The 70,718-nt window shown below is 44.4% G+C and overlaps 6 protein-coding genes, 1 long non-coding RNA gene and 2 pseudogenes across 11 annotated transcripts in view; 4 read left to right on the top strand and 5 right to left on the bottom strand.

The window, feature by feature from the left end:
* The window catches only part of LOC111980559 (amine oxidase [copper-containing] 3), a 3,326-nt gene extending 1,998 nt beyond the window's left edge, over window positions 1–1,328 (top strand). The window contains 3 exon segments of the mRNA XM_024011355.2: window positions 1–70; window positions 182–314; window positions 441–1,328. The exon segment at window positions 1–70 is cut by the window's left edge and continues 216 nt beyond it. Coding sequence (XP_023867123.2) covers window positions 1–70; window positions 182–314; window positions 441–728 — 491 coding nt within the window. The 3' untranslated portion in view covers window positions 729–1,328.
* A 5,071-nt stretch (window positions 1,329–6,399) lies between these two features.
* Window positions 6,400–10,136, top strand: LOC111980570 (glucose-6-phosphatase catalytic subunit 1-like; annotated as a pseudogene).
* A 7,003-nt stretch (window positions 10,137–17,139) lies between these two features.
* On the top strand, window positions 17,140–29,211 carry LOC111980557 (histone acetyltransferase KAT7). Of its 3 annotated transcripts, XM_024011352.3 has the most exons (14): window positions 17,140–17,309; window positions 21,031–21,178; window positions 22,044–22,205; window positions 23,081–23,320; window positions 23,498–23,580; window positions 23,736–23,822; window positions 24,015–24,113; window positions 24,407–24,517; window positions 24,999–25,184; window positions 25,326–25,415; window positions 25,522–25,662; window positions 25,750–25,843; window positions 25,973–26,226; window positions 26,827–29,211. In XM_024011352.3, the coding sequence occupies exons 1-14, from the start codon at window positions 17,295–17,297 to the stop codon at window positions 26,923–26,925; spliced, it is 1,809 nt and encodes a 602-aa protein (XP_023867120.1). In that variant the 5' UTR covers window positions 17,140–17,294; the 3' UTR covers window positions 26,926–29,211. The 3 variants fall into 3 exon arrangements, with proteins under 3 accessions (XP_023867120.1, XP_023867121.1, XP_023867122.1); XM_024011353.3 differs by lacking the exon at window positions 22,044–22,205; XM_024011354.3 differs by lacking the exons at window positions 24,015–24,113; window positions 24,407–24,517.
* A 240-nt stretch (window positions 29,212–29,451) lies between these two features.
* Window positions 29,452–30,658, bottom strand: LOC139022699 (protachykinin-like). 2 transcript variants are annotated; one of them, XM_070433762.1, is made up of 5 exons: window positions 30,410–30,658; window positions 30,171–30,267; window positions 30,020–30,046; window positions 29,853–29,906; window positions 29,452–29,757 (listed from the first exon to the last, which is right to left on the bottom strand). In XM_070433762.1, exons 1-5 carry the CDS (start codon window positions 30,521–30,523, stop codon window positions 29,720–29,722), a joined length of 330 nt encoding a protein of 109 aa, XP_070289863.1. In that variant the 5' UTR covers window positions 30,524–30,658; the 3' UTR covers window positions 29,452–29,719. The 2 variants fall into 2 exon arrangements, with proteins under 2 accessions (XP_070289863.1, XP_070289864.1); XM_070433763.1 differs by lacking the exon at window positions 30,020–30,046.
* A 13,889-nt stretch (window positions 30,659–44,547) lies between these two features.
* Window positions 44,548–48,435, bottom strand: shfl (shiftless antiviral inhibitor of ribosomal frameshifting). The gene is given in 11 exon segments (XM_070433758.1): window positions 44,548–45,053; window positions 45,196–45,356; window positions 45,448–45,551; window positions 45,776–45,799; window positions 45,801–45,846; window positions 45,848–45,933; window positions 46,082–46,123; window positions 46,456–46,515; window positions 46,682–46,731; window positions 47,398–47,533; window positions 48,007–48,435. Coding segments are annotated over 11 exon segments (954 nt in total). The 5' UTR covers window positions 48,034–48,435; the 3' UTR covers window positions 44,548–44,835.
* Window positions 48,436–56,554: 8,119 nt separating this feature from the next.
* On the top strand, window positions 56,555–61,737 carry LOC111980572 (retinol dehydrogenase 8-like; annotated as a pseudogene).
* Window positions 57,641–58,684, bottom strand: LOC139022700 (uncharacterized). Its single transcript, XR_011473755.1, has 3 exons — window positions 58,348–58,684; window positions 58,020–58,305; window positions 57,641–57,969 (listed from the first exon to the last, which is right to left on the bottom strand). It is a non-coding gene; the product is annotated as an uncharacterized lncRNA (long non-coding RNA).
* Window positions 61,701–63,260, bottom strand: LOC111980573 (microfibril-associated glycoprotein 4). Of its 2 annotated transcripts, XM_024011375.3 has the most exons (5): window positions 63,098–63,257; window positions 62,810–63,013; window positions 62,498–62,594; window positions 62,187–62,354; window positions 61,701–62,044 (listed from the first exon to the last, which is right to left on the bottom strand). In XM_024011375.3, exons 1-5 carry the CDS (start codon window positions 63,101–63,103, stop codon window positions 61,797–61,799), a joined length of 723 nt encoding a protein of 240 aa, XP_023867143.1. In that variant the 5' UTR covers window positions 63,104–63,257; the 3' UTR covers window positions 61,701–61,796. The 2 variants fall into 2 exon arrangements, with proteins under 2 accessions (XP_023867143.1, XP_070289861.1); XM_070433760.1 differs by lacking the exon at window positions 62,810–63,013 and having other exon boundaries at window positions 63,098–63,260.
* A 2,946-nt stretch (window positions 63,261–66,206) lies between these two features.
* The window catches only part of LOC111980569 (neurogenic locus notch homolog protein 3-like), a 36,871-nt gene continuing 32,359 nt past the window's right edge, over window positions 66,207–70,718 (bottom strand). The window contains 16 exon segments of the mRNA XM_070433764.1: window positions 66,207–66,634; window positions 66,637–66,984; window positions 66,987–67,057; window positions 67,059–67,113; window positions 67,116–67,271; window positions 67,274–67,381; window positions 67,384–67,430; window positions 67,432–67,564; window positions 67,567–67,626; window positions 67,629–67,743; window positions 67,858–67,962; window positions 68,073–68,240; window positions 68,438–68,742; window positions 69,802–70,061; window positions 70,178–70,403; window positions 70,533–70,718. The exon segment at window positions 70,533–70,718 is cut by the window's right edge and continues 290 nt beyond it. Of these exon segments, the coding sequence (XP_070289865.1) occupies window positions 66,273–66,634; window positions 66,637–66,984; window positions 66,987–67,057; window positions 67,059–67,113; window positions 67,116–67,271; window positions 67,274–67,381; window positions 67,384–67,430; window positions 67,432–67,564; window positions 67,567–67,626; window positions 67,629–67,743; window positions 67,858–67,962; window positions 68,073–68,240; window positions 68,438–68,742; window positions 69,802–70,061; window positions 70,178–70,403; window positions 70,533–70,718 (2,705 nt within the window). The 3' untranslated portion in view covers window positions 66,207–66,272.

Raw genomic sequence — 70,718 nt, 5'->3', positions numbered from 1 at the left:
AGGTGGTCAGCTTCACCGGTGACAGCCTTCCAGAGACGGAGCCAGAGGAGAAGTCCAAGTCTTGGGCTAGGTGAGGCTCCCTCCTCTCTCCTCCTAAGGAAGGTCCTAATTCCCAAAACACAGGTTACAGGTAGACCAAAGGCAAAGCAGTTTGACCAACTTTTGTTATTTTATTTGGCAGGTATAAAGTGGCCATCACTAAGCACAAAGACTCGGAGCAGACCAGCAGTAGCCTGTACAGTCAGAACAACATGTGGACACCAGCAGTGGACTTCAGCAAGTACATTGAGGATGACGAGAGCATTGAGAACCAGGTGTGTTTTTGGTCTTATGTGCCGTTGTCCTTACATATATTTTACCACTCTCTTGAGATTTGCACATTTTCAGGTCATTGATAAATGAAGGTTTGGTAGTCACCAAATTAGTGTTTTTTTGTCTAGGACCTGGTTGCCTGGGTAACCACCGGCTTCCTCCACATTCCTCATGCTGAGGACATCCCCAACACAGTTACCGTTGGAAATGGAGGCGGAGTGATCCTGAGACCACATAATTACTTTGATGAGGACCCGTCTATTCACTCTCCAGACGGGGTGTACATCAGCCCAGGGTCAGAGGGAAACTGTGAAAATAACAAGATGGCCTGCTTGGCTGAAGACGCATGCAGCCCAGTCGTTGAACCGTTCACCTACAATGGGTTTGAAGGGACCATGAAGTTGAAGGGACCATGAAGTCCCCAGTCCCAATCCTGAGTGTGCTCTGCGCTAAACACTAAAACACTTATGAAAATTTGAAAATTTGAAATAATTAAGAAACAATTTTGGATTTCTAACTTGGCATGGACTCTACAAGTTGTCAAAAGTGTTCCACAGGGATGCTGGCCCAAATTGACTCCAATGCTTCCCACAGTTGTGTCAAGTTGGCTGGATGTCTTTTGGGTGGTGGACCATTCTTGATACACACGGGAAACTGTTGAGAGTGGAAAAACCCAGCGGTGTTGCCGTTCTTGACACACTCAAACCTGTGTGCCTGGCACCTACTATCATACCCTGTTCAAAGGCACTTAAATCTTTTGTCTTGCCCATTCACCCTCTAAATGGTACACTCACTGTATATATTCAACTCAATACAGTATAGGTTTATATCTGCTCATTTGAATACTTTATCACTGCACTGAGGCTTTTCAATTCACGTTCGTCTGACCACTCTCTGTATGAGGAGGAAGCTGTAACTCTCCGTTGATTGTTTTGTTTATGTTTTTACCTTACACATAAGAAATAATCTGTCTAGTTGTCTCTCCCAATAAAAATAAAAATATTTGTTTAAAATGGGCTGGACCTCAGCTGTTTCCTGTTTTTTACAGTCTTTCTACTCCCCATGGTGTCTGCAGAGACCAGATCAAAGTGGGTGAATGAACTCCCCACCCCTCCTCACTTAATGGGAACGGAAGTTCTTGTTGTATACCTTTTAATATGTAGATTTTTTTCTTAACCTTTATTTAACTAGGCAGGTCAGTTAAGAACAATTTCTTATTTACAATGACGGCCTACACCGGCCAAACCCGGACGACGCTGGGCCAACTGTACGCCGCCCTATGGGACAATCAGGGCCGGTTGTGATACAGCCTGGATAAGAATTAACTTAGACATTTTTTTCACAGTACAATAGGGTTTGTTGGACAAGATTTTGGCATTTTTAAGGCCATTGCGAGTTTGTAATTTTCCCCCTTGGACAACCCACAGATTTTGTAACATATCTTGGCACAGCCTCCAATCCCTACTAAAGGTGACCTGAAAATGACCTCCTCTCCCTGGCCATTGTAAATATTTGAAGGAATGTCCATGCAGCTAACAGGCCTCTTACGCAGAACTTTGTCCACATTTTGGAAAGATGGATTTCTGCTCCGCTGCTAAGTGCCTCTTAGACCTGTATAGGCTACTCATCACACACACATACATACATACATACATACATACATATACACACACAAACACACACACACACACATACATATGTCTACTCCCACTTGTGTTGCAAAACGTATGTTTTAATTTGACCTTCCACTTTCAATAAATTCCACTCAGACTGTGTAGACATTCAGTTACAGACCAGATGTTAAAGTGTTAGAACTGTGAGGGGAATGGATACATTGAATCAACACTGGAGTTAGTGGTGTCAGAGAAAACGTTCCTATGGAGATTACCACATCTGGGTTCGCATGATTTCAGTCAGACACTAAGGAAACCTTGGTTTGTTCTCCATTCTAATTAATGCCTGCAGGCTAGCTTGGTTAAAACAAGAAAGATTAGCAACAAAAAAAAAACACTCAGGAGAAAGCAAAGGAACTTAATTTGTCAAATTCCTAACTTGACTCCTGACACAGCAACCACATCCCCCCCTAAATAAAGAGGAGATAACTGCATCTGTGTTAATGTCAGGGACATTTTACATTGGATTCAAACTCTCAGCTGCCTAGTGCTGGTCACCCCAACGTCCTCGCCCTGTGATCTTCCTGCTCCACTAACCATATAACGGTCATGAGTCATGACCAGTAGACTGCTCCGGTTACTGGTAAGAACCCCCACACACTGATCTCAGTGGTAGACCAAAGATTGGTTGTCAGTCTCTTCAGAGGCACATTCATTCTGAGAGTCACTCCCTTGGAGTTGAAAAGTCTACGCCAAGATTACTAGACTTAGACTAAGCAGTAAGAAGACTTGAATAGAGGAATATACACAGGATAGCCTATAGCCTACATAGAAAGATAACATATTTCTATAAAACATTAGATCAAATGCTGGCCAGATAAAATCACACATCTTTAGCTATTTACCTGAGTTGACTTGAGTTTGATTTTCATTTTATAATAAAAGACCCATGCACAACTATTAGGTAACTTCAACCATGGGAAATGTTTTTGTTTATGGCAACAAGAAAATCTAGCATAAAATACTCAATGTCAGGGTCTCTTGGTTCAGGGCATCCTGTGAGGAGTCTGAACAGACTTGGGAAAGTATGTTGGTAGTTTCTATAAAGAACCTTACTGTCATAACAAGACTGTTTATCATTTGGATTTTCTTGGCAGACTGCCTGACGAGACATCGATAGCAACATGGGTGTCACACGCTATGGCTTCATCTGTCTATTCTCAAGGGCAATAGATGGAAAGTTGCCTATAAGCTGAGGTTCATGATAGTATAGTACAACACTTCCTTTGAGCCTGTAGTCCTTAATTGGTCTAGTTTCTCTTTCAACAACAACTGCTATAACAGATGTATAAATGCTGAACAGACCAGATGACTATATAAACAAGACCTCAACTTTATGGCTAAATTGTATTGTGTAAACACAGTGATGCTATTTTAATACGCTAATCTAGCTGAAGCAACACATCAGATGATTGTTTATTCAATATTTCAATGTGCTTGTACCCATCCCTATTAAAATAAACCATAAATGTAATTAAATCTAGGCCTATGCATGGTGTGAGACCCCAGTATTTGACTACCCTTTGGAACTTCCTCAAAGGTAAGCCTCTCCAACTGATGAAAGAGGATGCTGACAGAGTCCAGAAACTCAGGGAGGAATCCTACCATGTGATCTGCAAGGATAAATTTCACAAAAATCTCCCATTGACACGAATGCATTATTTCCGCAAAAGTCTGAGCCTTGTGATTCCCTGGTGCTAAAAGTCTCCAGTAGACCATTATCCTCCTTTTATAACGTGGTGAACAACAGCAACAKRASACAATGTAATGAARGCATGGTGKCCTGCACAMGTTTCCTCTCTAATGCATRATGCATCCTCACARTTGTGATGAATGTGTTGGGGATGTCTGTATTCATTAACTAATAGACCTGGTTGGGTCATAACTCACAGTCCCAAACAGCCACAGCTCAGAAGCCTGATCTCCATACAAAGCAGACAAACATCGGCTGAACATTCAATATTTGGACAACTGTGTGTTTTTCTCTAGTTTATCAGCACTGTCCACTGGGACAGATGGTACCTTGGTGTGCAGGGCAGTGATGTTGGTGATGTGGTCTATGGCAAGGGTATTATTGGTGATGGAGTGCCCGGTTTAACCTCTGTTTTAACTCTGTTTACTAAACTTGGTAAAAGCACTCTGGTAATCAACATGGCGCAATTAAGACAATTGCCTTGTTAATCACAGACGTATTTGTGTAGACATAAACAAGAGGCTTTTGACTGAGTAAACATCTTCACAGTGACATGTTGCATAGCAGAGATCAACCACAGTTAATGGCCTCCTTGAGTTGGAAATAACAACTTTCTTGTCACGTTCTGACCTTAGTTCCTTTTTTATGTCTTTATTTTAGTTCGGTCAGGGCGTGAGTTGGGGTGGGCATTCTATGTTGTGTTTCTATGTTTTGTTCTGTATTTATATTTATATGTTTTTGGCCTAGTATGGTTCTCAATCAGAGGCAGGTGTCAGTCGTTGTCTCTGATTGGGAGCCATATTTAGGTAGCCTGTTTTCTATTGTGTTTTGTGGGTGATTATTTTCCGTTTCAGTGTTTGTGCCATACGGGACTGTTTCGGTTGTTTGTTTGTGTTTTTTGTTATTTTGTTCTCTGTTCATTTTGATTTATTAAAAATCTAATTATGGACACTTACCACGCTGCACATTGGTCCGATCCTTGCTACTCCTCCTCAGACGAAGAGGAAATCCGTTACATTTCTCCCCTCTCACACCAGTAGCAGTCCCTTAGCTGGCTAGAAAACATCAATAGGTTTGTAATGGATTTACAAAGGTTACGTGAATAAATATCGCGAAAATATGTCCTATTATACCATCAGGGAAGAGTTCAACAAAACACACTTAGATCATGCATCTCTCACCTGGTTTCCCCTCCCCACCCCAATCACACGTTCACTTGTCTCCCCCCTCCCTGAACGTGTTTCTCAAGGGAAAGCCATCCGCTCCGTTAGTGCAGTTGGAGGGGTGGGGGACGGACATGAAATGGGAATTGTAGGATGTGTGTGTACGTGTGGTGGGCTGCACAGTGGGACCATGCTAGTGTTATTTTTAGCTCCCTGGGGAAGATRATGGTTTGTGGAGCAAACAACWGCAGCAGCAGGCAAGGAACAGGCCTAATGTCTGTCAGCCGGCCACGGCCAGATAACATATCACCTTGGAAACGTGTGCTGGTTGGAGGGTGGTGGCTGGGAACACGCTAGAAGTAAACACAGACCCTCTCCTCCTCCTCTCCTCTTCCCTCCTTCACTCCCCTACATGCCTCACTAAACGAGGCTACACTCTTTTCCATCACTAGCTCGACGTGCCTGTACAGCGTGGGTTTTTCCATGTTGTCCTCTTTTTTTCCCTCCTCCTTTGGCCTTCAGCAACACATGCTAAGTAGTATGTCCTGAAAAAGTCATCTTTCTTAACATGGTTAACCATACACTCTTAGAAAAAAAGAGCTATCTAGAACCTAAAAGGGTTCTTTCGGCTGTCCCCATAGGAGAACCCTTTTTGGTTCCAGGTAGAACCGTTTTGGTTCCAGGTAGAACCCTTTTGGGTTCCAAGTAGGACCCTTTCCACAGAGTGTTCTACATGGAACCCAAAAGTGTTCTACGTGGAACCATAGGGTTCTCCTATGGGGACAGCCAAAGAACCCTTTTGGAACCCTTAGAGAGTACATGTAGTTTAAAGCAGTCATTGAATGAAATAAGAATGATGGACCAATGAGACATTGAGGGATATTGAACTCTTGAAAGGAGAAATCTGTCAGCGATTCATTAGCGCTTATATTGAACCCATACTCTTGTTATTGTTCAACTCCACTAGCCCCATAAGAGGGCAATCAGGCGGCGGGGGAAAAAGAACACTTCACATTTACTTCATCTGGTATCTACTCACTCTGAGCTCTCAACAGGGCAGGGAGCGATAACTGGAGGAGCAGCCCCTGCACATGTGACAGTGGTGATGAGTATGTGTGCATGCATATGTCTTTCAGTGGAGGCTGGTGGGAGGAGCAATAGCAGGACGGGCTCATTGTAATGGCTGGAATGGAATTAATGGAATGGAGTCAAGCATGTGGTTTCCATATGTTTGATACCGTTCCATTGATTCCGTTCCAGCCATTACAATGAACCCGTCCTCCTATAGCTCCTCCCACCACCCGCAACTGGTGTGTGTGTGTACGTGCGTGCATGTGGGGGGGGGGGGTTTCCAGCAATACCACACCACAGGTAGTCCCCATGGTGATGCACTGACCAGCTGGCTGCAGTGCAGTCAGTCATGATGTAATGTTTGTCCAGTTCTTTTCCCTCCTCACTCTCTCCAGTTCAAAGATCAGGCGTGGTGGAGTGACCAGGTGTTCACACAGGGTATAAAAGGGATAGCAGCGGTGACAGGCGTGCACTGGACAGACAAGTAGCACACACTACAWGGGCTGCACAGAGACCTCACACCACTACCTCTTGACTTTATCAGGCAATACACACAGAACTATGGTACTGCCAGCGGGCATCTCAGCAGACACCTCTGCTCTTCTGACATAGGATATCAGACACAGCAGCAGCTATAGACTAGTTGTCGAAGACTGGTCTTGACGTTAGTGTGACTGTCAGATATAGTGAACTAGAGAGCAGCCATGGACACCGTCCACACCTATGGGGTTAGCACCACACGATACCTCCAGACTCACTACAGGGACACTCAGAGCTGGTTCCTGTTTGTTTCCATGGCAGCTGACCTGCGGAACACCTTCTTTGTCTTCTTCCCTGTGTGTTTCCACCTGCGGGAATCAGTGGGGGTCAAGCTGGTCTGGGTGGCTGTGGTGGGAGACTGGCTCAACCTTATCTTCAAATGGTAGGTGACTACTAATACTAATCACAGTGCTCAGATGGTAAGATAAAGAATAACAATATAATATGTATATTTCCAGGATAAAAAATACTGCAGGTTCCGAATGATTTAACTATGCTCTGAGAACAATCCAACAGATGATCCCTCCAGTGCGTATGTTGCTAGACAGAGGAGGATTCAATATGTGATACTTGATATATTACTCTCTCATGTCTACACAGGATCCTGTTTGGCGAGCGTCCCTATTGGTGGATTCAAGAGACTCCTTACTATGGCAACTCATCAGCGCCACAAATTGGGCAGTTCCCTATGACCTGTGAGACTAGTCCAGGTGAGTGCCTGTTTGTCTGCTGCTGGTTGCAAAACCACTTTCCTTTCTGGAGAATCCATGCAGTATTTTCAACTCAAATGAATTAAATTCCATTATTTTATTTTATTTTTTATTTATTTAACCTTTATTTAACTAGGCAAGTCAGTTAAGAACAAATTCTTATTTACAATGATGGCCTACCAAAAAGCATAGAAGCAACACATGACAACACAACATGGCAGCAGCACAACATGGTAGCAGCACAAAACAGGGTACAAACATTATTGGGCACAGACGACAGCACAAAGGGCAAGAAGGTAGAGACAACAATACATCACGCAAAGCAGCCACAACTGTCAGTAAGAGTGTCCATGATTGAGTCTTTGAATTAAGAGATTGAGATAAAACTGTCCAGTTTTAGTGTTTGTTGCAGCTCGTTCCAGTCGCTAGCTGCAGCGAACTGAAAAGAGGAGCGACCCAGGGATGTGTGTGCTTTAGGGATACTTTAACAGAATGTGACTGACAGAATGGGTTGTTGTATTGGAGGATGAGGGCTGCAGTAGTATTCTCAGATAGGGGGAGTGAGGCCTAAGAGGGTTAATAAATAAGCATAAACCAGTGGGTTTTGCGACGGCGTATACAGAGCTGACCAGTTTACAGAAGAGTATAGAGTGCAGTTCGATTCAGTTGATTCCATTCTGTTCACAATTTTTTTTTCAAGGCAAAACTGTACTTGACAGCAGTTCTCCTCTCACAGGAAGTCCGCCGCGGTCATGCCATGAGTGCTGCAGGGTTACTACGCTATGATCTCATCACTCCTTGCCATCCTCCTCAAGGAACATGGGGGTCACATCAAGAACTGGTAAGAGGACAAATTCTATGTTGTATATCAGAGTTTATCTGCTAGACACAAATATCTAGAATTGAATGATCCAACTCTGCTAAGTAGGTGACTGTGTGTCCTTCCCTGCGCGTGTGTGTGTGTGTGTGTGTGTGGTGTGTGGTGGTGTGTGTGTGTGTGTGTGTGTGTGTGTGTGTGTGTGTGTGTGTGTGCGCGCGCGCGCGCGCATCAGGTGTGTCCGCGCGACCCTGTGGGCTGTCTTCTGGTGTGTGCAGGTGTGTGTCTGCCTCTCCAGGGTTTTCATCGCTGCCCACTTCCCTCACCAAGTTGTCGCTGGGGTCGTCACAGGTCAGTGGAGAGCCCCAACTCTTATACTGAATTCTAAATCAAACCCTACACCCTACTACCCTGTTGGCCCTTCTTTCAGTTCTGGATAAGCAATATGGTAATAGCACTGCTTTGAACACTGATTGGCTTGGTGTAACTTCTGCTATGAATGTAGTTTATGCCAAATATGTTGTTTATGCATACACACATCATAACATACGCACTATACACACACGCACACATAGATTTTGTGTTGTAGATATGTGGTAGTAGAGTAGTGGCCTGAGGACACACACTCAATGTGTTGTGAAATGTATTGTGATGTTTTTTTAAATTGTATAACTGCCTTAATTTTACTGGACACCAGGAAGAGTATCTACAAATACAAACCTTTCAGATATACACTGAGTGTACAAAACATTAAGAACACCTGCTCTTTCCATGACTTAGACTGACCATGTGAATCCAGGTGAAAGCTATGATCCCTTATTGATGTCACTTGTTAAATCCACTTCAATCAGTGTAGATGAAGAGGAGGAGACAGGTTAAGGAAGGATTTTTAAGCCTTGATACAATTGAGACATGGATTGTGTATGTGTGCCATTCAGAGGGTAAATGGGCAAGACAAATAATTTAGGTGTCTTTGAACAGGTATGGTAGTAGGTGCCTGGCGCCTTTGTTAGGTGTTTTCCCAATTGAGAACATGCAAGTGAAAGCTGGGAAAGAACTTCTCTTTGACAAGCCTGTCCGTTTTCCTAGGCATCCTAGTGGCGGAGACCTTTGACCGGGTCCAGTGGATCTACAGGGCTAGCCTGATGCGTTACATCTACACCACCCTCTCCCTGCTCTRCTTCGCTGTGGGCCTTTACCTGGTCCTCAGGGGCCTGGGGGTGGACCTGCTCTGGACCCTGGACAAGGCCCAGCGCTGGTGCCAGCGGCACCAATGGGTCCACATAGACACTACACCCTTCGCCAGCCTCCTGCGCAACACCGGCACTCTGTTAGGCCTGGGCTTGGGCTTGCACTCGCCCCTCTACGCCGAGGCCCGGAGAGTAGGCGGTGGCGCCACATATAGGCTGGCATGCGTGGGCGCCACACTGCTGCTGCTCCACCTACTGGACTCATTCAGACCACCAGCCCACACCAGGGCTCTGTTCTATCTGCTGTCCTTCTGTAAGAGTGCCACTGTGCCCCTGTCCACTGTGGGCATAGTGCCCTACTGCGTGGCCGAGGCAGCGGGACGGAACGGAAAGAAACACCAGTTTTGAACTAATTCGAACTTATTGTAATTCTGTGACAAATGCCCTGAAGGGACAGACAGAGGCGGACTGTCATAGGAGAAGCAGGAATGTTCACCCCAGTTGAAAGGGCTTGAAGGTCGGTCAGTAGACACTTGTTGCTGCATGAGGTGGATGTTTAATATTACTTTTTRCCCCTCTTTTTTTTGTCACATGCACAGATGTAGTTGCAGTGTACAGTGAAATTCTTAAGCTCCGAGCTCCAGCAGTGCAGGTGTGAATGAAACAATAAAAAAATACAAATAATAATCATTATTATTATGTATACATGTTTACAACGTGACAATGATKAATATAAATGTTCATTGGGTGTGGGCAGGGTAATTGTCCGTTGGGGGGGGGGGGGATAACATGTCCATAGAGGGATCAGCTGTCGTTTTTCAATGGAAAAGTTCTGGTAACCTCACACAGTGCAGTGGTCATGGACAGGGCCTGCCCTGAGAAATTAGACAGCAATATAAAGCCGTTATTAGCTCACTACTTGGTTTTCTTTTTATATGACATGAGAGACAATTATTTTAAAATTAAATATCTACAGTGGGGAGAAGAAGTATTTGATACACTGCCGATTTTGCAGGTTTTCCTACTTACAAAGCATGTAGAGGTCTGTKATTTTTATCATAGGTACACTTCAACTGTGAGAGACGGAATCTACAACAAAAGTCCAGAAAATCACATTGTATGATTTTTAAGTAATTCATTTGCATTTTATTGCATGACWTAAGTATTTGATCACCTACCAACCAGTAAGAATTCCGGCTCTCACAGWCCTGTTAGTTTTTCTTTAAGAAGTCCTCCTGTTCTCCACTCATTACCTGTATTACCTGCACCTGTTTGAACGCGTTACCTGTATAAAAGACACCTGTCCACAGACTCCAACCTCTCCACAATAGCCAAGACCAGAGAGCTGTGTAAGGACATCAGGGATAAAATAATAATAGGCAAGCAGCTTGGTGAGAAGGCAACAACTGTTGGCGCAATTATTAGAAAATGGAAGAAGTTCAAGATGATGGTCAATCACCCTCGGTCTGGGGCTCCATGCAAGATCTCACCTCGTGGGGCATCAATGATCATGAGGAAGGTGAGGGATCAGCCCAGAACTACACGGCAGGACCTGGTTAATGACCTGAAGAGAGCTGGGACCACAGTCTCAAAGAAAACCATTAGTAACACACTACGCCGTCACGGATTAAAATCCTGCAGCGCACGCAAGGTCCCCCTGCTCAAGCCAGCGCATGTCCAGGCCCGTCTGAAATTTGCCAATGACCATCTGGATGATCCAGAAGAGGAATGGGAGAAAGTCATGTGGTCTGATGAGACAAAAATAGAGCTTTTTGGTCTAAACTCCACTCGCCGTGTTTGGAGGAAGAAGGATGAGTACAACCCCAAGAACACCATCCCAACCGTGAAGCATGGAGGTGGAAACATCATTCTTTGGGGATGCTTTTCTGCCAAGGGAACAGGACGACTGCACTGTATTGAGGGGAGGATGGATGGGGCCATGTATCGCGAGATCTTGGCCATCAACCTCCTTCCCTCAGTAAGAGCATTGAAGATGGGTCGTGGCTGGGTCTTCCAGCATGACAACGACCCGAAACACACAGCCAGGGCAACTAAGGAGTGGCTCCGTAAGAAGCATCTCAAGATCTTTGAGTGGCCTAGCCAGTCTCCAGACCTGAACCCAATAGAACATCTTTGGAGGGAGCTGAAAGTCCGTATTGCCCAGCGACAGCCCCGAAACCTGAAGGATCTGGAGAAGGTCTGTATGGAGGAGTGAGACAAAATCTGGTATGGAGGAGTGTGTGCAAACCTGGTCAAGAACTACAGGAAACGTATGATCTCTGTAATTGCAAACAAAGGTTTCTGTACCAAATATTAAGTTCTGCTTTTCTGATGTATCAAATACTTATGTCATGCAATAAAATGCAAATTAATTACTTAAAAATCATACAATGTGATTTTCTYGATTTTTGTTGTAGATTCCGTCTCTCACAGTTGAAGTGTACCTATGATAAAAATTACAGACCTCTACATGCTTTGTAAGTAGGAAAACCTGCAAAATCGGCAGTGTATCAAATACTTCTTCTCSCCACTGTATATTTGTTTATTGTGTACAATCCAGATTAATCATGGTCTATGAAACAGCCCCTTTTCCTGTAAATGCCCTGTGATTTGTAATACCCAATGGCACATTTTATTTGACTATCAAATAGCATAATTAATCATCACTTACTGTAGATAGACCACAGTTCATTTATTTGTTATCGCTCTCAGCCAGAAAAGCCTGTGGAGGATTCAGACTTTAGATTGTAAAATCAAGAAGCACTCCCAATCGGTTTCTTGTCTTCATGAAATATTGTTATAGGGAGAGAAGGAGGGTGAGCATAGAATTACATATATACTGAACAAAAACGCAACATGTAAAGTGTTGGTCCCGTGTTTCATGAGCTGAAACCAAAGATCCCAGAAATTTTCCATACGGACAAAAAGCAGATTTCACTAAAATTTTACGTACAAATTGGTTTACATCCCTGTTAGTGAGCATTTCTCCTTTGCCAAGATAATCCATCCACCTGACAAGTGTGGCATATCAAGAAGCTGATTAAACAGCATGATCACTACACAGGTGTCACACAACACAATGCCACAGTTGTCTCAAGTTTTGAGGGAGCGTGCAATTGAATGACTGCAGGAATGTCCACCAGAGCTGTTGCCAGAGAATTGAATGTTCATTTTTCTATCATAAACTGCCTCCAACGTTGTTTTAGAGAATTTGGCAGTGTGTCCAACCGACCTCACAACCGCAGACCACGTGTACTGCAGTCCGCCGCGTAACCGACTTCAGTGGGCAAATGCTCACCTTCGATGGCCACTGGCAAGCTGGAGAAGTGTGCTCTTCACGGATGAATCCCGGTTTCAACTGTACCGGGCAGATGGCATCGTGTGGGCGAGTGGTTTGCTGATGTCAATTTTGTGAACAGAGTGCCCCATGGTGGTGGTGGGGTTATGGTATGGGCAGTGTCGTGGCTGAATCAGATTTAGCTAGGTAACATAGATAGATAAAATGTTATTTTCATCATATACTTGTGAGATACTGTGGGCAGTTGCATTTTCCCTTCTGAGCTAGGGCGTAGTCACTTGGGGCCCAGAGAGGGGAGAGGTCAGGCTTGTCTTCATATGTCAATGTATCTGTTAAACCATGTGGTGCTATGTAGAATATCAGAAGGGGAGGAGGACAGAATTGAACATTGTCTTCTTATGGGAATGTGTCTGTATCTATTCCTAAACCATGAGAAGGGATGGCGTTATTAATGGGGAACCAGTTAGTTATCTCATACAATGTCTGTACGCCAGTCACTCCCTATTTTTCTCATGGGGGGAAGGAGTAAGGCAGTGTTTAGAACCATTGTAAGTCCCCTCTGAGGTTGCCCTTACCTTGATCTAGTATATGACCTAAGAGGCTCACTGTCTTTTCTGAGCTTATCCAGGAGGGGTTGTATTTTGGATGGGAGTATCTAGACTTGACAATTGATGTATGCCATTGGATGAGGTGATGTTGTGGTACCAAGCATGGGATTGGGGCCTCGTCTTGGGAGACCAAACTGAACGATGATTTATAGCTAATGTTATCTAGCTATGGGATACTCCTCTTTCAAGTAACAGATTCTTTGTAAGTTGAYAGGGGTGTATCTTGGCTATAAATGAAACTAAGAATTGTTTGTAAGCACTCTCAGAGAATTCATTTATAGACACTGAATTGATCTGAGAGTCAAAAAAGGGCTATGGTGAAGCTCATATATATATTAAAGATGGACTTTATAATATAACTCTGACTTGTGTGTGGTTGGCTCTCTTTATTGAGTAATACAGGAAATTACCACGTCAGCAGTCATAAGCTACGGACAATGAAAACAATTGCATTTTATCAATGGCAATTTGAATGCACATCCCGTGACGGGATCCTGAGGCCCATTGTCGTGCCATTCATCCACTGCCATCACCTCATGTTTCAYCATGATAATGCACTGTCCCATGTCGCAAGGATCTGTACACAATTCCTAGAAGCTGATAATTTCCCAGTTCTTCCATGGCCTGCATACTCGCCAGGCATGTCACCCATTGAGCATGTTTGGGATGCTCTGGATCGACGTGTAAGACAGTCTGTTCCAGATCCCGCCAACATCCAGGAACTTCGCACAGCCATTGAAGAAGAGGCCACAATCAATAGCCTGATCAACTCTATACGAAGGAAATGTGTCGCACTGCATGAGGCAAATGGTGGTCACACCAGATACTGACTGGTTTTCTGATACACGCCCCTACTTTTTTTTTTAAAGGTATCTGTGACCAACAGATGCATATCTGTATTCCCAGTCATGTGAAAGCCATAGATTAGGGCCTAATGAATTTAAATTGACTGATTTCCTTACATGAACTGTAACAGTAAAATCTTTTAAATTGTTGCATGCTGCATTTATATTTTTGTTCAGTATAGAACTCTATAGAACTCGGTGGGAGTGAGACTTAGTAGTAAAGACAGAATGTGTGGGGGAGGGGAGGTCAGTTACACAAGACCTCCCCTGATATACACTCAATGAGCGCTCTATGATGAATGAATGGTCTATTTACATCCTCATCAAACGACTTGCTATGCATCTTGTGTACTGTACTGTATCTTACCTCAGGAAAAAAATACACAATCTATTTTTATGTAAACTATGAGTCAGTGTACTGTCAATGTATTTCCCTGTACAGGATCCTGGGACTGAACACCTCCCTCTGCAACTGGATCCTGAACATCCTGATGGGCTGCCCCCCAGGTGGTGAGGATAGGTAGCAACACATCTGCCACGCTGATCCTCAACACTGGAGCTCCCCAGGGGTGCGTACTCAGTCCCCTCCTGTACTCCCTGTTCACCCACYACTGCATGGCCAGGCATGACTCCAACACCATCATTAAGTTCGCAGACGACACAACAGTGGTAGGCCTGATTACAGACAACGACGAGACAGCCTATAGGGAGGACGTCAGAGACCTGGCTGGGTGGTGCCAGAATAACAACCTATCCCTCAACGTGATCAAGACTAAGGAGATGATTGTGGACTACAGGAAAAGGAGGACCGAGCACGCCCCCATTCTCATCGACGGGGCTGTAGTGGAGCAGGTTGAGAGCTTCAAGTTCCTTGGTGTCCACATCAACAACAAACTAGAATGGTCCAAACACACCAAGACAGTCGTGAAATGGGCACGACAAAGCCTTTTCCCCCTCAGGAAACTAAAAAGATTTGGCATGGGTCCTTAGATCCTAAAAAAGCTGCCATACAGCTGCAAAATCGAGAGCATCCTGACTGGTTGCATCACTGCCTGGTACGGCAATTGCTRGGCCTCTGACCGCAAGGCAATACATAGGGTYGTGCGTACGGCCCAGTACATCACTGGGGCTAAATTGCCTGCCATCCAGGACCTCTACACCTAAAAATTGTCAAAGACCCCAGCCACCCCAGTCATAGACTGTTCTCTCTACTTTTATTTGATTTATTTTTATTTCACCTTTATTTAACCAGGTAGGCAAGTTGAGAACAAGTTCTCATTTACAACTGCGACCTGGCCAAGATAAAGCAAAGCAGTTCGACACATATAACAACACAGAGTTACACATGGAGTAAAACAAACATACAGTCGATAATACAGTAGAAAAATAAGTCTATATACAATGTGAGCAAATGAGGTGAGATAAGGGAGGTAAAGGCAATAAATAGGACATGGTGGCGAAGTAAATAAAATATAGCAATTAAAACACTGGAAAGGTAGATTTGACAGTAGATGAGTGTGCAAAGTAGAAATACTGGGGTGCAAAGGAGCAAAATAAATAACTAAATACAGTAGGGGAAGAGGGAGTTGTATGGGCTATTTATAGATGGGCTATGTACAGGTGCAGTGATCTGTGAGCTGCTCTGACAGCTAGTGAGGGAGATAAGTGTTTCCAGTTTCAGAGATTTTTGTAGTTCGTTCCAGTCATTGGCAGCAGAGAACTGGAAGGAGAGGCAGCCAAAGGAGGAATTGGCTTTGGGGGTGACAAGTGAGATATACCTGCTGGAACGCGTGCTACGGGTGGGTGCAGCTATGGTGACCAGCGAGCAGTTATTGAGTAGGGTATTGGAGGCTATTTTGTAAATGACATCGCCAAAGTCGAGGATCGGTAAGATGGTCAGTTTTACGAGGGTATGTTTGGCAGCATGAGTGAAGGATGGTTTGTTGCGAAATAGGAAGCCAATTCTAGATTTAACTTTGGATTGGAGATGTTTTATGTGAGTCTGGAAGGAGAGTTTACAGTCTAACCAGACACCTAGGTATTTGTAGTTGTCCACATATTCTAAGTCAGAACCGTTCAGAGTAGTGATGCTGGACGGGCGGGCAGGTGCAGGCAGCGATCGGTTGAAGAGCATGCATTTAGTTTTACTTGTATTTAAGAGCAGTTGGAGGCCACGGAAGGAGAGTTGTATGGCATTGAAGCTCGTCTGGAGGGTTGTTAACACAGTGTCCAAAGAAGGGCCAGAAGTATACAGAATGGTGTCGTCTGCATAGAGGTGGATCAGAGACTCACCAGCAGCAAGAGCGACATCATTGATATATACAGAGAAGAGAGTCGGCCCAAGAATTGAACCCTGTGGCACCCCCATAGAGACTGCCAGAGGCCCGGACAACAGGCCCTCAGATTTGACACACTGAACTCTGTCGGAGAAGTAGTTGGTTGGCGCATGGCAAGCGGTACCGGAGTGCCAAGTCTAGGACAAAAAGGCTTCTCAACAGTTTTTACCCCCAAGCCATAAGACTCTTGAACAGTTAATCAAATGGCTACCCAGACTAACTGCTACTCTCTGTTTATCATATATGCATAGTCACTTTAACTATACATTCATGTACATACTACCTCAATTGGGCCGACCAACAAGTGCTCCCGCACATTGGTTAACCGGGCTATCTGCATTGTGGCCCACCCACCCACCACCCGCCAACCCCTCTTTTACGCTACTGCTACTCTCTGTTCATCATATATGCATAGTCACTTTAACCATATCTACATGTATATACTACCTCAATCAGCCTGACTAACCGGTGTCTGTATGTAGCCTCGCTATTTTTATAGCCTCGCTACTGTATATAGCCTGTCTTTTTACTGTTGATTTATTTATTTTCCTATCCATTATTCACCTAATACATTTTTTGCACTATTGGTTCGAGCCTGTAAGTAAGCATTTCACTGTAAGGTCTACACCTGTTGTATTCGGCACACGTGACAAATAAACTTTGATTTAATTTGATTTACACTATCTGGGCCCTTGGGATGTCCTTACCTCTAAACCCTAACCTTACATTTCAACTTCAATGTGGGGGGTAGGGACATCCCAAGGATTCCGAATATCAAGGGGCCTTTACACAAGGGACCATCGTGTACAAGTTACAACACTGCTATCTAGTGGCCAATTGAATAACAGTTGAACCGTTTCAAAACATTCCGAAACGTGTCGACTTGCTTGAACATACCACGGAAGTGTGAGACAAACGTTGAGCGGTATGTCCAGTCAACCAGTTTCTTTAGTGAGCATTTTCATTTTAAAACGCTGTGTTTATTTTTACTGCTAAGGGATAGCCAACGTCTTAAAACAGACGCCGTTAAAGTGAAATATGCCTCGGAGAAAGGTAAGAACTTGGTTGATTTAGATACGTAACGTTGGTGGTAAAATACAGGTGACTGACTCATGCTAGCTATATGTAATGTTAATTTGTTTAGCTAATTAGCTATCATGTCACTATAACGTGACAAATAGGAGCTAATTGAGCCCTAGTTTGCGTTAAAGCATAGCACAATACATTTTGTGTAACATTTAGAATAGCACAAATGCCATGGAAAGCTGATGCGATACTGATCTAGCTAGCTATCCGTGAGTGTGTGCATTCATGGCTATAGTGATGGGGCGCATTTGAACATCATTTCACAATCGTTTTAGCTAGCTAACGTAGTTATCTAGCTAACAGATGAACCACCAGTTAGCAGTGATAGAACCAAAAGCTTGGTGGAACAGGCCCGCAGGGTGTATGGAAAAGGTGTTATCTAGGTTCAAACCTCTGGCTTTAGCTACTTGAATCCTGCTGGTGGTGAGGGAAATAATTCTCTTCCTCAAAACAACGATTTCATTGGCTTGATTCAGGAATAACATAGTGTCAATTGGTTTAATTTTCTCATGTCCCGCCTTTCCTCACTTGCAATTGGTTTAAAGACACATAGTGCCCTTAAGATTGTTGAGCCATTTTCATCTCGAAATTATATTCGCTACGCTAGTTGTTAACGTAACAGTATGGTAATGTTGTTGATATACATATGTATAGTCCGTTTCATGTTCATGTTTGTTTTGGAACATTTCCCGAGTGGATTTCAATTCTGGCCGTTGGTAAATGTTTTGACATGGTGCATTGTGGGAAAAGTACTACGGAAGTGTTGCTTGTACACAAGCTCCTCCTCCATATTAATAAAGATGTAAACCATTGACGCCTGTAAACAATATTTTCGGGTGATTCTTGTATTTTATGTGCTTATGTTGTTGGATTATGATTTTTTTCTATGTAGAGTACTAGCTAGTACTCCAGTCCAGTTTGCTTCAAAACATACAGTGCCTTCAGAAAGTATTCATACCCCTTGACTTATTCCACATGTTGTGTGACAGCCTGAATTCAAAATGGATTAGATGTTTTTTCTCACCCGTCTACACACAATATCCCACAATGACAAAGTGAAAACATGTAGTTTTAGCAAATTTATTGAAAATTAAATCAGAAGTATTCACACCCATGTCAATACATGTTAGAATCATATTTTTCAGCAATTACAGCTGTGTCTTTCTGGGTAAGTCTCGAAGAACTTAGCACACCTGGATTGTACAATATTTGCACATTTATTACTTTTTAAATTCTTCAAGCTCTGTCAAGTTGGTTGTTGATAACTGCTGGACAGCCGATTTCAAGTCACAACTGTAGCTCGGCCACTCAGGAACATTCAATGCCATCTTGATAAGCAACTCTTGTGTATGTTTGTCCTTGTGTTTTAGGTTATTGTCCTGCTGAAAGGTGAATTTGTCTCCCAGTGTTTAGGTTTTCCTCTAGGATTTTGCCTGTGCTTAGCTCTATTCCTTTTCTCTTATCCTAAACAACTCACTTGTCCTTGCTGATGACAAGCATACCCATAACATGAGGCAGCCACCACCATGTTTGAAAATATGAAGAGTGGTACTCAGTGATGTGTTGGGATTTGCCCCAAACAACGCTTTCTATTCAGGACATAAAGTACATTTCTTTGCCACATGTTTTTGTAGTTGTAGGGGGCTTTCACACACTTGGTTTGGTGCGTTTTTTCCGACCTCTGGTACGTTTACACTCTTAGTTCGGCTCGTTTGGACTGGTGTGATTACTATATGCACTTGGGAGCACACTGAACAACGCACCATGATTTGTTCAAAAAGGGTGTACTCGGTCCGATTCAATTCATACCGTGGTGCGGTTCACTGCAGGTGAGTATGCAGTCTGGACTAAACACAGGAAAATAACATATGTCGCATTATTATTTGTTGTTTGACTGCGAGCATTTGATGAAATGCACGCAGCATCATAACTTGAGAAAGCTGAAACATTCTGTGAGTAGCAGAGAATTTATGAGTGCATCCGATGCAGATTAGGGGAGACCGGAGCTATATTGGGGATATACAGTGCATTCGAAAAGTATTCAGACCCCTTCCCCGTTTCCACATTCTGTTACGTTACAGCCTTATTCTAAAATAGATTTTTTTTAAACAACTAATATCTACACACAATACCCCATAATGACAAAGCAAAAACAGGTTTTTAGAAATTCTTGAAAATGTATTTTTAAAAAACACCTTATTTACATAAGTATTCAGACCCTTTGCTATGAGACTCGAAAATGAGCTCAGGTGCATCCTGTTTCCATTGATCATCCTTGAGATGTTTCAACAACTTGATTGGAGTACACCTGTGGTAAATGTAATTGATTGGACTTGACTGGTACCACAGTTAACAGCGCATGTCAGAGCAAAACCAAGCCATGAGGTCGAATTAATTGTCCGAAGAGCTCCAAGACAGGATTGTGTCGAGGCACAGATCTGGGGAAGGGTACCAAAACATTTCTGCAGCATTGAAGGTCCCCAAGAACACAGTGGCCTCAATCCTTTTTTAATGGAAGAAGTTTAGAAACACCAAGACTCTTCCTAGAGTTGGCCGCCCGGCCAAACTAAGCAATCGGAGCCTTAGTCAGGGAGGTGACCAAGAACCCGATGGTCACTCTGACAGAGCTCCAGAGTTCCTCTGTGAAGATGGGAGAACCTTCCAGATGGACAACCATCTCCGCAGCACTCCACCTTTCAGGCCTTCATGGTAGAGTGGCCCGACGGAAGCCACTCCTTAGTGAAAGGCACATGCCCTCTTGGAGTTTGCCAAAAAGCACCTAAAGGACTCTCAGACCATGAGAAACAAGATTCTATGGTCTGATGAAACCAAGTCTGGAGTAAACTTGGCATCATCCCTAAGGTGAAGCATGGTGTGGAGGCAGCATCATGCTGTGGGGTTGTTTTTCAGTGGCAGGGACTGGCAGACTAGTCAGGATCGAGGAAAAGATGAACGGAGCAAAGTACAGAGAGATCCTTGATGAAAACCTGCTCTAGAGCCCTCAGGACCTCAGACTGGGGTGAAGGTTCACCTACCAACAGGACAACGACCCTAAGCACACAGCCAAGACAACGCAGGAGTGGCTTCGGGACAAGTCTCTGAATGTCCTTGAGTGGCCCAGACTTGAACCTGATCGAACATCTCTGGACAGACCTGAAAATAGCTGTGCAGTGATGCTCCCCATCCAACCTGACAGAGCTTTAGACGATCTGCAGAGAAGAATGGGTAAAGGTGCTTCAACAAAGTACTGAGTAAACAGTCTGAATACGTATGTAAATGTGATATATATTTTTGACATTTGCTAAAATAAAAATAAAAACATTTTGCTTTGTCATTATGGGGTATTGTGTGTAGATTGAGGAGGAAAAAACTATTTAATCTATTTTAGAATAAGGCTGTAACGTAACAAAATGTGGAAAAAGTCAATGGGTCTGAATACTTTCCGAATGCACTGTAGGCTACTGAATATAGCCTATTCACGTCGCAGTTATTGGGCTGTTTCCTCCCACATGTTGTTGGAAGATAGGAAGATTGGGGAACACAAGTGATGCTTCATGATAATCATAAATGGATTCAACGATAGCATTTTTGTTCATACAAGCTAACAGAAACCAAACCAAAGAATCGTGATGTTTATGTTACTGATGTGCATAACTGACGATCAATCTTTCCTTTTGTTCTATGAAAGAGGAATGCTGGGAGCAGCTCCGAGGGCACTGAAGATTCAGACTTCTCTGCTGACCATGAGCACACAGATAGAATCGAGACCTATGGGAGAACACGGAGGAACACGCGCCTCACCCGGGCATCGCTGCGACTCAGCCAAAGTTCTCAAGGTAAATATGCTGTTTTCAAATCKAAATGTATTTGTCACATGCGCCGAATACAACAGGTGTAGTAGACCTTACAGTGGCTTGCTTACAAGCCCTTAACCAACAGTGCAGTTTTGATATGGAACTGTCATGAGATGGCCAAGATATTTATATTGTTATGTTTCTGCATCAAGAATCTGCTGAATAACTATGAATCCTATGTGAATCCCTTGGATTCCAGCCCTATGAGTTTTCAGTCTCGGTCATTGAACCAAATGTTGTGACAATAATCTAAGTCAGAAGATTCAAAATGAAGATACTGACTGTAATGCTGGGGTTCTCTTTTGTCTGTAGATATACCCATAGATGTGCTCATGTGTTGTTGTCGCTTGCTGTACAATAGCCATTGTAAATCAGCATTCAAGCTCATAAACTGCGAATGGGTCATAAACTGCGAATGGGTTTAGACAGCAGTCATCCCCCCTGATCCCTATTCGGTCTGGCTGTCATGGTTTGAGTAGAGGATGATATAGTTTCCACTCCCTTTTGTTATTGAAATAAAACTTGATGCATTCTATGTGGTTTTTGAAAAGCTTGGCATGTCCCTTGGTCCTCAATGTGACAACTGAACTGATATTGTTATTAAGTTGTTATATACAACAAGTAGCCTACTGCTTGGGCCTATGTTTTGTTTTGTTGCCTGTATATGAATCCTATATGGTCAGGTATGTTGTGGAAATGAATCTGTTTGTTAAGGGAGTGTAAGTGTCTCTGCTTGAAAGGGATTTCTCCATTGACGAGACAGAAGACTTGTAGCTCCTAGCCTGCTACATTACTGCTGAGGGCCAGAGACCCCTGAAGATGCCTGTTAAAAAAAAAATGTTTTTAGATTCCAGCCCTGTCCAGATCAGCCCAGCAGAGGTGGTGACCTTCTCTGCCCGGCGAGTGACCCGTAGCCGTAGTCTGCAGCAAGGGCCGCCYGTCACCCCCAAGAAATACCCTCTGCGCCAGAGTCGCTCTTCGGGGTCGGACACGGAGCAGCATGTGGAGGGTAGGAGGATGAGGCAGCATGGTCACTTTCTCTCACAGTTCCCCCCTGCTCCATTGTCCACACCTGAGAGCTGGCCACCCACTGCGTTATTTATGATATTTTTTCATTGTATCATTTTAAGTTTTCGAAGAGGCAGTGATGCTCAACCAGTGCTTTTCTACTCTAAGTTTGTTTTGGACTTGTGTCCTCAAACAGATGATTTGAGCTTGTGTTGTCCTCCACATGTTATTCCACTCATTTGTTATGTCTCTGCTGGTTACTCAGACAGTTCTGCTGAAAATTGCAGCCTATGCTTGTAGCTACCATCCCTATTCATTCCTTTGGGTTCTGTTGCTGGTGTGGTGGGGTCATTGTATGCGATCATGTATTGGGTGTTTGGTGTCACGATGAGTCATCATCCCCTCTTGTCCTATTTCATACCCCTCACTTTTTGCCTTTGGAAAAACATGCCTTGGGAAAACCTGAAGGGGGCGTGAAAAACAAATGCATCACCAACATTGACAAAAAATATATAGCATAGTGTGTGTATAACAGCATCACAACAAAATGGAATCTTGTGTCCTGAAACTGTATAACATGGTACTGTGGGCTCCTGAGTGGCACAGCGGTCTAAGGCTCTGCATCTCAGTGCTAGAGGCGTCACTACAGACCCTGATTCGATTCCAGGCTGTATCACAACTGGCCATGATTGGGAGTCCAATAGGGCGGCGCACAATTGGCCCAGCGTCGTCGGGGTAGGCCGTCATTGTAAATAAGAATTTGTTCTTAACTGACTTGCTTAGTTAAATAAAGGTAAAAAAAATGTGAGGTGTCTGTCGGGCTTGTGAGTATAACAATTCTTTTACATGTGTTCTTCTCCTCGTTGGCTCTTCCAGACCTGAAGCGAGCAGCAGACCAGGACGAGTCTCCGCCCCGCACCCCAACAGGGAACGCCCTCTCATCGGAGTCGGACATTGACGTGTCCAGCCCTAACGCCTCTCATGACGAGAGCCTGGCCAAGGAGCTGTCACTCAAAGACTCTGGCAGCGACCTCTCCCACAGGCCCAAGCGCCGCCGCTTCCACGAGAGCTACAACTTCAACATGAAGTGCCCCACACCAGGCTGCAACTCCCTGGGTAAATGATCTCATTCTTAACTGTCAGCTCCACCGTCAATGAGGACAGGACATTTATTTACATAGTTGACTTTTTGTGCAATGTGGACCTCAGAGCGCTACACATMCAAAACACACACTGTTAATTGTTATGTTCTGCATTTGTTTCACTTGACGTTCTGTTTTATTTGTTTTTCAGGCCATTTGACAGGGAAACATGAGAGGCACTTCTCAATATCTGGCTGCCCTCTCTTCCACAACCTCTCTGTAGATGAATGCAAGGTAAATCTACAAGACCTTGGAAGTTGGCTTTAGTGTTGAGGTGTGTGATTCTTTTGGCCGTGTCTGAAGTCTGTCTGCCTACTACTTAATAAAACAACATACTGCAGGCATATCTTTAGTAGGGATGGCTTACCAAACGGGATTTCTCTTCACAGACGAGGGCCTCCTCTCGTGACAAACAGGTGGAGGAGCGGACGTTGTCCCACCGGCAGGATGAGAACAGACACGCTACCCGTCACCAGGTACTATGATCCTGATCCTGGGCCTTTCATTTGGTCAACCATCTCATTTTATTACTACGCTACTGTTTTTGGTTTGGATTTGTCCTTCCTTGCAGTAAATGTTTCAAGAAAGGCAATAGGGTGCAAATGAGTTAAGGATTTGGATTTACAGGCAGTGTCATGGCAGTATCATAACATTGCATAATGGATTAGGCCCCAACGGAGAGGCAGATGAGGTACAAGGAGAAGGTGACTGAAATGAGGAAGAAGAGGAACTCGGGTCTGCTAAAAGAGCAGAAAGACCAGTACATGGTGAGTGTGATGATCTGACCTCTAATCCAAACTCTAGGAAAGAAAAAACGACCCTTTTCCATTAGTGCCAGAAGAAAAAGCTTCCTTGTAGCCTACGCGTTGTAATACACTCACTCTTATCCCATACGAAAGGTAAACAAATATAATACTTGCAAAATTAAAAAGTGTCTTGCAAGCACAGTTTGACAACTGTTCGGACAACAGATATGTTGAAGGTAAATAATGTGTCCGGTTGAAGAGATGTGCTGATTGTTCTGAGGCTAAAGGCTTCTTCTCCCTCTCTGATGTCCCAGGATCACCGGCAGTCCCACGGCAACAACCGAGAGCCCCTCCTGGAGAACATCACAAGTGATTACGACCTGGAGCTCTTTCGAAAAGCCCAGGCACGTGCTTCGGAGGATCTTGTAAGAGAGAGAACTCATCGCCCTTCCTCCCATTTTCCTCTTTCTTTTCCTGAGCCTGTACTAGTGACTGMCTGGACTGGGCCCAGTCGACYCCCWGCTCTCACCGTTTATGGTGGGCAGTGCCAGACGGGGAGCATTCTGGGTAATCTGGCTTCTCACACTGTCTGGTGTTGTCAGTTACAAGACCGGGTAGTTTATGGAGAAGTTCTTCTTCGCTCTCTTTGAGCTAGATTTACTCTAGCCAATATCTTTAAGAGCCTCCCCTTTCAGTCTTCCAAATCAAAGCTCTCGCTTATCCTTTCTACACATATTTCTAACCTTTTTTCCAAATTAAAGCGTATTCTCTGTGGTCGCTTCCACGGAGAGTAATGAGTTCTCCTCCCGTGGCGTTTTGCCTGCCCCTCTCCCTCGCTGCGTTGGTCAAACCTCTCTCTTCCTCCTCTCTTTTCTGTCCCCTCTCCCTGTCCTCCGCCTGGTGCAGGAGAAGCTGCAGGGCCAGGTGGCGGAGGGCAGCAACATGATCAAGACCATCGTGTTTGGCCGGTACGAGCTAGACACCTGGTACCACTCGCCCTACCCCGAGGAGTACGCCCGCCTGGGACGCCTCTACATGTGTGAGTTCTGCCTCAAGTACATGAAGAGTCTGACCATCCTGCGCCGGCACATGGTGAGAYRGTTGGTGCATGTCAATTKGTTTCTCRGGTGTTTTCTGATTGTTCTTTATGGATGGATTCAGACYTTTCAGAGTGGATCTCAGTTCTSAATAYGTTTTTGTATGATGATCGGTGCTGTCCCTCCCCCTGTACAGGCCAAGTGTGTCTGGAAACACCCACCAGGGGATGAGATCTATCGAAAGGGAAACATCTCCGTCTTTGAYGTGGACGGTAAAAAGAACAAGGTGAGAGATTGCTGTGGTTCCAGGAATGTTATGTTATCCTGCCTTGTGAATGTTCTGACTACCCTGCTCTGACCATAYCCCTGCTAAATGACCCTATCYTCCACAGATCTACTGCCAYAACCTGTGCCTTCTGGCTAAGCTCTTCCTGGACCACAAGACCCTATACTACGACGTGGAGCCCTTCCTCTTCTACGTCATGACAGAGGCTGACAACACCGGCTGCCATCTTGTTGGCTACTTCTCAAAGGTAACCAGTCAGTCGTAGTTATAATGCTACGTTTTATTTATAAACTGCTTTTCTCAAACTCAAAARGTCTATGCCCTCGCATTTTAGGAGAAGAACTCGTTCCTGAACTACAATGTCTCCTGTATCCTCACCATGCCACAGTACATGAGGCAGGGCTACGGAAAGATGCTGATTGACTTCAGTGAGTACAGCCACTACCRTGTGGTCTCTCTGTYACTCTACCTGARCTCTCTGTAACCCCGTGTCTGGTCCTGGTTTCTCTCTAACCCTGGTCTCTGTGTGACCCTGTGTGTGGTCTGCCCTCTCCCAGGTTACCTACTGTCTAAGGTGGAGGAGAAGGTGGGCTCTCCAGAGCGGCCCCTCTCAGACCTGGGCCTAATCAGCTACAGGTCCTACTGGAAGGAGGTGCTGCTGCGCTACCTCAACCAGTTCCAGGGGAAGGAGATCTCCATCAAGGAGATCAGCCAGGAGACAGCCGTCAACCCAGTGGACATCGTCAGCACCCTGCAGTCCCTCCAGATGCTCAAGTACTGGAAAGGGAAGCACCTGGTCTTGAAGAGACAGGTATGTCACCTACCATTTCTTCATATATTTATTCTTTATATATCATTTAATCAGCCAAGAACAAATTCTGATTTAGTATGACGGCCTGGGCATTTCTCCAACTAACTGTGGAATTAGTTGGGTTTTGGGTTATTTCATTAGACGTCAGTTCAGTCTCGATATTGTCGTGGACATCCACTTATCATGAGCCGAGCAGTGCTAACGTGCTACTAACCTCACGGAGCCATCCTTCCAAATCTCGTCACGTTGACTTTACTATTGGAAGTCTGGAGAACTTTGGTATTGGATTTTGAGTATTAGTGACATTTCCCCTCAGAGAGGCTTTTTTTTTTTTTGCTTTAAAAAAAAAAAATGCTTTGTTTCTCTTTCTACCGTGTCAGACAGTTTGCCTATGCTGTGTTAGTTGTGTATTAATTTAAAAAAATCTGAAACATGCTAAATATTTAATAGGTTTGAAAGTGGCAACATGTCTAGTTTCCATCTATACCACTGTTGTCTGTCCTTTTTTAATTTTAATTTTGGGGAGAACTTCCACAGGATTTGGAACAGAACGTGACAAATCTTGGCTTCTGAGGCTAACATGCTAACTATCTCCTCCAGGACCTAATCGACGACTGGAAAGCCAAGGAGACCAAGCGTGGCAGCAGCAAGACTATTGAACCCACCGCCTTAAAGTGGACCCCACCTAAAGGAACATAGGACACCCTTCCCCCTACACCATACCACGCCAACTCTCCAACCCAAGGACCTGGGTTCAAAGCTCACTATCAGAATAGTTTACTTCAAACAACTTTTTGATCAGTATACTGTGTTAGTGCAGAATTATTGATCATTATTATTGAGAGTCCTAACCAGGCTTAAGTAGTAGATCATAATATCAAGAAGAATACTAATGGTGGGTTGCTTGAATCCAGACCCTAGCTTTCCACACACAACTTCTCAGTAGAACCATGTTAACCTAGTGAGCCAGTCAGTAKGTATGGGAATATAGCTGTCTTTCTGGGGAGGGGTCGAGGTAACACAACAATGTATCCATGTGTCTTGATTGTCTTTAGTGTTTCTGTTTGATTTTGGCTTTATTTATTTTTTTAAACATTTTTTTWAWWTTTTTTTACTTCTGTTTGGTTTTACCACTGTTTTAAGCTGTTTTGGCTAATGTCCTTTTTTAAGCTATTTTAAATTTGGCTTCCTGAAAGATTGCCAATTCCCTTTCTTCCCCTTCTTTCCACAGTGTGCACTCTTTCAAGTATTTAAAAGCATCGGACTGGTGAAAACGTTGGCTGGAGGAAGTTCCTTACCCCAATCCATTCCTTTTAAATGCATGAAGGAGAGTGCACAAGTAAACACTTTGGGAGAGTAGGAGGAAGAACAGAACTGGAATTTGCAGTCAGGCTCTGTCTGAGGCCGAAGTACGAATTTGATGTCAAGTTCAAGTCATGCTGTCAATATATTTAAATGATAGAGAAGATTTTATGGTACAGGTTTGGCAAGACAAAGTATATTTGAAGAAAGTTTTTAAAATGTGCAGGACTGGATTCCTAGCCGTACTGAGAACTAGATTTGAACGTGTCATTAGAAGAGATTTTCTCGAACATGTTGCAGAGGAACAATGCATGTAGTACCCAGCAAAAGAGACTATTTGTTTTGCGTTGTAGTCAACCCATTTTATGTCAGTTTATGTGTATAAGGATAAAATAATGGATATTTTTCACCAACATTTTGAATTGCTGCAAATGTTACTGACTGCTAGACTATTTGTGCATATACATTGGATGAAACCAGAAATTACCTCCATCTGCTGTGTGTGTATATATAAAGATTTTGAGTTCCACAGCAACGTATGGCCCTCATCTCAAGAATTTATAGCCACAATAGGGCAATAAATATATGAAGTGCACATCTTTATAGTTGCAGAAGAAATGGCCTTTACTGACCATATGTCAAAAGTTAACTCTTTACTAACATCGTAAAGGATTGACAAACTTCACTGTCATTCTGAAATGGTGTTAATCCTTGTGTAGAGTTTTTATTGTTGCGTTTTTGGGCTGTTATTGTTTTTCTTGTGTACTTTAGAAATAAGCTATTTGAGCTGTGCATTTGTATGTCATAGGGGAGTAACAAAACAAGCTCAAAATCTGAGAGAAGAGGTATTTATTCAAGGCTGCCAAATATACTGTATATTTCACTGTCATATTTCAAAATGTATTTCAATGGATCCAGGTTGAACTAAGAAAGTAATTCTCCAATAATATGGGGTTTATGATTATTTTCAGAATATAAGCACTCGTGTTGGATTTCCAATTTAAATTGCATGTTAAAATAGTTTTGGGCCAGTCAGGCTTTATTCATTCCCTCTGCTTTTGAATGTTAAGTGACAGGCCTTGAAATATACCTGCCCATCAGATTGTTTACTTCCTTATTTTGACTAGATTGTACACCGTCCACTATATTTTGGGGTATGGTTTTGATTTAGTTGCAAAGTTCATGGTTCATCATAAAGAGTTTATAATATCAGCATCTTTGGCATGAATAGATGCTAACTTGGCCTAACATCACACAGAGGTATTATAGCAGGTGAACTTGCAGCTCATTTCACTGTAGATTTTATTGGTACCTGAGAACACTGCTACAACAGGTCAACTGTTAATTTCCCACAAACAATTCTCTTCCTTTACCTCTGCCTTTCATATTTTGCCACCCAACATGTTGRMGTGGTCTGTGTTGTCTTGATGCTTCCTCCTGTGCCAGTCATGGCAGCTATAGAAAGCAACTCCAGAACAGCTCGGTTTACCTGAAACCAGTGTGCCTGGTCATAATGTTCACCTTCATACAAGAATTTGTTCTTCAGTAAACTATCAAAAGAGCAGTAGACCACTGTAGCTACACAGCAGTACCTCTGTACAGCATTAATATGTAGATCAGTTGTGTGCACCTGCTTTTGTACTTGCTTCCTCTCCAATAAATCTAAACTCCAAAATGTCTTGATCCTGTGTGCAAGGTGTTCTTTCTGAACTTTCTGGGGCAGCATGTGTAGGGGTTCACTGACAAATGATCAGCATTTGATATGAAGCACAGAAAAGCAAATTGTTTTTCAATATTAATGAATCTTGATGTTCAGTAATGCTCTCAGTGATGACATGTGTGAATTATCTTAAGTTAGACAAATATACCCGTTTGTATGCATAACAAGCCATCTAATATTATGCAACAACAAAAAATACTTGATTGAACATGACAAGCAGCTTGTATTGCAAAGGAGAGTACAGAATGATACAGTTAAGGAAGGCATAAAATGTCAATTAGTTGCAGCAAATCCCTGCCCCAGTTTTAAAACGCATGGGTCAAATAATTATTGACCCTTATTACACATTCCTTACTTATATTACATCAATTAAGCTTTGTTGCACGTATTGGATTGCTTTGACCTTGATTAATAATTTGAGAAAGATTGATTATTACAGTAACTTTGAACAATCAAGTTATATCTTCATCTCTAGTAATACTGGGACTTGTTCCATTCCTCTTGTGACTCTGGAAAAACAAATATGGAATAAATACATTAGATTGAAATTGTTCTGAAGAATGATAGCTAACATATTTATCATCTGGTAAGGTGCTTCCTCTACCTCGACTTGAGGACCTTCGACCCATGAGTCCAATAAACATGTCTGCTTTATTTCCTGATGAAACACACACACACACATTTATTTGAGAAGAACATAATATGGGCTATAGCCCAAAGCAGGCCAATTAATAATTTAATTTAAAATGCTTTCAAATTTGAAACACCTACTTCGAATCGGTTGAGGGACTCCTAAATCTGGAAATGAAATGTTTAATTCATTCAAATTTCTATAATTTCTATGAATTATAGCATACAAACTTATTTTACTATGACCCCCCAAAAAACAGACCAAATCAAAAGATATGAAAGTTGAATTGACCTGAGCTTTGCCCCACGAGTTGTTGAAACTGCTGCGATTTGGACCTCTTGGTGAGGTCAGCCACGCGGAAGGCCAAGCCACTCTCCAACGGATCCCTCTGTAACAGTAATTGTAACAGTGAATAAGTAACAGAAGCCTTCTATCAGATGTCCTAAACGTGAAACATAAAAATAATAGCTTGAACGCAGCAGGACGCTACAACATTGGCTGCTAACCAACTAGAGGGACGTGCGTCTTACCTGCCAGTTTTCAATCGACCAAATATCTCCATCGTCGCTGGTTGGGGTTCCCAGGGCACCGTATACCTGCGCAAACACTGCAACCATCAAAACCACAAACTTTAAAACGTCCATGTCGGTAAATTTGAGGGAATAGATGATAGGCTGCAGGTGTTTCTTCTGTATGAAACAAACAGATATCTATTAAGCAAAGCCAAAGTTGTAACAGGCGTTATAGTGTGGTCTCTCTCGTGTGCCTATCAATCGGTAACGCTGTGGTCAATTTATATTCCAATATTTCGCTCCGCCCCTCTCTCCATATAGCATCATATGTGCATTTTTACGAGAGTAAATATTGTTTTTGACATAGCTTTGTGCGCAACTGGTGAGCAAACTCACGATTGTCTAAAGCCTTGTCTAAAGCCATCTGACCTTTTTCTCATGATGCATGTGTTGTTTTTCTCAACCCATTTGTTTTACATTGTGTGTTCGAATCGTTTACCTCTGGATAAATGATCATCCAATAAGGGCAGAACAACCAGAGGTGAGTACTATTGAGTTGGGACAATAAGCAATGACTTATTGAAGAAATATATATTGCAGTTGCAGTTAACTTGGTGAAAAAAGGCGAATGGAATCAATGTTGGACAAATCAAACCCTCTCTAATGAATATATTTATTGAAAAAAGTTTCTTATATCTTAACAGTTCTTATTCGGTAATTTCACTCTTTCTATCTCTGTGTCAGACTGGGGCATCATGCAACCCCAAAAACCTGAGGGGGCACAAAGTATGTGAGGATGGCTGGTGGGTGGGTCAGAGAGGGGCTATAAATATAAAATCACAGAAGCTAATTTACAAAATAAACCCAGAACGCAATTATGTAATTAATTAGGAATGTATAACATTGCTTTGTTCATTATGACCAATAATTCAGATATTTGCCAATTTGGAGAATTTAGCATTTTTCAAACATCTGAAACATCTTTTTTTCTGCAATCTAGAGCCATAAGCATTATGCTTAATTCTATGCAAAAACAACATGGTTATTTTTATGCATATCTAATCATACCTCTTGAGCTGTCTGTATCCTACTGACTGGTGTTTTTTTAATTTAAGAAACTAAATATGCTACACAGCATTTCTACTAAAATCTGAGTAAAACATTGAAAGGAATGAGTCTTGTGCAGTACATTTAGTAATTGCTTGCTTTTCTAGTCCACCAACCTCGCCAGCAGGCAGCAAGATAAGATAGTTAGACAAGCTACTCTGACTTGATAGCCTGAAATGTCTTGGTAGCTAGTTATGAGGTTGGGAGATTGGGAACATATCTGGGCTAGCTAAAGCCAACTTCATAAAATTGCTACAGAATTAAAGGAGAGCCGCACACTCTAGGAGCTCAGATGCGGTAATTTAATAACCTAATAACCAACGTTTTGACAGACAAGCTGTCTTCATCAGGGTATAATGACAAACACTACGGGGTGACTAGTTTATATAGTGTCAAAGGACACACACAGGTGTCTGTAATCATGGCCGGGTGTGGCCTGATATCATTGGTTAATTCTCAGATTTAAAAATAACATATCAAAAACATGAATGGATAGCATACGATCATAGATACAATTTGGCTACACAGGCCTACAAACATTTACAATAGTATAATCACAATAATTACAAGAATCGCTTCAGATCAAAGTCTACGTTAAGACCGAAGGGGGCAAGGGTCTATAAATTAAAGATCCAGGCAGCCTCTCGTTTTAACAATAAATTGTCGAGGTCACCCCCTCTCCTAGGGAGGGTGACATGTTCGATGCCGATATAAAGTAGGGATGCAATCGAGTGGTTTGATTCCAAAAACTTAATTAGGCCACCCTGTTAGGATAAGTTTCCTGCAATGAGGAAATGTTAAACTTGTAGTGTATTTGAGGTTTAAAAAGGTTTCTGAAGTCTGTCATTTCCACTTTGAAATAACAGACTTGATTTTCCCTTACAAAAAATGTGCATGAATTATAATCCACATAATAATTCCCATTTCGTATTGCTGCAGGATTATTTTCCTGCTGTAGTAAACTGCCTTAAATTAACATCCTACATCTGTAGGTGTCTAGTAGTATTACAAAGAAAGAATAACAACAAATGAAACAAAAAAATGTAATGTTATTTTTTATTTTTTTCCCAGGACACATCTGAGGGGGCACGTGCCCCTGTGCCCCTTATGGGCATGACACCTCTGGTGGCAGATCTGCATGTAGCATGTAGGCCTACAGCTTCCATGTGTTTTATGGCATGCATCACATAGCAGGCATAGGCTAAGGTCTATGTTAATACACACATACAGTTGAAGTTGGAAGTTTACATACACTTAGGTTGGAGTCATTAAAACTCGTTTTTCAACCACTCCATATAACAAACTATAGTTTTGGCAAGTCGGTTAGGACATCTACTTCGTGCATGACACAAGTAATTTTTCCAACAATTGTTTACAGACAGATTATTTCACTTATAATTCACTGTATCCAATTCCAGTGGGTCAAAGTTTACATACACTAAGTTGACTGTGCCTTTAACAAGCTTGGAAAATTACAGAACATTTTGTCATGGCTTTAGAAGCTTCTGATAGGCTAATTGACATCATTTGAGTCAATTGGAGGTGTACCTGTGGATATATTTCAAGGCCTACATTAAAACTCAGTGCCTCTTTGCTTGACATCATGGAAAAATCTAAAGAAATCAGCCAAGACCTCAGAAACAAAATTGTAGACCTCCACAAGTCTGGTTCATCCTTGGGGGCAATTTCCAAACGCCTGAAGGTACCACATTCATCTGTACAAACATCGTACGCAAGTATAAAACACCATGGGACCACGCAGCCGTCATACCGCTCAGGAAGGAGATGCGGTCGTCTTCTAGAGATGAACAAACTTTGGTGCAAAAAGTGCAAATCAATCCTAGAACAACAGCAAAGGACCTTGTGAAGATGCTGAGGAAAACAGGTACAAAAGTATCTATATCCACAGTAAACGAGTCCTGTATCGACATAACCTGAAAGGCCACTCAGCAAGGAAGAAGTCACTGCTCCAAAACTGCCATAAAAAAGCCAGACTACGGTTTGCAAATGCACATGGGGACAAAGATCGTACTTTTTGGAGAAATGTCTCCTGGTCTGATGAAACAAAAAGCAGAACTGTTTGGCCATAATGACCATCGTTATGTTTGGAGGAAAAAGGGGGGCGCTTGCAAGCTGAAGAACACCATCCCAACCGTGAAGCACGAGGGTGGCAGCATCATGTTGTAGGGCTGCTTTTCTGCAGGAGGGACTGGTGCACTTCACAAAATAGATGGCACCATGAGGGAGGAAAATTATGTGGATATATTGAAGCAACATCTCAAGACATCAGTCAGGAAGTTAAAGCTTGGTTGGGTCTTCCAAATGGACAATGACCCCAAGCATACTTCCAAAGTTGTGGAAAAATGGCTTGAGGACAACAAAGTCAAGGTATTGGAGTGGCCATCACAAAGCCCTGACATCAACCCTATAGAAAATTTGTGGGCTGAACTGAAAAAGTGTGTGTGAGCAAGGAGGCCTACAAACCTGACTCAGTGACACCAGCTCTGTCAGGAGGAATGGGCCAAAATTCACCCAACTTATTGTGGAAAGCTTGTGGAAGGCTACCGAAAACGTTTGACCCAAGTTAGACACTTTAAAGGCAATGCTACCAAATACTAATTGAGTGTATGTCAACTTCTGACCCACTGGGAATGTGATGAAAGAAATAAAAGCTGAAAAAAATAATTCTCTCTACTATTATTCTGACATTTCACATTCTTAAAATAAAGTGGTGATCCTAACTGACCTAAGACAGGGAATTTTTACTAGGATTAAATATCAGGAATAGTGAAAACTGAGTTTAAATGTGTTTAGATAAGGTGTATGTAAACTTCTGACTTCAACTGTAAAATACAGGCTGGATATACACCACAAGAATGAACAAAATAACATGTTACACACATGTTGGTTATATCATCCCTCTAATGATAGATGGACCAATTCCAGGCTGAAGTACAGGTGCTATTGGATGTGRGTGACAAGAGTGGTTCAATCAGCACATAGCCATGTGTTTTGCATTCAATATCCCAGCCAGTCACAAAGGTTCCTAATATCCTCATTGTCTTTTTGGACATTGGGGTCAACTCTAGGGATGAATCTGTGAAATGGGATTGCTGCTTTATCCAGCTCAATCCTACCCAGGCCACAGAGGTAGTTTCAGTGAAATGGCGAGTCTCACTGAGTAGGCAGTCAATCTCAGGCATGTTGCTGCCTCTCACACTGCCAACTAAAATGCTCCTGAGGGAGAGCATGATTAGTCCTTAGTGTTATCTCTCGTTCACCAATCAAATCAAATCAAGCTTTATTTATACAGCACATTTCAGACATGGAATGCAACGCAATGAGCTTCACAGGAAAAAAAAATGTTAAAAACCTACGAAAATAAAAGCTGAAATATTTACTACACAACAAACATAAGATAAACATACAAAAGAATGACACAAACTGAACAACTAAAAAGCACCCTAAGGAAAAGCAAGGCTAAAACATGTATTTTAACATCTCTTTTAAATATGTCCACAGTTTCYTCCCCCCTCAGGTTCTATGGGTGTAACGGCTCTCGTTGGTGGTATGAAGAGTGGACCAAGGCACAGCGGGGTAAGTGTTCATGATTCTTTTATTTCAAAAACACTCTAACAAAATAACAAACGTGAAAACGAAATCGCACAGTTCTGTCAGGCAGAAACCCAAAATAGAAAACAAGATCCCACAAAACCCAAAAGGAAAATGACAATTTATATATGATCTCCAATCAGAGACAACGATAGACAGCTGCCACTGATTGGGAACCAGCCTCGGCCAAAAACAAAGAAATAGAAAACATAGACTTTCCCACCCGAGTCACACCCTGACCAAACCAAACATAGAGAATAATAAGGATCTCTAAGGTCAGGGCGTGACAGTACCCCCCCCCCCCAAAGGTGCGGACTCCGGCCGCAAACCTGAACCTATAGGGGAGGCTCCGGGTGGGCACCTACTCTCGGTGGAGGCTCCGGTGCGGGACACAGACCCCGCTCCGCTTGAGGCTCCCCCCACTTCGGTGGCGCCTCTGGTGCAGGGATCGTCGCCYGGACCTCCGGAACGTAAATCGTCGCCGGGGACTCCAGGCTAGGAATCCCCCCTGTAAGCTCCGGACTGAAGACCCTCGCTGGAGGCTCCGGACTGGGGACCGTCGCTGGAGGCTCCGGACTGGGGACCGTCGCTGGAGGCTCCGGACTGGGGACCGTCGCTGCAGGCTCCGGACTGGGGACCGTCGCTGGAGGCTCCGGACTGGGGACCGTCGCTGGAGGCTCCGGACTGGGGAAAGTCGCTGCAGGCTCCGGACGGGACGTCGCTGCAGGCTCCGGACTGGGGACCGTCGCTGCAGGCTCCGGACTGGGGACCGTCGCTGCACGTGCGGTCCGCGACTGGGGACCGTCGCTGCAGGCTCCGGACAGGGGACCGTCGCTGCAGGCGCCTTGCCATGGATCGTCGCTTCAGGCTCCGGGCCATGGATCATCACTGGAGGCTTCGTGCCATGGATTATCACTGGAGGCTCCGGGCCATGGATTATCACTGGAGGCTCCGGGCTATGGATTATCACTGGAGGCTTCGTGCCATGGATCATCACAGCAGGCTCCGGGCCATGGATCATCACTGGAGGCTTCGTACGTGGAGCCGGAACAGGTCTCACCGGACTGAGGAGACGTACTGGCAGCCTGGTGCGTGGAGCTGCCACAGGGCTTACCAGGCTGGGGAGACACACTGGAGGCCTTGTACGTGGAACCGAAACAGGTCTTACCGGACTGGGGAGATGCACTGGAAGCCTGGTGCGTGGAGCAGGCACCAGATACACTGGGCCGTGGAGGCGCACTGGAGGTCTCGAGCGTAGAGCTGGCACAACCCGTCCTGGCCGGATGCTTACTTTCGCCCGGCAAATGCGGGGCGCTGGCACAGGACGCACTGGGCTGTGAAGTTGCACCGGAGACACAGTGCYCAGAGCCGGCGCAGGATATCCTGGGCCGAAGAGACGCACCGGAGACCAGGAGCGCTGAGCCGGCACAATCCGTCCTGGCTGAATGCCCACTCTAGCACGGCAAATGCGGGGAGCTAGCACAGAGCGCACCGCATAACACGGTGCCTGACCAGTCACTCGCTCCCCACGGTTAAGCACGGGGAGTTGGCTCAGGTCTAAACCCTAACTCCGCCAATCTCCCCGTGTGCCTCCCCCCCAAAAAAATGTTTGGGGCTGCCTCTCGTGCTTGCTTTGTTGATTTAACTCCTCGTATCGTCGCCGTTCCGCTCTCGCTGCCTCCATCTGCTCCCTTGGACGGCGATACTCTCCGGCCCTTGTCCAGGGTCCTTCTCCATCCAGGATTTCTTCCCATGTCCACTCCTCCTGGCCACGCTGCTTGGTCTGTTTTTGGTGGGATCTTCTGTAACGGCTCTCGTTYGTGGTATGAAGAGTGGACCAAGGCGCAGCGGGGTAAGGGTTCATGATTATTTTATTTCAAAAACACTCAAACAAAATAACAAACATGAAAACGAAAGCGCACAGTTCTGTCAGGCAGAAACACTAAACAGAAAACAAGATCGGCACAAAACCCGAAAGGAAAATGAACACACTTATATATGATCCCGCAATCAGAGACAACGATAGACAGCTGGCCATCTGATTGGGAAACCACACTCGGTTCCACAAAACAAAGAAATAGAAACATAGATTTCCCACCGTGTCAGCACTGCTGACCTAACCCAAACATAGAGAAAAATAAGGATCTCTAAGGTCAGGGCGTGATAATGGGAGGCTATTCCAGAGGTCTGGGGGCATAATAACTAAAGGCTGCCTCTCCATGCCTCTTGGTCCTAGACTTTGGGTAGTTAAAAAGGACTGTGCCTTGGAGGGACCTACTGGGTACATAACTTAAAACATGTCTGACATGTATTGGGGTGAACAATAGAATAATCTTAAAATGAATTCTATAACTCACAGGCAGCCAGTGCAGAGACCTTTAAACCGGTGTAATGTGTGCTCTCTGTCTGGTCTTGGTCAGTACTCGTGCTGCCGCATTCTGTACGATTTGCAGTTGACCAATGGCTTTCTTGGGTAGASCAGACAGGAGAGCATTACAGTATTCAAGCCTGCTTGTAGTAAAAGCATGGATGATTCTCTTTGTATCAGCCTGAGAGAGAACCGTTGGCAATGTTCCTCAGGTGGTAAAAAGCTATTTTGGTCACATTCCTAACYTGTGATTTGATATTTTGTACAGAATCTAAAATAAAACCTGGGTTTTTTACCTTTTGTTTTATCTTTATTGCCCGTGAATTAGAATGTGCAGCTAGATTCTCTCTCTGTGCTTTGGCTCCAACAATAAGTACCGCAGTCTTGTCTTGATTTAGCTGGAGGAAGTTGTGAGCCATCCAAGAATTTAAATCACTAATACGGTCTAATAATTTATCTGTGGAGCTAAAATCCTCTGGTGACACAGAAATGTAAAGTTGTGTATTGTCTGCGCATCAGTGAAAATCAATGCTTTGCTTTCTGATAACGCTGCCAAGGTGTAACATATATATAAACTGAGCAGTAAAGGACCCAATATCTAACCTTGTGGAACACCACATGTGATATGTGTTTGATGGGTGACCAAAAAAAAGGGTGACAAAAAAGTCTTGCCCGGTTAAATCAATCCGAAACCAATTTATAACTGGACCAATGGCTTTCACATAACTCTCTGGACAATGTCAATAATAAAGTTAACCAGTCCACCATCAACTATCAAGGTATTCGTTTTATGTTAACAAATGTAAGACGTCAATCTCATTTAATTGCAGACAAAGACATTCCATTTGATTGGTAATCATCTTTGTGCTTTTAGCATAACTCTCCCAGATGCCAACATTTCGTCAAGGCACACATCTACAGAAAGGAACCTTTCAGTTGAGGTAAGACATTTCTCTCTGACACTTTGTGGTGATTGAAAGTAGTCAGACATCTCTGGCCYTGTTTAGGCGTGGAGTGATGAGGGAAGGGTCAGAGGATGCAGAGAGATGAGATGAGTTAGACCAGACTAGACCAAGGCTGATTGAGGATGTGATCTAAGGAGGGTCCTCAGATGATCTGAGTGTCCTGATGAGAAACACTGTCACCACTCTCCAAACGGACAGGGAATAAATTAGACTGCTTCTGTCCATATGAATTCTAGACAAAAAGGAACGACAACACCACCATGTCACTGCTCATAACCGTCTCTACAGTAATGTGGCTACAAATATCCTGTAATTCCTTGTCTAGCAAGGGTAATACTGGTGCTATCTGGAGGCGAAAGAAACGCACACCTGTTTAGGTGCTGGCTGGCAGAGTAGAACACTTGAAAAAGAAAAGGAGAGCCACACACTCTAGGAGCTCAGACGCACTAATTTAATAACCTAATAACCAACGTTTTCGACAGACAAGCTGTCTTCATCAGGGTATAGTCGTGGTGCTATATCATATTTATGCACATACAGTACCAGTCAAAGAAGTTTGGACACACCTACTCATTCAAGGATTTTCTTTATTTTTAATGTAAAATAATATTGAAGACATCAAAACTATGAAATAACAAATATTGAATCATGTAGTAAGAGAGCTTACTCCAATGAATATGTCTGTCACGACTTCCGCCGAGGTCGGTCCCTCTCCTTGTTCGGGCAGCGTTCGGCGGTTGACGTCACCGGTCTTTAGTTTTCTTAGTACCGTGTTTTGTTCGCCTCAATAAAGGGCTCCGTTTGCTACCCATTTCTGCTCTCCTGCACCTGACTTCCCTGCAGCCAGTTACGCATTCCTTTACAGAACTCCACACCCAGACATGGGGGGAAACAGAGGGTTATATGCAAGACGAGTAATGAGGGAATGCAAACCAGGTGTGCGGGAAAACAAGACAAAACAAATGGAAAATGAAAGGTGGATCGGCGATGGCTAGAAGACCGGTGACGTCGACCGCCGAACACCGCCCGAACAAGGAGGGACCGACCTCGGCGGAAGTCGTGACAATGTCATTCATATGACTGGGCATTTCCCTCAATGATGGATTGACTCAATAATTTGCCTGAGAGACCAGCATGTGTCTTTGAGGCATGTTTCCTCTAAAGTCCTCGACTGATTGGAAAGCAGTTAAACTCAAATCAAACATCAGTCAGTTAGTTGGTGTGTTGCCTTATGGTACACACTCGCTCTCCACTGCAACGTGTGTGTGTCACAGATGGGCTAGATCTCACTACCTGCCAGACTGAGCTGTGAGGTACACCCACACCCTGTTAGGAAATTGTCTTTTAAAGAGCGAGTCACTGAGAGGCATCTGCCTTCATCTCCTCTCCACACCACTAGCTACTGTGTGGTAAACTACTGACGCACTCTGGGCTTTATAATCAAGTCAACCCCTTTTAACTTAACTATAACTGTCACATCGGAAGATAAGCAGTGTTAAATCACACATGGGATGGCAAGCCACTGTATTGAGTCAATGAATGAGTTGTGTATTCAATACTCAGCAGGATCTTACCATTTAGTCCGACCTTCTGTTTATTATATGAAGATATCAGGGTAACACATACAGTGATGCCATTTAAATTAAAGTAATAACGATATAACRAKGTTATTTTATTGATCATTTAGAAATCATCAATAAACTTTTACTCCTTCTCCAGGGAAAAGATAACCTTGAAAATAGATTCATCCCTGAGGCATTTCCAAGCTCCTAACTGCTTTCCATATGCTTCAATTTGGCAAACAAATATTATTTTCCAGGGGCAAAGAGTGTGCACAGCGGGTCTGAAATTATTGACACCCTTGATGAAGATGAGCAATAATGACTGTATAAAATAAATTATTCAAATACTGGGCTATATTGTACGCTCAAAAACAAGTGGGAAATTATATAATTTTATAGTAATACAATTGCTAAAGAAAAATTGATTTTGCTTAACAAGTAATAACTTTTTTCTCAAAAAGGTAGCGGTCCCAATTATTGACACCCTTAAAGATTCGTAAAAATAAAGTAGTCAAAAGTTTAGTATTTGGTCCCATATTCCTAACAAACAATGAATACATCAAGCTTGTGACTCTACAAACTTGTTGGATGCATTTGCAGTTAGTTTTGGTTGTGTTTCAGATTATTTTGTGCCCAATAGAAATGAATGGTAATTAATGTATTGTGTCAGAAAATCCTGAATGACTATTGGTTTTATTGGTTTATTAGAATCCCTATTAGCTTTTGCTGAAGCAGCAGCTACTCTTCCTGGGGTCCACACATGCAACACGACAAGTAACAAAACACTGATAGACAAGAACCGTCACACAAATATAAAATACAACGATATACAAACAATACAACTAAAGAATGTATATATATATWTTTTTTWACCTTTATTTAACTAGGCATGTCAGTTAAGAACAAATACTTATTTACAATGACGGTCTACACKGGCCAAACCCGAACAGCGCTGGGCCAATTGTGCGCCTCCAAATGGGACTCCCAATCACGGCCGGTTGTGATACAGCATGGAATCTAACCAGGGTGTCTGTAGTGACGCCTAGTGACGGTCTAAGGCACTGAGATGCAGTGCCTTAGACCGTGTTAGTGTGTCAGTGTGTGTCATTTCACAGTTCCTATTGTGCCATGAGATGTTGTTTTATAAAACATCTTTAGGTCATTTTGATGTTTGCTTGAGTAATTGGAGATAGAAGGGTGTTCCATGCGATCATGGCTCTGTATAATACTGTGACGAGTCCCCTGTCTTGTGGGGTATGTATGGGTGTCTGAGATGTATGTTATTTGATTACGCAGACAATCTGGAATTCTCATCAAAGTAATATTTCTCATAATAACTACAAGTTAAGTATTTAATCTCTCTTTAACCCTCAACAAGGAAAGATTGGCATGCATGTTGTTGATGTTATGCAGTTACTGTGCATTCGGAAGGTATTCAGACCCCTTCCCCTTTTCCACATTTTGTTAAGTTATAGCCTTATTCTAAAATCGATAAAATAAAATAAATCCTTATCAATCTGATTGGACATGATTTGGTACCACAGTTAACAGTGCATGTCAGAGCAAAACCAAGCCATGAGATCAAAGGAATTGTCCGAGGAGCTTCAAGACAGAATTGTGTCGAGGCACAGATCTGGGGAAGGGTACCAAAACATTTCTGCAGCATTGAAGGTCACCAAGAACACAGTGGCCTCCATCCTTTTTAATGGAAGAAGTTTAGAACCACCAAGACTGTTCCCAGAGCTGGCCACCCGGCCAAACTGAGCAATCGGGGGAAAAGGGCCTTGGTCAGGGAGGTGACCAAGAACCTGATGGTCACTCTGACAGAGCTCCAGAGTTCCTCTGTGGAGATTGGGGAAGTTTCCAGAAGGTCAACCATCTCTGCAGGACTTCACCAATCAGGCTTTTATGCTAGAGTGGCCAGACGGAAGCCACTCCTCAGTAAAAGGCACGACAGCCCGCTTGGAGTTTGCCAAAAAGCACCTGAAGGACTCTCAGACCATGAGAAACAAGAMTCTCTGGTCTGATGAAACCAAGATTGAACTTTTTGGCCTGAATGCCAAGTGTCATGTCTGGAGGAAACATAGCACCATCTCTACGGTGAAGCATGATGGCGGCAGCATCATGCTGTGGGATGTTTTTCAGCAGCAGGGACTGAGAGACTAGTCAGGATCGAGGGAAAGATGAATGGAGAAAAGTTCAGAGAGATCTTTGATGAAAACCTGCTCTAGAGCACTCAGGACCTCAGACCGGGGCAAAGGTTCACCTTCCAACAGGATAACGACCCTAAGCACACAGRCAAGACAATGCAGGCTTCGGGACAAGTCTCTGAATGTCCTTMAGTGGCCCAGCCAGAGCCTGGACTTGAACCAGATTGAACATCTCTGGAGAGACCTGAAAATAGCTGTACAGTGACGCTCCCCATCCAACCTGACAGAGCTTGAGAAGATCTGCAGAGAAGAATGGGAGAAACTTCCCAAATACAGGTGTGCCAAGCTTGTAGTGTCATACCCAAGACGAATCGAGGCTGTAATCGCTGCCAAAAGGTGCTTCAACAAAGTACTGAGTAAAGGGTCTGAATACTTATGTACATGTGATATCAGTTTTAAAAAATGAAGAAAAAAAAGTCTAAAAACCTGTTTTTGCTTTGTCATTATGGGGTACTGTATGTAGATTGATGAGAAAAAAACTATTGAATCAATTTTCGAATAAGGCTGTAACGTAACAAAATTTGGAAAAAGTCAATGGGGTCTGAATACTTTTCGAATGCACTGTAAAGGCAAGGCGTGCTGTCGTTTTCAACCAGCTGCAGATTTGCTAGGTTTTTCTTTGCTTCATTTGACCATATTACCGGACAGTAATCAAGATGGGACATACCCCTCCCCATCTTCACAACAACTTAGTCAATATGATAATTGACCATCCAATGATAATTGACCATCCAATGTTATACCTAGGAGTTTAGTCCCTCTGTAACTTTCTCACTCATCATTATTTACGATTCATTAAGGATTATCCGCAATCAAGGTAGCACCCACATTAATGTAGAAGTGTTTAGAAACATTATAATCGTATTTACAATAAAAGTGATTCCAAAAAGACACAATACATGATTTTCTATTGGGCACAAAATGATCTGAAACACAACTTAAACTAACCGCAAATGTGWCCAAAAAGTTTGTAGTCACAAGCTTGATGTAGTCATTGTGTGCTACGAACATGGGACCAAATACAAAACTTTTGACTATTTTATTTATAAGAATCTTAAGGGGTGTCAATAATTTTGATCACTACCTTTTTGAGAGAAAAATAATAATACCTGTTAAACAACATCTCTTTCTCTGAGGWATTGTATTATTAGTATAAAATAAAAATTTCCCAGATTTTTCCCACATACAATATAGCTCAGTATTTGAATTCTTTAGTTTATAAAATCAATATTGCCTTATTTTGTCAATCTTTTAATCATACTTTGAACCCCACTGTAAATGTTTTTCTCGGGTTATTCTTAAACAAACAGAATACACTGTGCTTTATTGGTGTACAGGTCTCTTCTAAGATTATTTACAGTGATATATTAAAATCCACGTGGCATGTCTGTCATTTTTCTCCTAATAAATTAAAATGGCTACCCGGACTATTTGCATTGACCCCTTTTTTACCCTGCTTCTACTTTCTGTTTATTATCTATGGCATTGTCATTACCCTAACTACATGTACATATTACCTCAATTAACCTGTACCCGCACATTGACTCGGTACCGGAACCCCTATATATAGCCTCGTTATTGTTCTTTATTGTGTTACTGTCCCACCCTGACCGTAGATTGCTTTGTATGTTTCTATTTTTGTTTTGGTCAGAGTGTGATGTGGGGTGGGCATTCTATGTTTGTATGTTCTAGGTTTTGTATTCTATGTTTTGGCCTGGTATGGTTCCCAATCAGAGGCAGCTGTCTATCGTTGTCTCTGATTGAGAACCATACTTAGGTAGCCTGTTTATCTGTTAGTTGTGGGTGGTTATTTCTGTTTAGTTGTGTATCACCTGTCAGAACTGTTTTCGGTTATTCCTTTTGTTATTTTGTATTTAGTGTTCCGTTTCGAATAAATAATATGAACACGTATCAAGCTGCACCTTGGTCCTCACCTTTCTTCTACCGACAGCCGTTACAGTTACGTTTTTGAATATTTTTGAATTTTTTTTTTAAAACTCTGCATTGCTGTGTTAAGGGCTTGTAAGTAAGCGTTTCACCTGTGTATTCGGTCATGTGGCAAATACATATTTGATTTGAACCCGAGTCGTATTGAAATTATAATAAGTATTTGATTTCATAATGCATTATTTGTGTTTTTTGGGGGAAAACCAAAATGCATTTGTGTTTTATATATGATTGTTGTTCAAGTTTGATATGACAAATCTATTTGAACACACCATCACTAGAAAACTAACTCCTGAATAGGTAACCAAAAGTAAAGCCAGAATTTTGGGGCAGTAGCCAGAGCGGTCAATCTCCCGTTGTCATTCAGACATTAAAAAGCAGCAGCAACACGTGGCAACACTTCAATAAGCATAAACAAAGCAAAAGCAAAACGTGAAACTAGTTATATCATCTCACTTATATCATCTGACTGTTGGAAATATTGAACAGTATTTTCATGGTTTTAAAATGAAAGGAAAGTAGACCAATACTATGTCGGTAGGCCTAGAGATGCCACGCTACACTGGACATGTGAACCTAAGGGTAAGCCATCATATCCTGATCGTTGGAAGCACCATTGGGGAAGCATGGAAGCTGCTCACGACTGTTGGTCACTGGTAACATCAGTGCTGCTCTAGCTGCTGCTGCTACCACTASTGTTGTCCTCTTCACTCTCCTCTCTGATGTCATCCATGATGAGGTCGTACAGGTTCTCCAGGCTTCCTTGGCTCAGGCAGGTGTTGACGGTGGAGCCGGAGCTGATGTGGATGGAGCTGGGATTGACCACGCGAGGCTTCCTGTTCCTCTGGCGACTGCGGGGGTGGACACACTCTGTCCCAGGAACATGGGGCTCTGGAATGGAAGTACAAGGCCAGTTAGTTGGCTGGAGCCAGCAGCCAGACAGACATGTAAAAGGACGCCATCTGGTGGTACTTGTTTGTAGTAACACACTCTCTGTACAGCGCAATGTGTGGGTGTGTGTGTGTAGTTTAACCTTGTCTGTTGTAACAGTCCTCAGCGAGGCAGCTGTGTGGGGTAGGTTTTCTGGGTCCTACTACTCCTACCCCTCCCTTGCGTGGAGGAAGAATCTCTGTTGGGATCACCAGAGTTCGGCAGGAGTAGCAGGGGGAGCCCAAATCCATCCTCCCAAAGCCRCTGATGGACAAATCAAACCAAGTGCATAGAGATTAAATCACATGTATAATTTCTRATAATCACACATGTACAGGACAGCTCCAGCTTTTACCTGAAGGAGCGTGTGCATTTGGTGCAGCAGAACTCTCCAATACCCCACATTTTGTCATAAGGGACAGGGTCATATTTCTTCTTGCACAGGTGACAGCGAGATACCTAGATGAGAGATGACAGTCAGTTGGGGCCCCGGTTAGTAGATGAACTGGCCATGTGAAATACACATTCTAAGACAAAGAACAAGGTAACAAAACACAGTTACAGACACAGGCATGGGAAATACTTGTTGAACTGATTGTGCATGGTTGGCATGCATATCAAACAGTGTACCAATGTGTGAAGACCACGGTGAGATTACAGGTGGGTATATGGAAGAGCATTACCCCTCTTCTCTGGGGCACCCGACGGCCACCAGTCCTTGTCACAGGTCTGACAGGCAAACTGGTCAGGACAGAGGGGTGAGGGTGGCGCGGGCATTATCAAACATTCTCTTGTTCTTCTCAGTGAAGAGGCAGGCAACCGCAGACGCTTCTCCCAGCTCCTGAAGACTCAACACACACGAGCCACAACACACATTAAAGGCAGGGACGCCACTCATGCGCACACACACCTTTAGTTAGCCAATCCACTTAACCCTCATTCTCTTTCCCTTACCAGTAAAGTCGGAAAATAGCCTGTGGATGACTGACCTTGATATCATTATCGTCTTCAGGCTGTCTGCTTCCTCGGTGCTGTAGGAGACAACAAGTAAGTCATAGAATTAGAAATAGTCAAGGCAACCAATTTTTACCAACTGATTATCAGATTGGATATAGGACCAAATGTAATATGATAGGAGTTTTATTCCCTCTTTCAGCCCTTGAACAATGTTGTTATAATAGCTCACAAATCTATTCCCAATGTGTTATTAACCATTACCAATATGGTTATGGAATACGGAACTTCAACATCAACAGAGATTTTTGCATTATYCTGAAATGCCTGAAATCCAGATGTCTTCTGAMGAARATTGACTCTTTAACCCAATGAAAAYGGACTAACTAACACRGTGACTGTGTTGTACCTGTTGTGCAGGAGGGACCAGAGGTTCCCTGTCCTCAGCTGTGAGTCTCTGCACCACATTCTGAAAGAGAGAGAGGTGGGTCAAGGGTCAGGGTACAACTGAACTATCATGTTTATGACCACAAAGACCACATTTTCAAAGAATTACAGACCCTCCTGGATACACCCATAAGCCAAATAGACACACACAAAGCGACAGAGAATAGTATGGAATTCATTAATGTAACCTTGACTGCCTGATCCGTCTCTAAGCATTTTCTGTCCTCATCATCCAGCTCTGCACGGCAAGAGTAGAGAAAGAGGAAGAATCAGAGATTWGATTGTCAACATGGCCAACCCTTTGACGCAAATAAAATAGGTATGGTTGTTAAACCACCAGAGAGCATGTCTGAATAGAGAGGATAAAGAGGAAATCAGCAGCTGAAACAATAACAGTCTTCCTCGCCCCTGTTTCTGTAAAACATGTATGGATGGGGCTGGAGAAATGTAGACACTTTTAAATGTATACACAGAGCTATGGATGCAAGGACTGACCATCCATGATATAAAAATGATAGTTTTAACCATGTTTTGAGGCTATATGGTGTTTTTTCTTCATTTACTTTGTTTACAAACAATGGAGTAAAACAAGCTTATATTTTGGGTTCTGATGGGTTACGACAGTTGAACTAAGCTCATGAGGCATTTATAAGTTATATTCTTCAAGAATCAATGGGTACATATCATAAATGCATAAGTCCAACAAATGGATGTAGCAACTGCAAATTGCCACTTTAAGGGATAGTTTCCAGGACAGATGAATCCTAGTTTTGTTCCTGGACTAAGGGGCACATTTAACGGAGAATCCCCATTGTACAAGCTTTTTAGTACAGGACCTGGTGTCTTGGAAACCCCCTATGGTGGTATGACTGGGGTTAGCATTTACTGTAAACCATTTCTTTACCGTTGCCTTTCTTCAGTATAACTGCCCAGGTGACCATTTGATGATTGTTGGCATAGCGTCTCATCAGTAAGGTTGCCTTTTCCACCGCTATCTTTCCATGGAATGTCTCCCTGAACCGCCTGACACTTTTCTCCAGCTGAGTTAACAGACAAATAAGAAAAGGTCAATAAGAATCTAAAATAAACAGGCTGGTCTCAATCATGTTGTAAATAAAATAGAAGATCGGGCACATTCAACAGGAAGATCGACAGAGCATTGCAACAAATGCAAATGCAGCCTAAGGGCATGGTTTATTCAAAAACAGATCACAACACAACGCACAATGAAACACACTGCTCTTGCCCTGTCCTCTCTAACCACATAGGCCTATTTATAAAGTGTAATAACTCTATAGTGTTTGATGACGTTATTTAAGTTTGGGCTAAACGTATGAGAAATGTGATTAAAAAAAACATATTTATTATCCAACATTAAAAGTTTCACATCGACCAAAACACAAATTGGACATTGGATCCGTAGGACTACAATACAAACAAGAAAGGCGCATACAAATCGACCATATAAAACAGTGTTACTGGCCAAATGAAAACTAAGTTTACCGTAGCCTACCTCAAATTCATCTTGCAGACAGCTCATTTTGTTATCGTCTAGGCTTTTTTTTACCCTTGTATATGTCGTTCTATGGCAACATATTTTGCAACAATCGATCTATTTCCTTGTAGCGCTGCAGTTGCAGTGTGTTGACTAACGTTAACAACTTTCACGTTGATAAGATGGCGCGTTCAAAACCACTGGGAACTTGGAACAATACGATGTCAGATCATTACGTCAGGGATCTTTAAGGTGATAAGTCGGAGCTCTGGTAAGAGGCCGAGTTCACGAGTTGAAATTCCGAGTTGGATGACCGTTCAAATCAMWWTTTTTCCAGTCGGAGCCCCTTTTGTTGTGCGAGTTTCCATTTGTTTTAACAGACTGAAGTCGGATTTCGGGATTCCCAGTTCCGAGTTGTTTTGAACGTATCATTAGACTGGTCATACGTACCACGCGTCCACGCACGCACGCACACGCACGCCACACCGTAAAAACAAACACACACCAACCAATGAACACACAACCAGCCCCCGCTACCTCTTCTTCTTCTTATTTGGTGTCATGGCGTTGCACATTTTGTTTGTGCATTTCGCCACCTACTGTGCGGCAGTGTATGTTCAATCACATTATACAAAAATAAAAAGGGGTAATACATATGTATATATACATTTCACCACCAACCAACCCTACAACTATATACCACTATTTAATTAAAAAACATCTAAAAAATCTCACACCCAGCTGCCAGCTACACTCATTAAAAAACCCACTACCCCATTCCACTACTTTGACCCTATCTGCTCCTACACCATGCCAARGGCCTGGGAGGACGGGACACCCCCACTCAACACACCCTGTAACTCTTCTGAATTCAAATGTCATATACCCAAATACTTCTCTGCAGCTGCCACCACAGCATCTATTTTCTGTGATTTACGTTCCCTTTCTGCGGTACAGTTGATAACCATTGCTATGAACGCTAAGAAGGCAGCCTCACTGAAGCTCAAAACACTGTGGCCTCTCCCTCTGTGCTGGCACAGATCTACGACTCACTGGGCTCCTCTCAGGATTCCTCACCTTTGACCCATCCGCCTCTGCTTTCTTCACTGCCTCAGCATACAACACCTTCTGCACTACTCTCTGGCCACTTCAACCTGCCACTCTCGTACCGAACACTTCCCATCCCCAGCAACATGGGCACCACTACAGTTGACACACACAACTTTCCCAAAACGACACAATCCTCTGTCCAATGCCCTCCTGCACACTTCTCACATCTTGGAATCTCCCTCCTACACACTGGTGCAACATGACCATAAACGTTGTACCTGAAACAGAGCAGTCGATTCACCACAAAAGCTCTAACAGGACAACTGATATATCCTAACATGACTTTGTCTGGTAAAGACTCCGGCTCAAAACTCAAACTGTTTCACCATGCTCCCCACCAGGTCTGTGTCGCACCAAACGGCGGGCGTCAAGAGCAAAACACGAAACAGATCATGACCCAAGTTGCGTGACACGGAGCGCCTGCTCCCTCTGGTCAGAAGAAACATAAACAAAAAGTCCACTTCAGGTCACCTTCACGGATTCTACTGGACCCAACTCCTTTCCCACCCATCCTGAAATCACAAATGGATCTGCCAAAAGGCAAGGGTCCACTCTCTCCCAATATGTCACTCCTATTGAACTAGATTATTTTGTATTTTGTTCAATGATGTCAAGCTCTTCACCACACCTTCCACCTCACTTAACTCACCCTCATACACTTCCATTTCTCCTCTAGAACTCAGTCTGGCTCATGGCTCTCTCTGTTTGACACCAATCATCTTCAACACCCCATCTCCATTTTTATCTCCATCTTCCTCCAGATTCAAATACAACCTCTGCTTTCCTCATTCTCTTCAACCACCTCTTCCTCTTTTTCCACCTCCATTCCTCCTCAGAAATCCAAATTTCTTTGTCCCTGTCCCAATATTCCCGTTCTTGCTCCAGGATTCCTCTTCAGAACCCCTTTCAAGTGAACCGTTCCAACCAGCCCTCTCTGCTTCTTCTTCTTTGGGATTGGATTGGTGGATCCCATCCAACTTTTAAGGTGCATACACCACCACCTACTGTACTGGAGTGTAAGGCCAGTAACAGCCTACCAAAATGTAATTATCTTCATTAGTCCTGTTCCTCTAAGAAAGTGAAATACCACGTCCCTCCCATTTACTCCCCCCACTACACCACCCAAACCCCAGCCCCGTCCAGCCTCTCTAACCGTTTCACACAATCTCTCCCTATCTACATTACCAGTCAAAAGTTTATACACACCTACTCAGTCAAGGGTTTTTCTTTATTTTTACTATTTTCTACATTGTAGAATAATAGTGAAGACATCAAAACTATTAAATGACACATATGGAATCATGTATTAACCAAAAAAGTGTTAAACAACAAAATACATTTTAGATTTTAGATTCTTCAAAGTAGCCACCCTTTGCTTTGATGACAGCTTTGCACACTTGGCATTCTCTCAACCAGCTTCATGACGTAGTTAACTGGAATGCATTTCAATTAACAGGTGTGCCTTGTTAAAAGTTAATTTGTAAAATGTATTTCCTTCTTAATGCGTTTGAGCCAATCAGTTGTGTTTTGACAAGATAAGGGTGGTATACAGAAGATAGCCCTATTTGGTAAAAGACCAAGTCCATATTATGGCAAGAACAGCTCAAATAAGCAAAGAGAAACGACATTCCATCATTACTTTAAGACATGAAGGTCAGCCAATCCGGAAAAGTTTCTTCAAGTGCAGTCGCAAAAACCGTCAAGCGCCATGATGAAACTGTTTCTCATGAGGACCGCCACAGGAAAGGAAGACCCAGAGCTACCTCTGCTGCAGACGATAAGTTCATTAGAGTTACTAGCCTCAGAAATTGCAGCCAAAATAAATGCTTCACAGAGTTCAAGTAACAGACACATCTCTACATCAACTGTTCAGAGGAAACTGCATGAATCAGGCTTCATGTTCGATTTTCTGCACAGAAACCACTACTAAAGGACACCAATAATAAGAAGAGACTTACTTGGTCCAAGAAACACGAGCAATGGACATTAGACTTGTGGAAATCTGTCCTTTGGTCTGATGAGCCCAAATGTGAGATTTTTGGTTACAACCGCCGTGTCTTTCTGAGACGCAGAGTAGGTGAACGGATGAACTCTGCATGTGTGGTTTCCACCGTGAAGCATGGAGGAGGTTGTGTGATGGTGTGGGGGTGCTTTGCTGGTGACACTGTCTGTGATTTATTTAGAATTCAAGGCACACTTGACCAACATGGCTACCACAGTATTCTGCTATGATACGCCAGCCCATCTGGTTTGCGCTTAGTGGGACTATCATTAGTTTTTCAACAGGACAATGACCCAACAAACCTCCAAGCTGTGTAAGTGCTATTTGACCAAGAAGGAAAGTGATGGAGTGCTGCATCAGATGACCTGGCCTCCACAATTACCCGACCTCAACACAATTGAGATGATTTAGGATGAGTTGGACCGCAGAGTGAAGGAAAAACAGCCAACAAGTGCTCAGCATATGTGGGAACTCCTTCAAGACTGTTGGAATGGCATTCCAGGTGAAGCTGGTTGAGAGAATGCCAAGAGTGTGCAAAGCTGTCATCAAGGCAAAGGGTGGCTACTTTGAAGAATGTAAAATATATATATATAATATTTGTTTAACACTTTTTTGGTTACTACATGATTCCATATGTGTTATTTCATAGCTTTGATGTCTATTATTCTCCAATGTAAGAAAAACCCTGTAATGAGTAGGTGTGTCCAAACTTTTGACTGGTATTGTACGTCATACAGTTCACAAAATATCAACACATGCTCCACTGTTTCGTCCACTAAACACTCATCACACAGCCCTGTTTCATGTCTCCCTATCATCRACAACGTGGCATTCAAACCTGTGTGCCCAAACCGTAGTCTACTCTACACACCTTCCTTTCTCCTACATCCCATTCTCCCCACCTCTTTATTTACTGACCGGTGCACGCAAACAATTTTCCTCCCCTTATACCTAGCATCCCACTGCCTTTGCCAAAGATCAAACCCTTTTGCCCGGATTAAGGACTTGACTTCCCTGTGGCCCAGCGGGACCTGAATATCTACCCCCTCTATCCTCACAGCACTCTTAGCCACCAAATCGGCCTTCACATTACCCTCCACACCCACATGGGCGGGAACCCAGCAAAAGCTCACCACCACTCCCACCCTCTCCAAAATCCCATTAACAGCACCGTCATCTCCACTAAACAAGTCTAACCTATCCGACCTGCCCTTCTTCACACTACCCAACACTGCAGCCGAATCAGAGCAGATCACCACTCTGAGTGGTTTCACCTCCTCCACCCATCTCAAACCTAGAATCATGGTCACCAACTCGGTCGCATACACTGACACATAATCAGTTAACCGCTTACGAAAAGTAACATTGAAATCTGGGATATACACCCGTGCCCCCACCCTACCACTGACTGGATCCTTTGAACTAGCTTCATATATCAAAACTCTACACACCGTCTCACGTCACCCAATTCTCTCCTGCCCTCAATCATGTCCACATCTACACTTGGTTTAGGAAACAGCCATGGAGGAGCGTTCCCCAATGCAATTGTCGGCCCTTTCCCTCTCTCCCCCAGTCCATACTCTACCACCTTCTGCCCGATTGTCCACCAGTACGCCCTCTGCTTACCCAGTCCTCGCTCCCAGCATTCCCCAGGTGCCGTGACCGCAGGATGTCCTTCTGAACTCCCTTTCAACCTCGCCCAGTACGCTAATGCAAGTTTGTCCCTCCTATCCACCTGCAATGCATCAACAGGTGTCGTCCTGAAGGCACCCACACACAATCTCAGGGCCCTTGACTGTATCCTATCCAGGCGCTGTAGTACCYTTTTGGCTTCCGATCCATATACAAAGCTCCAATAATCCACAGATGACCTGATCAACGCCTGGTACAAATACAACAGTGTTTGTCTATTCGACCCCCAATCATATCCTGCCACTGCCCTCATGAGGTTCAGCACCTTCCTACACTTCATTTCAATATACTCAACATGTCTCTTCCACGTAAGCCTCTCATCAAACCACATACCTAAATACTTAAACTCAGACACCCTAGACTCTTAGGAAAAAAAGCGCTATCTAGAACCTAAAAGGGTTCTTCGGCTGTCCCCATAGGATAACACTTTGAAGAACAATTTTACCTTTACCTGGTTTTACAAAGGGCAACACCAGCTCACGTTTCCACCCAGCAGGTATCACCCCAGTTCACACCTTATTATACAACCCTAACACTGCTTCCAACACACTGTCTGGTGCATGCTTAAACATCACATAACACACCCTATCTTCGGGAGCAGTCTGCCCGCAGCCCTCCCAACACCCTTGGCATCTCAAACATCCATAGCTTCTCCTGACTCCCCTTTTCTCTCTAAGACATTTCCATGCTCCTTTAACTTTTCCCTACGTCTCCTCTTACTCTCATCACACAGGTGCTCACATCTATGAACCGCTGCAAACACCTCCGAGGACATTTGCCTTTTCTTCCCTTGATACAGCTGTGACGTTTCCTTCTACCAACACTGGAATTTCAGCAGTTTAACCCTTCCCAATCATTTTWAAAAACATTTTCCAAACCTCACCAATTTTGGCCCCTATACCAATAGTGGAGCAAAATTCACACCATGCCTCCCCTTTCACTGTCTTAATCATTATTCTGGCCATCGCTCTCTTCCTTTGATACTTCATGATACACACTGAACAGTCACATCGGCACCAACACCACTTCCAGCACGCACGCACGCACGCGCACGCACGCACGCACGCACACACACACACACCACACACACCCACACACACACACAACACACCACAACACACACACACACACACACACACACACACACACACAACCACACACACACACACACACACACACACACACACACACACACACACACACACACACACACACACACACAACCGGAAAACGATAACTCCCTACCGTGGTTTCTCTCATCACTTCCCATTCCTTCACACCTCCCTGCCACCGCTGCAGATACCAATGCCAAGTCCGAGCATGACTCTCTACCACTCACCACATTGATTCTCGTCTCCCTCCCATCATTAACACACACTAATCCCCTGTTATCCATACATTGTTAAACTGTACTCCCATTGTCGTCTTCATTATGGGTATTAAAATCACACCATATTAGCTTCTACCCCTACAAGTCCTATCAATCCCTTTAACTTTGCTAACCAGAAAGGTTTGCAGGGGTTATAGAAGTCTATTCCTCTATTCCTACATACAGTTGAAGTCGGAAGTTTACATACACCTTAGCCAAATAGATTTAAACTCAGTGTTTCACAATTCCTGACATTTAATCCTAGTAAAAATTCCCTGTCTTAGGTCAGTTAGGCTCACCACTTTATTTTAAGAATGTGAAATGTCAGAATAATAGTCGAGAGAATGATTTATTTCTGCTTTTATTTCTTTCATCACATTCCCAGTGGGTCAGAAGTTTACATACACGCAATTAGTATTTGGTAGCATTGCCTTTAAATTGTTTAACTTGGGTCAAACGTTTCAGGTAGCCTTCCACAAGCTTCCCACAATAAGTTGGGTCAATTTTGACCCATTACTACTGACAGAGCTGGTGTAAATGAGTCAGGTTTCTAGGCCTCCTTGCTCGCACATGCTTTTTCAGTTCAGCCCACAAATTTTCTATGAGGTTAGGGCTTTGTGATGGCCACTCCAATACCTTGACTTTGTTGTCCTTAAGCCATTTTGCAACAGCTTTGGAAGCTTGGGGTCATTGTCCATTTGGAAGACGCATTTGCAACCAAGCTTTAACTTCCTGACTGATGTCTTGAGATGTTGCTTCAATATATCCACATAATTTTCCTTCCAGCCCCTTCTCCTAAACCAACGATTTAAAACCTAATGTAAATTGCCGACGAAGAACTACAACTCCCAGTAGAGCAGCCACAGTTTGCAAAATGACATGAACCAGTTAGGTCATCGGGCTAGCCGCTGCTCGGTCGTCGTTATGTGACTGTTCACTTTGCTTTAGCGTTGGTTAGAATAACCTACATGTTTAGACGTTGCTCTAAATTGGCAATCTTTACCTAGATATATCTGTATTAGATTACACATATACGTGGGATATATACGTGCACCGTAGCAACTGCGCACTATTTCCCACACTACAGGTTAGTATACCGGTACACTATAGCCATTTATAACGGGTGTAGCTATAGGCTGCTGTAGCTGTTTTAACCGGCACAAGCGGCATTTCAGATTGCAGCACAAAGCAACCTTTTTTACAGTCATTGCAAGCAACGCAGCTGGCAACTTCTTCAACTTTGTGTTGCAGGCTTTTAGGCTGACCTGAACTTGCATAACTTTCACTATTACATTATAATTAAGCAATAAGGCCAGAGGGGGTGTGGTATATGGCTGTTCTTATCCACGACGCAACGCGGAGTGCCTGGACACGTCCCCTAGCAGTGTACATTGGCAATATACCACAACCCCCGAGGTGACTTATTGTTATTACAAACTGGTTACCAACGTAATTAGAGCAGTAAAGACACATGTTTTGTCATACCCCTGGTATACATCTGATATATCACTTCTGTGAGCCAATCAGCATTCAGGTCTCGAACAACTTAGTTTGTAATTAAGCAATAAGGCACGAGGGGGTGTGGTATATGGCAAATATACCACGGCTAAGGGGTGTTCTTAAGCACGACGCAACGCGGAGTGCCTGCATACAGCCCTTAGCCGTGGTATATTGGTCATATACCACAAACCCCCGAGGTGCCTTATTGCTATTATTAACAGGTTACCAACGTAATTAGAGCAGTAAAAATAAATGTTTTGTCATACCCATGGTATATGTCTGATATACCACGGCTGTCAGCCAATCAGCGTTCAGGCCTCGTACCACCCAGTATATAATATGATGTAATGTATCATCATGGGTAGCATGTGTGTATGCTATGTACTTAAAGATTTATATTAGAAATGTATTTAGATTTGTAAAGCGGTGCAGACCCATTGTCATTAAATAATTTGCATTTGTAAAGCCCAGCAAAAATACTTAAATTATTGTAATTCATTTAGGGGCCTGAGGTGAGGCTTTGTTACTGAAATCCACATACCCATCCATATAATGAACCTTACCCTTTAGAGTGAAATTAAGTCATCAGCAGGCTACTGACATCCAGTGTCGGTTCTAGACCATTTCAACTGGGGGGGCCAAGCTGGGGACAGTTGTACTGTTAGAGGAGCCAGTTACATTAGACGTTATTGTTGTCATGTCGTTTTCTTCACTGCATTGCAGGCATTAGCAGGCAAAATACCATGTTCCACGTTGCCACCGTCTAATAACGGATGTAAAAAAAGAACGATAGCAAAAATTAGTTATGTAAAAATTATTTCATACTCCACATTTAAGGGGGCCACAAGGGGGTCCAAAATTGTTGTCAGAGGGGCACTGCCCCCCCCCCCCCCCCCCCCCCCCCCCCGCACCCCCAGATCCGCTAGTGCTGACATCTGAATCAAGTGGGGCAAGCAGCGACCCCACAGAACCGTTGTACCAATCGGTTTGGCTCTACAGCATAGACGGGTTAGCTGACAACGTCACAAAAACGATGGGCGCGCTTCCATGTGGCGTGTTTTGATTCTGGATGGACAGATAGCTAGCAAAACTGACAAGAAACTGCCATGTGGGGAATCAGAAGTGGCTCGTTTCATCTTGTTCTTGATAACATCTCTTGTTTTGAGGTGTTTTGACTGATTTCATGTCAATGCTAATATGGCTAAAATTGACTAGCTAGCTAACCAACAACTGTAACAATGTATTTGAGAGACAACCACTGCAAATTGATGTATGTTTTCAACAAATATTGTAAACGAAATATAGTTTACATGTTGTCAACAATCTAAGCCAACCCAGTCAGTTTTGCCCCATAGTTGCGCAAGTGTCGGTTTTGTTGCTAAACAGCCAACCCGTCTATGGAGCCAATGCGTTCCCAGGATAGACACATAGGATTAGCCTTCTAATCTTATAACAAAGCACCTGCTTCACACACTGTCCGTGYCCGCAAGGRTGACTGGTCACTAAGGTCCATGCATTCCAACTGCAAAGGACTCTGGGAGAGTTGCAGAGAACCCAGTTTCAATCAGGAGCAACTGTAGCTGCTGTGAGGTATCCATGGGYACCAGGAGGGTGCTGGTGACAGGCTGTTCCTCTGGGATCGGGATGGCTGTGGCTGTACGACTGGCCAAGGAGAAGGGATTCAAAGGTCAGAGAGGCACTGAACCCTTGATTGTAAAACATMGTGGTTTTCATAAATYAAATTGACAGTTTGACACGCTCAACCCCATCAGTTGAGATGCAATGCAAGMGTTGTTAACTTGCAGTGTGTCTGTGTGAGGCAGTGGTTGCCACCATGAGGGACCTAGAGAAGCGGGAACCCCTGGAGAGAGTGGCTGGGGACACCCTGAACAGATCCCTGGAGATCAGACAGCTGGATGCCTGCTGTGAAGACTCCATCAGACAGTGTGTGGACAGCCTGCAAGACAGACGGGTGGATGTACTCGGTGAATATTAGGCTTCACGCATGCGCACTCGCACGCACACACACATAACACCACACATTCATACTGACTCTACACGCACACACACTCACATGCAATAATCATATACGCTGCTGCTACTCTGTTTATTAAATGTCCTGATACCTTACCCCTAGTCACCTTACCCCTATACATTCTAACCCTAACACTCCAGTATCCCTGCACATTGAAATATGGTTTTGGCACTGACCCTGGAACTGACCCTGTATACAGCCTACTGACCCTGGAACTGACCCTGTATACAGCCTACTGACCCTGGAACTGACCCTGTATACAGCCTACTGACCCTGTATACAGCCTACTGATCCTGGAACTGACCCTGTATACAGCCACTGACCCTGAACTGACCCTGTATACAGCCTACTGACCCTGGAACTGACCCTGTATACAGCCTACTGACACTGGAACTGACCCTATATACAGCCTACTGACCCTGGAACTGACCCTGTATACACCTACTGACCCTGGAACTGACCCTGTATACAGCCTACTGACCCTGGAACTGACCCTGTATACAGCCTACTGACCCTGGAACTGACCCTGTATACAACTACTGATCCTGGAACTGACCCTGTATATAACCTACTGACCCTGGAACTGACCCTGTATACAGCCTACTGACCCTGGACTGACCCTGTATACAGCCTACTGACCCCGGAACTGACCCTGTAACAGCCTGCTGACCCTGGAACTGACCCTGTATACAGCCTACTGACCCTGGAACTGACCCTGTATACAGCCTACTTACTTTCTTGTGTTCTTCTTATTTCTATTCTTGTGCATTTTTGTTCTACTTGACTTTTTAAAAATGTTATAGTACTTCCGATATGTGATTACTGCGTTGTTGGCATTTCACGGTACTAGTGCACATGACAATAAAAACCACACTCCAATATAAACTCACTTGTACTGTATACAGTACACCATGAGTGATAACACATTGTCATCCATACTGAGTGAACAGGGCGTGACATGGCGTTGTCTGTCTCCCTCAGTGAGTAACGCAGGTGTAGGCATGATTGGGCCGTTGGAGTGCCATAGTGTGTCTGACATGCAGGGGCTCTTCGACACCAACTTTCTTTGGCTTGGTGGGGCTGGTGAAGGAGGTCCTGCCTGATATGAAGCGACGTCGAAGCGGACATATTGTGGTGATGAGCAGCATCATGGCATTCAGGGTGAGTAGTCAGTACAAAATGCAGCTTCAGAAATAAATAAGGTGTTTACTTCCTAAACTTATCCCAATAGAATCGTACATTAAAACAAATGAATGGATTGTATTTGTATTGGAGGGCTACCTTCAATGATGTCTACCTGCTTCAAAATTTGCTGTGGAGGGGTTCTGTGAGAGTCTAGCAGTACAAGCCATGAAGTTCAGTGTGAAGTCTACATTAAAGGAGATCAGCACCATCACTCCACATGAGTCATACAGCAGTAACTAAACCAACACTCGGCAGTAATAAGACTTTGCCCTAATGCCACGACAGTGAACCGCAGGTTATGTTTTTGATGTAGATGATTAGCCTGAGATAGGGAATAGCCGATCGCACATTCATATGCAAGCAGGAGGATTCCCTCAGTTAAACAGTGGTCCTTTATCTCTCCCTGCTCTGTCCATCTGTCCTTCTCCCTGCTCTGTCCATCTGTCTCTTTCTGCTCTGTCCTTCTCCCTGCTCTGTCCATCTGTCCTTCTCCCTGCTCTGTCCATCTGTCCTTCTCCCTGCTCTGTCCATCTGTCCTTCTCCCTGCTCTGTCCATCTGTCTTCTCCTGCTCTGTCCATCTGTCCCTCTCCCTGCTCTGTCCATCTGTTCTTCTCCCTGCTCTGTCCATCTGTCCCTCTCCCTGCTCTGTCCATCCGTCCTTCTCCCTGCTCTGTCCATCCGTCCCTCTCCCTGCTCTGTCCATCTGTCCTCTCCCTGCCTGTCCATCTCCCTGCTCTGTCCATCTGTCCTTCTCCTGCTCTGTCCACTGCTCTGTCCATCTGTCCTTCTCCTGCTCTGTCCATCTTTCCCTCTCCCTGCTCTGTCCATCTGTCCCTCTCCCTGCTCTGTCCATCTGTCCCTCTCCCTGCTCTGTCCATCTGTCCTTCCACTCTGAGGATGACTCTAGTGGAGCCTGGTCCGGTGGGGACAGAGTTTGAGAGGAAGGTGTACGAGGACGCTGAGAAGATGGACCTCGCGGGGGCAGACGAGGAGACTGCTAGGATCTTCCGTGAGATCTACCTGCCCTACTCTAGGAAGGTGTTCAACTCTCTCGCACAGACACCCGAGGAAATAGCAGAGGTAACACTCTGTTATGTCACTCTTATATTTTGTGACTACTATCCTAGTATTTATTGGTATGCAGTCTCAACATGTCATCCTTTGGTGGCTAAATGGGAAACAGAATATACTAATCGCTCTTCTCTACTCTCTTGCAGCAAACACTTCAACTGATCACAGCGAAGGAGCCTCCGTTTCGCCACCAGACAACCGTGTGTACATGCCCAGACTGCCCTGAAGCACGCAGACCCTACCGGTCGTCTACCCTAGACACCTTTTATAAGCTGCTATTCAAGCACGACAGTCTATTCACTGCCAGTCTGGGGCTGCTGCGCATGTTGCAGAAGAGGAGGGAAGAGCTCCAATTGAGCAGAAGGTTGGAGAGACAGAGTGAGGATAACCTGGTGAGGAGAGATGGGGGGATAGAGAGAGCAGAAGGTTGGAGAGACAGAGTGAATAACCTGGTGAGGAGAGATGGGGGATAGAGAGAGCAGAGGTTGGAGAGACAGAGTGAATAACCTGGTGAGGAGAGATGGGGGATAGAGAGAAGCAGAAGGTTGGAGAGACAGAGTGAATAACCTGGTGAGGAGAGATAGGGGGATAGAGAGAGCAGAAGGTTGGAGAGACAGAGTGAATAACCTGGTGAGGAGAGATGGGGGATAGAGAGAGCAGAAGGTTGGAGAGACAAGTGAATAACCTGGTGAGGAGAGATGGGGGATAGAGAGAGCAGAAGGGTGGAGAGACAGAGTGAATAACCTGGTGAGGAGAGATGGGGGATAGAGAGAGCAGAAGGTTGGAGAGACAGAGTGAATAACCTGGTGAGGAGAGATGGGGGGATAGAGAGAGCAGAAAGGTTGGAGAGACAGAGTGAATAACCTGGTGAGGAGAGATGGGGGGATAGAGAGAGCAGAAGGTTGGAGAGACAGAGTGAATAACCTGGTGAGGAGAGATGGGGGGATAGAGAGAGCAGAAGGTTGGAGTCATTGAGTGACTCCAGTCTGTAGTGGACAAGCCCCCTTCTCTTCTCTGCTAGTCATGTTTGTGTTTCGACAACAAAAGAGTACTGTTGAGACCTTCCTGATAAATCCTTAGTAAAAGACCCACGCCTCAGACCAGAACCCTTCCTTATGAACAATCATAACCACTCCTTAAACTATCAATGACTGTGCTCAACAAAGATGAGACTTTGACAAGTTAAGGACTGATGTTTGTGGGCCTCTAATCAAACCCAGTAACCTAGCCGTACGGACTAAGGGCTCAGTGTGTCTCAGACCAATCTGGACTCCTTCTGTTCCTTCAGCTTTTAGAGGATATTAGTGTGTTACTACTGTATTTTAACAGAAGGTTTATGGTAAGACTGGCAACACTTCAATAAAACGAGGCAAAACTTTTTTCCCTTCAATTTATTAGCTTTAAAATGTTTAAACTTCACTGGCTTTCCAAATATTTTCATAATTTGAAAGGTAATATTTGAATACAAAGTGTTAGTGTGTGTCACGCCCTGACCTTAGAGATCCTTTTTATGTCTCTATTTTGGTTTGGTCAGGGTGTGAGTTGGGGTGGGTATTCTATGTTCTATTATTTGTATTTCTATGTTTGGCCGGGTAGGGTTCTCAATCAGGGACAGCTGTCTATCGTTGTCTCTGATTGAGAACCATACTTAGGTAGCCCTTTTTCCCACCTGTCTTGGTTTCTTGACTTTGTTTATGGCACCTAGCCTTTAGCTTCACGGTTTGTTTTGTAGTGTTTATTGTTTTGTTCGGCGTCTTTTCTAATAAAGAGAAAATGTACGCTCACCACGTTGCACCTTGGTCCAGTTCTTTCAACGGCCGTGACAGTGTGAGAGGTTCTGAACTTATTCCACAGGCCTTATCTTCATTTCAATGGCGTTTAAAGAGTATTTATAACCTTTCCAATACACCCAGTTGATACCAATACCATAGATTGAGTCGCCCCACAGATATACCCCGTTGGGATTGACACTGTGGCATTCTCCATACCACCATCCTCCTAGATATGATTTAGCACAGTTTGAAGCGTGAGTGTCCTGGTCTTTGTCGAAGGTGGAGAACTTCTGCCCATTGTGTTCATCCATAGATTTTCCTGAAATGCAGAAGGAATTGTTCCACATTTCCGTTTACACTATAACTTTCTTCATACTGTATTGACCAAGTAGTCCTTTCAGATTTGTAATACTGTTATTTCACGGGAAAGGAGGAGGAATGTAAATGTTCTTTAGACTCACCGTCACCTCCATCTTTGAAGCCACTTAAATGCAGCTTGTATCCTTCATGCTCAGAGTCGACAGAGAAGGAGGAGTACTGGACGTGGACTTTAGCCCCTTCGAAGTCCTCCAGGTCCACCCTCAACTCATACTTCTTCCTCTGAGTGAGGAGATGGATGTTTTCTAGGCCTGAGGGAGAGCACAAGGTGCTGGTGGAGAACATAACACGAGGTGAGTACTAAAGATAGTAATAATACACATGAACAGACATTTAATGCATTTCGTATCTCAGCATAGACATTTCAAATGTGTCCAGTGRGTCATGCTCTTACCTAASCAGTACTCTCCGGATGCCTGCCCAAACCCACTCCTGTATTGGTCCCATCCARGGTAAAAGTTCACTGTCCCATRCTTTCTCTRKTGGATCACCTGGAATAGAGGGGCYTTTWGAGAWTTTCCACAGAAATATGAGATGTTCRACACAAGYGGAATTTTTATCCATCTCTCCGGGTTGATAACATTCTCTACTTCAAATGTTAATTGCGCAAACAACAACATGGATTGAGCCCTGAGGTAGTGGTAGTGAAACAAACTTCGATGAAGCTCAAAAGACTATAAACAAAAGGTCTAGTCACTGTACACACTGTCCATTTCCCCCCCTCAGGTTGGTCCTCACAGCCCATGTCACAGTAGACCTGGATGGGGGAGGTTGTTCCTGCAGGGTAGATGGTGTACACMCCACTGTGTCCAAAGCCCCTTCTATACACATCAACACAATCCACTGGCATGATATCATATGGTAGAGTATTGACTGCCACTGGGAGTAGTAGAATGAGCACATCCAAAGCCTGCAATAAATGTCAACTTGGAACTTTAAGACATTATTATAGAATAATAATCCCCCACCCCCTATTCAAGGTAACCAATCTCACCTTCATTATTTCTCTGATAGGATAAAATGACCTTAGGGAAGTTGTCCAAAGTTGTGATCCTTCCTTGCTCCGAGAGTAACGTTGAAATGGAGGAAAATTATGAATAGCAAGGTCTTTGGAAGTTCAGTTTTATACCATTTAAAGAACATGCCTGTCCCTCCTTGTAGACTCATTTACTTTTGTGCAATTGTGACAGAGTGGAAATCCACTGCAAATGTGACAGAGTGGAAATTCCACCCGACATGGGCACGAACTCACAACTCTCAGCGCCGTAACAATGTACTCAAGAAGTACTGTCAATACCACTGACCCAGAAATGCTAAGGCATTTCTAAACCCAGGGAGACAGTACTTCTAGGTCTCAGGAAGGCTGTAAAGGAGATGCCTTTAACCATCCACTAAAACGGCAATCAACATCATATTCTACGTTTGAAACTATTTGCTCTATTCACATGCAATACTTAATAATTAGTACATTATTATAAGTCAAATATAAATGTGTGAAAATATGATGAATGCAAAAAGATACACAGAAATGTAGTTCCCTACAGTTTTTATTAGAAGTGACTTATTTTACAACTTTTGTCTGTAGAAAGAAACATTGTGGAACGGTTTTTTATGTACAATGATTTTTAAACTACTTTTAAACAAGTATAGGAATTAATAATAATGATAGAAAATATCTATGACTTCTAATAATACAAGACCAATAAAATATCAGTCACATCCTCAATTTTCACAATAATCCTAAAAGGAAGTACATTTTCTTTTTGTCCTTTTTAGTACATAATCATTTTTAGAAACACAAGATGCATCATAAACAAGTAGATCTAACCAGGACAAACATTATTTACAGACAGAAGTTGGGATATCTGAAATGTACAGACAGAGCATAGTAGTGTCGCCAGGAAAGGAAATCAAAGGAGAACAAATAAACACTTCACTAAATGAACCCTGGACTGGAATCTGGACCTAGTATCAGTCCAACCCAGAAACCTCCCAGGTCTGACTGTACTGTAGCTGGTTATAGTGAACAGGCTTGGACCAGTGAAGGAAACATAGTAATGAAATCGAACAGGGGAGGAGGATCTGATTGGCTTTCCCAGTAGTAAGTAGCCTATCCAGGGAGCAGCAGTGGTCTGGTTGTGAGGGTTAGTTGGATCCCTGGGGAGTGACATCCATAGTAAAGAGCTACCGTAGGGGGGCACAGCACTACATAGTAGTGTTCTCCCCTTCCACGTCTTATGTCAATGTCCTCTCCGTGGCTAGTGGGGCGCAAGCTGATAAAGATGCAGGGGAACGCTCCTCTGCATGCTATAAAATAGCACCTCCCTGAGGAGTGACGGAGCACTAACAGTCCCAACCCACCAGCCACTCCCTCACACTGACCGACTGACTGACTGACTGACTGACTGACTGACTGACCACGACTGGAGCGCACCAGAGTTGGAATCAGTACACAGACTTATCCGTAACTGGACCGCAGGAGAACATACCAGCACCTCAATTACCAATGGAACCGCAAGAGGATGTGCTTCTATTGGCCAACACGGCAACTAGCCTGAGTCCCAGATCTATGTGTGCGGTCTCGCACGCACAACAATGACAGCAACGGAGTCGGCAAGAGAGCACAAATAGATGTGGGACTCAGGCTACACAAAAACAGGACCAGCGGTCAACGAATTAGAATAGAGGCAGTCAAAAACATGCTATCACACTGACAGGCAACATGCAGGAATGTTGGCAGGGGAGTGGTAAAAGAATAGCAGCTGATAAACATAGCTTAGTACACCAACTAGATGTTCAAAAAGGTAACCATGGTGTCAACACATATACAGCATATAAAAAAACAAACACATAACTGAGTAAAAACCAAAACTAAAGGGCAGTGACAGGCTGATTTTAGAATTGGCATAATAATGCCTTCATCTGAATGAATGTTCAGAATGAGTGAAAACAAGCTGCATGACTGAAGTAGTGATGGCAGACTGGGGGGCAAACCCTTTAGACCAGGACCAATGAGACTAATGACTAGGATGACTCGAGCCATGCCTGGGACTGACACGCAGACGGCCTGGGGGAGAACGTGGCTTAAGTCAATGGGAAGTTGAAAGTTTAACACATCAATGTTTTTGTTGAGTTGTCTGTCTGACTGAACACTGGCCAATGAACGTACTGTAATGAATGTTTAAATGCCTTCCTGGCTCTGTGTGTGGATAAGCAGAGTGCCTCATTGCAGTGTCAGAACCCCACCTCACGATCACCCTCCCAACGCTTTGTCCCGTCAAGTGCTTCAGAGCACCATCATTCTACATTCTTACACATAATACTTCTACGGAATGTAATCAGTTCTTTTTTTCCTAGTTCATCAAATCAGAACATAATATCACTAATGACAGCCAACTGAAAAGAGTACATATTTGTTCCCAAGCCAATCTGATCGTTTTACCTGTTGGCCTAAATAAATAACATCAGTCGAGAGAGGTGAGATCTCTTCCTCTTCCTGTCTGAACCCCATGTTGATCTGCCTACAGAGTGTTAGACACTGGTGGTGGTGGTGGGCTGGGTGGAGAGTGAGTGACTGAATCACTAGTCGTTTTCCTTGTAACACCACTGGCCTCAGGTGAGCCCAAGACATGTGTTCCATGTAACAGGAGAGTGTGAAACACTGTGTGAGAGGGCAGGACAGAATGAGGCTGAGAAAACACCTGAAAAGGCAGTTCTGAGAAACACAAAAAAACAATAAATAAAAATAAAGGAATTCCCTTCAACATTGTTGCTTTTGTCTTTATTTTATCTACTTTTTAAAAAGTTTGTTAGTTTTTCAGGAGAGCATCCCTAAGTCTTTGAAATGAAAGACTTCGTTTTCTTCATATACTTTTTATAATAATAAAAAAACAAGTCCATCTGTGACAGAATAAGTCTTACTTCATTAAATTGTCTGTTCTTTTATATCCAGACAACACATTTCCCTTTACTCTTTCTCTGCAAACAACACTAGCAGACGGTCCTCGTGATAAAACACAGTCAATCCAAATCCAATGGAAATCTTGGAACCAGGCTGACGCATAAACTCCAGACACASYSSRRTWRASKSKSWSMRKTCRRCTCRRRRCRCRCKSSCAGYWCTCTGTTAACCAGGTGTTAACCAGGTGTTAACCAGGTGCCTTGGGGGRTCATGCAAACACCTGCATCTTGCCGTTGGACTCCTGGACATGGGGGATCTGSGTTTGGGCAGGACCGGCCACRGCCGGGCTGGGGGTGGAGTCTGACCAATCAGACACACCGTGGGGGGAGGGGCTGGACCAGGGCTCGGGCGACTCTGGGGAGGGGGTCAGGTAGGGATGCTCGCTYGACAGGCGYAGGTAATGCTTGGGGGTGGCATCCAGGGTGGAGGGGTAGCTGTGCTGGGAGGGCGGGGTGGGGTAGTCCTCCAAGCCTGCAGTGCTGCCACTGGCCTGGGGAGGAGGGGCCTGGGAGGCCTGTGGAGAGGTGGGTTGAGTGGCTGGCTGGGGCTGCTGCTGGCTGCTGGAAGAAGGCCTGGAGGGGGCTGTGTTGTCTGGGGGGTGGGTGGGGAGGAGGTGCCCATGCGGAGGCTCTGCTGGCTGGCCATGGAGTGGTTGTGGAGCTGCTGCTCTGCGATGGAGGGTAGCTTGACGGGGCTGAGGGAGATGGGCGTGCTGGCGATGACAGGCGTGGGCTGCAGCATGGCCTGCTGGGCGCTGCGGTACAGGTGCTGCTGGTGCTGCTGGTGCTGCTGCATCATGAGGCTGTTCTGCTGCTGCTGCATGGGGCTCTGAGGGTGCATGCCCGCCTGGCTGCTGTGGACCAGGTTCACCACCTGTCCCCCGCACTGGGAGGAGGAGGGCATGCGGCTGTGCCAGTCGAGGGCACGCTGACAGGGCTCACCAGGCCCATGTTGAGCCCCAGCTGGCCGGCGTTGAGCACGTAGCCGTGGGGCCTGGTTGACCTGGCTGGCCATGGACACGCGGCCCTGCATGGACATGCCTCCATCTCCAGGTCGTTGAGCTGGGCCAGAGACACAGCGAAGGGGCCAGAGCCGTCCATCATGCTGCTGTGCACCATGGGAGTGCTGGGCACCGACATGGAGGAGTGGAAGAGCCCCGAGGAAGGCATGGCGACCGGGGAGCAGGGGTTGGTGATGTAGCCGGCGTGTTGGCCCCTCCGCGGGGGGAGTCCAGGGAGTCGACGGGCGACAGGGTGACAGAGCTCTCCAGCAGGGCGCTCTGCATGTCCAGGGTCAGCTTCTTGTTGCGGGCCTTGCTGAATCCTTGAGGTTCTGGGCATGCTGCCCTCCAGACCTGAACCCTTTGCCCGGGGCGGCGACTCTTCTTCCCCTGGGGGGTGTTCTTCAGGCCGGCGCATGAAGGCGCTGGGGGGCACATGAGGGGGAACAGGGTGTGTCCCCCGGCCAGATGGTGTGGGGCCCCTCCGTGGCCCTGGGGCTCCTCACTGTGTTGTACTCATCCAGCAGCTGAACGATGTCATGGTGCATTCTCTCCTGGGCGTGTCCCGTGGCAGACGGTCCATATGGTCAGTTATCTCCCTGTTGGCAAAGTGGGCCAGGAGGACCTTGACCGCCTCACAACTACCCTCACGCGCTGCCAGGAAGAGAGGCGTCTCCTCCTAATATACAGAGAGAGAGAGAGAGAGAGAGAAATAGACATGTTGGCTCCTCAATATCTCTATATATTCAAGACTGTATGACTGTTGTAGATATAGGTGGAGAGTTGTGTGTACCTTGAGGTCCTGCATGTCTTTGTTGGCTCCGTGCTTCAGCAGGGCCATGGTGGCCTCCACGTTGTTGACAGCAGCTGCCCAGTGCAGAGCAGATAGCAGATTTACCTGGGATGGGAGGAACACACACTGTTGTTACTCATCCTACCTCTTACCACGAAACACAGCATCACCATTCAACTGCATCAACTCCATCTTCAACACACACACTCACACACTAGTTTAGCCAATCACGTACCCAGTTCGTCGACAGAGTTGATGTCTGCGTGGCAGGTGATGAGTTCCTCCACCATGCCCTCTACGGCCAGGCGGGCAGCCAGGATAAGGGCGGTGGAGCCGTCGTACATACGAGAGTCCAGGTCTGTAGCTCGGGTACGGATCAGAATCTAACCAGGACAGACAGGGAGAAATAACATGTCAGTCTGGCAGATGACACAGCAGTCTACTCAGAAAGTGGGCAACCGTAAGAAGTAGCAAAGTCAAGTCTTACATGTGTAATACTGCGTATAGAAAGACAGAGGAATACATTGAGTAAGTGTGAAGATATAACATTAAACATTAAGCATCTGAAAAGTGTGTTTACCTGGAAGACCCCCTGGGCATCGGCGGCCACGGCGGCGTGTAGCGGCGTGCGCCCTGTGTTGTCCTGCGCGTTGGCGTCGGCCCCGGCGTCCAACAGCCGCTTGGCGGCGTCAGCGCGGGCGTAGCGGGCAGCCAGGTGAAGGGCGGTCTCTCCGGTGCGGTCCGTCTGGGCGGCCAATGTGGCGCCCTGGTAGATGAGGTCAGAGATGATGTTGGCYGAACACTCCTCTGACTCCTCCTCCTCGGGGAGCTCGGGCTCCAGACCGCCTCCGCAGAACGACGCCAGCATCAGAGGGGTGAAACCGTCTGGAGGGGAGAAGGACGGGAGAGGCGAAGGGTCAGTCAATGTGTCAATCAAAACACAATGGGCAGGAACAGATCAAAGAGCTCAAACGTAGCAACTAAAGTAAACACCCCATTCCGTACAAATGTGCGCAACCGCAACATTCAAACGAGGCTACAAAGAAAACTAATGGGACTGTAGCGACTGTGTTGACTTCAAAATCGGGGGTGTGAACTAGGTTTCTATTCAAGCGTTGATCGACATGGTAATGGCTCTATAGTATTGGAGAAAAGTTGAAAAAACGGACCCTCCGTTACATCGTGACGTGTCATGTCGTAACGTACAGCACGCATAAAGCAACTACTTCTGACTTACAATCTTTTTCCAACAGGTGTAGCACTTCTCTCATCGTTTAAAAACAAGAAATGGACAGTGACGGGGGTAAGGGGGGATTACCTAGTCATTTTTTGCGTCATCATTGCATGCGATCATCATTCTCAAAGCCGCTGTTTACTTCTAAGATCACTTTAGCACCGCCCTAAAAACCCGATTCAAATTCGACACAAACTTTCAAATAGGTATGTAATGACACATTATATAAACTCTTTATAGTGTTTTATTTACATTTTAGAGGCGATAAGGTGATAAGTTGGATAGATCGAGTGAAAAAAAGCAATTTTCCCACACAACATCTCTCCTTCTCACTATCACGCATTAGTTTCGCTTCCCCACCCGTCATTTTTAAAAAGACCCGACGGGGCTCATTGCCTGCTTGAATTATGCAGAAACTGGCAGCGTTTAGGTCATGTAATTGATTCTGTTGGAAAGGGGATAAATTGTGCTTTACAATGGTATTGACATTACAGTTGATCTGGAAGTATTATGTTTTTGGGGCGCTAAAATAAGGGCAATTGTACGGACCAAGGCGATGTACGAGTTTACGTTAACAATAAACACCGGGAATACGAATCAGGAGGAGTGTTTTTTAAAGGATATACTACAGCCTCAAAGATTCAAGTCCAGACACATACAACACTGCTCATGACACAACAACGCTCCATGTGYTTCATTTCAATACTGACCAGGTCCTCGGACGTTGACGTCCATGCAGTCCTGGTCGAACTCTCCCTGGGGCGGGGTGAGGGCCATGGAGGGGGGCATGCGGATGTCTGCAGCCGCTAGGTGGTGCTGGGTCCACTGTCTACAGTCTACAGTGTCTTCACTGTCMGYCAGGATGCTGGGCTCCTCAACCTTCAGTCTCTTGGCCTCGGGGCAGTCTGTGTCGATCCACGAGTCACTGTGGTTGCCAAGCAGAGACTCCTCCACCGTCTTYGGCATGTATCTGGAGAGAGACAGGTAACACACAGTCACACTACCATAGTGGAGCAGATACATTGATTTGGAGTCACRATAGGAGTGCTGMAAGTGTACTGAGGACACAACAGTGTGGTTACTCACTTCATGCCCAGTGCATCCTGGCCTAAGGGTTCCCTGCGGTTCTTGTTGCTGCTGGGTTCCTTCTTGGGGAAGAAGCCCTCGGGGAACCACAGGGTGCTGTGTTCTCTCTTCCTGCGGCCAATCAGCACGCCCACCACCAGGATGACCAATAGGAACAGGGCTGCCATGCCCACCAGCATCAGCTTGCCCCACWCTGGCATGTCTACAGGGKCRMGSARCTTCTCACCTACATGTTATAACAAGGACTTTAGTATACGAGCTGTGGTTACAGTATTTGATGGAGAAATGACATGTATATAKATGTTTGTAACGTTATCTCTGTATCCTGGTATAGTGTCAGTGGGTTTCMGCTCACCGCGGACTTCTTTGATGGGYAAGGGGAAGTGGAGCATCTCCACGGCTGACAGGGCTCCCAGGTAGTCTGCTGCGCTGTCTGCCGACGGGAAACAGTCGTCAGACCGCTGGGAACACAGACGGTTGTCTATCTCCAGGTACACTATGGACCCAATGACCTCCTGGTGGGGCTGCAGCTCTCGTTTGA

The sequence above is a fragment of the Salvelinus sp. IW2-2015 genome, linkage group LG20 (assembly GCF_002910315.2).
Source record: "Salvelinus sp. IW2-2015 linkage group LG20, ASM291031v2, whole genome shotgun sequence".
Lineage (NCBI taxonomy): Eukaryota > Metazoa > Chordata > Actinopteri > Salmoniformes > Salmonidae > Salvelinus > Salvelinus sp. IW2-2015.
This window is presented reverse-complemented; position numbering and strand designations above follow the sequence as displayed.

What these genes read in the sequence shown, in the direction of transcription:
- LOC139022699 (XM_070433762.1), bottom strand. Translation starts at nt 30,523, where the DNA reads ATGGACGTTTTAAAGTTTGTGGTTTTGATGGTTGCAGTGTTTGCGCAG. An exon ending in GGTCGATTGAAAACTGGCAG is followed by an intron (nt 30,268 to 30,409) that starts GTAAGACGCACG and finishes TTACTGTTACAG; the next exon opens with AGGGATCCGTTGGAGAGTGG. An exon ending in ACTCGTGGGGCAAAGCTCAG is followed by an intron (nt 30,047 to 30,170) that starts GTCAATTCAACT and finishes TTTCATTTCCAG; the next exon opens with ATTTAGGAGTCCCTCAACCG.